This window comes from Nicotiana tomentosiformis, chromosome 8 (assembly GCF_000390325.3).
Source record: "Nicotiana tomentosiformis chromosome 8, ASM39032v3, whole genome shotgun sequence".
NCBI lineage: Eukaryota > Viridiplantae > Streptophyta > Magnoliopsida > Solanales > Solanaceae > Nicotiana > Nicotiana tomentosiformis.
Window position 1 is genome coordinate 18,619,327 of NC_090819.1, and position 69,431 is coordinate 18,688,757.

At 38.4% G+C, this 69,431-nt stretch overlaps 2 protein-coding genes and 1 pseudogene across 2 annotated transcripts; all 3 read right to left on the reverse strand.

The window, feature by feature from the left end:
- Positions 1 to 34,675: 34,675 nt before the first annotated feature.
- LOC117279571 (uncharacterized) lies at positions 34,676 to 40,141 on the reverse strand (annotated as a pseudogene).
- A 2,506-nt stretch (positions 40,142 to 42,647) lies between these two features.
- LOC138897134 (uncharacterized) lies at positions 42,648 to 43,295 on the reverse strand. Its single transcript, XM_070183092.1, has 2 exons — positions 42,837 to 43,295; positions 42,648 to 42,761 (listed from the first exon to the last, which is right to left on the reverse strand). Exons 1-2 carry the CDS (start codon positions 43,293 to 43,295, stop codon positions 42,648 to 42,650), a joined length of 573 nt encoding a protein of 190 aa, XP_070039193.1.
- Positions 43,296 to 66,058: 22,763 nt separating this feature from the next.
- On the reverse strand, positions 66,059 to 66,898 carry LOC138897135 (uncharacterized). The gene has a single exon (XM_070183093.1). The coding sequence runs from the start codon at positions 66,896 to 66,898 to the stop codon at positions 66,059 to 66,061; it is 840 nt and encodes a 279-aa protein (XP_070039194.1).
- Positions 66,899 to 69,431: the final 2,533 nt, after the last annotated feature.

Below are 69,431 nucleotides of genomic sequence, written 5' to 3' on the forward strand. Positions count from 1 at the left end.
GACTCAATGCCTAAGGGAAATTTCCCCTACTCGAGATTAAGCAAGACACTTACCTTTTGAAGTTAGGCCGATATTCCAAAATAGCTTTCTTGCTTGAATTAACCTCCGGGCCGTTCAAATCTATCCAAATTAATTGTATAACTTCATTAAAATTCATAGTAAATAATTCCAGATAATAATACGTCGACTTAAAAATGTATTCTAAAAAGTCAACAAAAGTCAACGCGGGACCCGCCTCTCGGAACCCGACATAATTTTCATGAAATTCGAACACCCATTCCGACACGAGTTCAACCATACCAATTTTATCGAATTCCAATAACAAATCGACCTCCAAATTTTAAATTTTTATTTTTGGAAGATTTTACAAAAATCTTGATTTTTCTTCCATTAAATCCGAATTAAATGATGAATTCAAAGACATAATCATGAAAATTAATCAAAACTAGATAAGAATCACTTACCCCAAACATCCCACGCAAGAATCTCTCCAAAAATCGCCTTCTACCGAGCTCCCAATTTGATTTTGAGTTATGAACTCAAACCCTCATTTTTGGTACTTTTAATTCTGCCCAGATACACCTTCTTCGCGTTCGCGAAGGCCAAAAAATCCAGCTGCCTCCAATCCTTTTTCGCGTTCGCGTGACAAGCATCGCGTTCGCAAAGGCCAACTACTTCTGCCCCATCATTCCCTCTTCGCGTTTGCGAAGTCCTCGTCGCGTTCGTGATGACCAGCTGACCAACTCTTTCGCATTCGCGTTCCAAGCTTCCGAATTAAATGATGGATTCAAAGACATAATCATGAAAATTAATCAAAACTGGATAAGAATCACTTACTCCAAACACCCTACGCAAGAATCTCTCCAAAAATCGCTTTCTACCGAGCTCCCAATTTGATTTTGAGTTATGAATTCAAATCCTCATTTTTGGGACTTTTAATTCTGTCCAGATACACCTTCTTCGCGTTTGCGACCATTCTTTCGCGTTCGCGAATGCCAACTGCTTCTGCCCTATCATTTCCTCTTCGCGTTCGCGAAGTCCTCGTCGCGTTCGTGATGACCAGGTGACCAACTCCTTCGCGTTCGCGTTCGCGTTACAAGCTTCGCGTTCGCGTTGCCTGGGCCGTGTTCATGAAGGCTTGCCCTGCTCCTTCTTTGCGTTTACATTCACAGCTTTGCGTTCGTGAAGGACAAATCATCAGCCCCTCAAACTCCTCTTTGCGAATGCGGGACTCCCTTCGCGTTCGCGAAGAAGAAAACCAGACTTCAGCAACAACAGTCCAAACAGCTCTAATTTGGTCCGAAACCAATCCGAAATACACCCGAGCCCCTCGGGATCCCCGTCCAATCATACCAACCAGTCCCCTAACATAACATGGACTCTTTTGAGGTTTGAAATCACATCAAATTACGCCGAAAATACAAATCGCACCACAAATCGAACTTATGAACTTCAAAAACTTTCAACTTCTAAAACTCGTGCCGAAACCTATCAAACCAACCTGGAATGACGTCAAATTTTGCAGGCAAGTCCCAAATAACATAACGGAGTTGTTCCAACTCTCGGAATTGCATTTCGACCCGATATCAAAAAGTCAACCTCCCGGTCAAACTTCCCAAAAATTCGACTTTCGCCATTTCAAGCCTAAATTGGCTACAGACCTCAGATTCACAGTCCGGACATATTTCTAAGTCCAAAATCACCCAACGGAGCTAACGGAACCGACAGAACTCTATTCCGGAGTCGTCTACATACAGTTCTGACTACGATAAAAATTCTAAGGCTTAAGCTTCCATCTAAGGGAATAAATGTCTGAAATCACTTCGAATTATCCGTAATTCAAACTCGACCACACACGCGGGTCATAATACATATTGCGAGTCTGCTCGAAACCTTAAGTCACTGAACGGGACGTAAATTCTAAAAATGACAAGTCGGGTCGTTACATACACACATGTCTTACCTATGTGTAACGCAGGTAATACGATTTTGCTTATTAGAAGTAATTATAGATGCATATAGAGTATCTTGAAATATGTATTTTTTTTATAAATCTTACAATTACAATATCAAATTTGTAATGTTTTCATATTTACTATGAATATGTTGCCATATGTAGTATCTTGCAGTGGCAATGAATATTAATTAGGCTAAGCTAATTCATATTAACAAAAAATTACGAATTTACAAACAATGATTATTTACAAAGAACGTTCTGATTTTCTTTTGAAATTGTTCTTGAACACATGCATTTTAGTTTTTAAACTCAACATAACATAATTTATTGTTCTTTTCATTCCCCAATTAGTTGGCTTGGTCAACCTTGCTCAACCAAGGTGAATTCCCAACATGTATTATCTCAAGTATTTGTTTTCTCTAGTTATAGAAAAATTAACCTTTTCAAAAAAATATTATATGATTCACCAAACGTAATATGAGTAACATCGGTATAACTTTAAAAAAACAAGCATATATAATCCTAAATTATATCAAAATATGAGTAGGAAAAAACATTACTGCTATTGACTAATGTATATTTCAAAAGTTTTTCCTAAATTTGTATTTCTTTGTGTAATGTGTTAACTAAATAATAGGAAACATCCTTGATTCAGTCCCTGAAATCAACTTTTCTACCAAATAAAATTGTGTGTATATATATATATATATATATATATTAAAAATCGAATCATCATAGCTACTTACTCGTTTCACTTTTAAGAAAATTACTATTCCATTAAGATACGCTAAAGAAAATTATAGGTACATTAATTCAATGTCTAAACCTTTCTACCACTTGTTACTGAACAAATCAAAGTATCACAACTTCTTGGAGGTCCCGTATACACATAGTAGAGAAGTTCTAGAGTAGACACCTTTCTACAATATGCCAACTTTGATTTTTCTAAACGTGTATACACTATACAAGGATGAGTTCTATTTTTTTTCTTGTAAAGTCTCCGATATATTTTTTCATTCGTTAAAAATATATTATCCAAAAGAATGAACAATTATAAAGTAGTCAAAATGCTTTGATTGATATCACCAAGATGGTGTCAATTGTAAGTTATATAGGTGATAAACTGTTATGTTCTGCTTTGGCCAAACATACAATAAATGTTCTTCGTAAATTAATATTGGATACAAAAAAAAATTACGTTTTTCATTCCTCACAACTTTAACATATCACACATTTAAAGAATCAAATATAGTACGTATTGTTAATGCAATCTATATTGAGACTCTTATTGTAACAATACCAATTTCGTCTATTGATAGTGAATTTACATAGGCGAGGTTATACATCTTTTGCTGGCAAAGGTTTAACTATATACTCACAAGCACATGAGAAATTAGGAGATATGTCATAACCATTGAACTCTATACTTGGAATTGATTTTAACCTGCACCAACAAGGTAATTACGAGAATTATAATTATTAGGATTCAAGGTGATAAGAAAATCAATAGATAAAATAACAACCAGAAAGTCTAAGAAATAAGAAAAAGAACATGGGATAAGAGCAATTGAAAGTTTGAACCCCGCTGATCTTGATATTTGTGAAGCAAGTTGTTCGTCTCACTTGATTTATGGGCTAAAATCATAAATCAACAATTTAAAGATAAGATATATAAACTCTTAACTTAAATTGTCGTTTACCTTGTTAACCTGCAAAACAAAACATGAATCGAGATTTCTAATGATTCGTAAATCCCAAAATTTCATTATATCAAAGTGGGGAAAAAAATCATTAGTATGGCGGTATGAATTGTGTTAGAAGGCAGACGCTTTGCTTGCATATGAAAGACAAGAAAAATATCTAAACGAAAAATCATACTTTTATTGGAGCCGGAAAAGTACAATCTAATCCCTTAAATATCAGAAAAGTGTGTAAATATAGTAGGTCTTTGAAATTTTGATATTAGATCCTAATTCGGGCTCTAAAAGTATGTAACGTAGCGTTGGCTTTAAAGTGTTAATTTGATAGGGCTCTACAAATAAAGAAAGAATTTATCTGTAATAAAATCTTATTTGATTCTAAAGTTCTAAATTTTAGAACTTCCTAAGTAGATGAAATAAGGAAAGATTTGATAAATAAATTTTAGTTGATTTTAAAGTTCTAAATATCAGGAAATTAATCAAATGATAATTATAAAATTTAATTTAAAAGGGTAAAAAAATAAATAATAAAACTTTCGTGTATTTAATATAGTATTATAGATATAAATAAATATATCTGCACTTTTTTGTAAATTCGATGAATAGTACAGCCTTCTTTCAATGTCAAAAAGGCATTACAGCTGCTGATGTCACATGAAAGTGACACATGCTCTCACAATTCACATCTATCTCCGGCGTACATCTTTTAGCACATGTGGTTTACGTAAATATTTTTGAAATTTTTATATTCATATACATTATTTCAAACTTTATTACCTTCCCTACTCAAGTTTTAATTTAATTACATAATATATAAAAAATTATCAATTATGTACATTTTTAGGCATTTAATGATAATAATTAAATTCTAAAATCACTCTAACGTCTATATCTTACTCCCCCCACGTTCCTCCCCCCACCCCCACACACGTATCTTCAGTATCTCCCTCCATTAACGCCTGTTTTCACTCATCTTCAAAAATCCCTCTACATTTTTTCCCTCTTCTTCAAAAATCCCTCTCAATTTTTATAGATTCAAGCTCTAAATACTCTAACACACACCTCCATTAACGCTTGTTGCCTGCTTAACTTTCAATGAAGAAGAAAATACTTTCGAAAATCGGCCCTAATTCCAGTAAGAGAGTAGCAATTCCACCATTGACAGCCATTAAAAAGCTTTGAATCTTTGAATTCGAATTTGGATTTTCAAAAACCATTATTCGTTTGGATTGAGTGTTGTTGCAAACAATTGGGAATATTGTTTAGAGTTTATATCTCAATTTTGAGGGTGTTTTGGTGAAGATTATACTTGATATTGGCTGAATTTCAGATTGAAACTCAAAGAAGAAGAAGAAGAAGAAGAAGAAGAAGAAGAAGAAGAAATGACATACATTATACTTACGAAATTATAGCAAAGTTGTAGAAAAATTGTATTATGTTGTTTATATATATATATATATATATATATATATATATATATATATATATATATATATATATTTATTTATTTATTTAAAAATTATATGAAAGTTGAACAATATTGTATAAAAATTGTATTTCAGTTGTATGATATTGTAGTTGTATATAACTGGGGTAGAAATAATGTATGAAAGTTGTATAATATATAATTAGTTATATGAAATTTAATTTTACTATGTATAAATTAGATACAAAATATACAAAAGACATATTGTATAAAGTTTATATAAAATTTATAGTTAAGTGGTATAATATTGTAGTTGTAGATAAGTTGTAGATAAGTTGCATAATATATAATTAATATGTATGAAATTTATTTTTACTATGTATAAATCAGATACAAAATATACAAAAGACACATTTGTATAAAATTTGTATAAAAAATATATTTAAATTTGTTGGGTGATTGGTACTTGACCATGAAATGACCATTTTAGTTCCTTTTTCCTCTTCATATTCAAAGAGTTGACTCGATCATTAGCAATTCAAAAGGTTGAAATTATGATTTTATTCTCTCATTCTCCCATATGAGTTTCTAAAGTAAAAAAAAAGATGGTTGAATGTTTCTTGTCTTGAGCTACAGGATGGCAGCAATATATATCGACCCCCCAAACTTGTACCTGCTCCTATGGAAGAATATAAAATGTCGATGCAGGAGAGAAATAAATCGAGGAAGGAGACAATGGACTTGCGAAAGGCTAGACAAAACCCGTTTATGATAGATTTGGTGAATAATCTTGAAGGAAGACCCGAAGAGGTAATTCACGATCTGACTATTAATACTGAGATATTTTCAATGACCCCTCCTGTATTTTACTATTGCTTTCGGTGAAATTTGCGCATGTTTAAATTTCTCAGTCGTGGTCACTGATCTTGTTTATTGTAAGAGGGGAGAGAGGAGAGAAAAAAGAAAAAGGGTGTAACTAAATTCCTTGATTGAAGGCACAAATAATGGATTGGGAGTCTTTAAGGTGGATTGTATACATTTTGTAACTAAAATGTGTTTAGGTCGGGTAAATGCTTGTAACGACCCAAATACCTAACCTGTCGTGATGGCGTCTATCGTGGTACTAGGCAAGATGACTCATTCCTAAACCAACCGATATTTTCATTTCAAGGATAATTTCAAGGCTATTTAGCGTAAAAACTGTCACGACCCGAAATTTCTACCTCCGGACTGTGATGGCGCCTAACATTTCACTTGCTAGGCAAGCCAACGTGAGAATAACATTATCATTTTTAAAATAATTTTTTAAAATTTATTAATAACATGAAAGCAAATGCGGAAGCAATTTTAAAATAATTCATAATAATAACGGTGTCTAAATACCATCCCAGAATTGGTGTCACAAGTGCACGAACTTCTAGAATAAATATAAATAAAGGTCTGAATAATATAAAGCTGTCTGAAAATAAACACACAGCTTAAGTACAATAGACGGGGATTTCAGAACTGCGGACGCCATGCAGTTATACCTCAAGTCTCCTCTGATAGCTGAAATCCGAGCAAGTCTATGGTACGCCGCTGGGATCAACTTCAAAATCTGCACAAGAAGTGCAGAGTGTAGTATCAGTAACACCGACCCCATGTACTGGTAAGTGCTGAGCCTAACCTCGACGAAGTAGTGACGAGGCTAAGGCGGTTCACTTACATTAACCTGTACGCAATATTAGTAACAACAACAATAATAGGAATAAATCAAGTAATTCATTTATAATAATTGAAGGCAACTAAGCAGTCTTAACCAATTATCATTTCCATTATTTCTGTTGCAGCATGCAACCCTCTCTCACAATATATCCACATTCAGTTCTGTTGCGGCGTGCAACCCGATCCTCTAATATTGACTTTTAATAAGTCTGTTGCGGCGTGCAACCCGATCCTCCAATATTGACTTTTAATAAGTCTGTTGCGGCGTGCAACCCGATCCTCCAATATATTCATTATAATCAATCCTGTTGCGGCGTGCAACCCGCTCCTCTAACATATTCATTTACCAATCAATTCTTATAGAAGAAATTTCCCAATAAACGCAACAATTAATATAAAAATCAGAAGACAACAAGCATACAATAATTATGATTTAATTATGAAGCAAACAATGACAAATAGCAATTATTATAGAAATCAGGGAGCAAATAGGCAGTTTAATATTTAATATGCTAAATTTCAAATAATAATTAAGGCACATAATTCAAATAACATGTAACAATTAATGCAGGAATTCAAGAATTTATATTTGCAAAGAATAAGAGATAAACAATTATTATAATAATTAATTTATGATTAAAAATAATTTATGATTTTTCAAATAAGCAGGCAAACAATTAATTTGACGACGTATAGACACTCGTCACCTCGCCTATACGTCGTTTACATGCAATTCACATAACAAACAATTTAAGGGTTCTATTCCCTCAAGTCAAGGTTAACCCCGACACTTACCTCGCTTTGTAAATTCCAATCAATTATTCAACCACAGCTTTTCCTTTTAAATTTACCTCCGAAAGCTTCAAATCTATTCACAAATAATTCAATATATTCAATACTAATCATAGGAATTAATTCCTTATGAATTTATAATTTTTTCGGATAATAATCCGAAATTCATTAAAATATTCGGCAGTGGGACCCACATCTCAAATCCCGAAAAAACTCACGAAATCCGAACACCCGTTCCGATACGAGTTCAACCATACCAAATTTGTCCAATTCTGATATCAAATGGACCTTCAAATCTTAAATTTTCGTTTTTGGAAAGTTTTACAAAAATTGCAATTTCTTCCATCTAAATCTGAAATAAATTATGAATATAGACATGGATTTGTGAAATATAATCACTTTTGGTTATAGAACACTTACCCAATCCAAAGTCGTGAAAATCCCCCTTGAACTCGCCCAAATCCGAGACTCAAAACTCAAAAATGAGTAAAAATAACTAAGAACCGATTTTATATATTCTGCCCAGCATTTTCGCATCTGCGGTGCCTGGGCTCGCATCTGTGAAAAGGGGTTGCCAGGCGAGGTTCCGCATCTGAGGACAAAATGTCGCACCTGCGACGTCCGCTTCTGCGCACAAGGGCCGCACCTGCGAAGGCCGCATCTGCGATGGATGTCTCGCTTCTGCGAGCTCGCACCTGCGGTCAAAATTCCGCAGATGCGATTATACCAGAACCCAAATTTCAGATTTTTGCTTAAGTCCAATTCTTGTTCCGATTTTGATCCGTTTCACTTTTGGGGTATTCGGGACCCCATTCGAATATACCAACAAATTCCGTAACATAATACGGACTGACTCGGGGTCTAAAATCACGTCAAACAACACTGAAATTACAATTCACACCCCGATTCGAACTTTGAGTTTTAAACTTTCAATTTGTAAATCTCGTGCCAAAACATATTAAATGAATCCGGAATGATTTTAAATTTGGCACACAAGTCATAAATGACATAACGGAGCTGTTCAAATTTCCAGAATCGGATTCCGGCTCCGATATCAAAAAGTCAACCCCGTGGTCAAACTTGGAATATTTAGCCTTTAAATTGCTAGTTCCGTTAAATGGTCATAACTTGAGCTAGGGACTTCCAAATTAAATTTTGGGCATACGCCCAAGTCCCAAATTACGATACGGAGCTACCAGAACTGTCAAAATATTGATCCGGGTCCGTTTGCTAAAAATATTGACCAAAGTCAACTCATTTAAATTTTTAAAGCTCTATTTCACATTTTAATTTATTTTTCACATGAAAACTTTCCAAAAAATTTTACAGACTGCGCACACAAGTCGAGGAAGGATAAATTGTATTTTTCGAGGGCTTAGAACACAGAATTACTTATTAAATTTAAAGATGATATTTTGGATCATCACATTCTCCACCTCTAAAACAAACGTTCGTCCTTGAACGGAGTTAGAAAAAGTACCTGAGTTGGAGAAAAGGTGTGGATATTTACTCCGCATGTCCGACTCGGACTCCCAGGTAGATGCCTCTACCGGCTGACCTCTCCATTGCACCCGAACTAAAGGATAACTCTTTGACCTCAACTGTCGGACCTACCGGGCTAGAATAGCCACGGGCTCCTCCTCGTAAGTCAAATCTTTGTCCAATTGGACTGAGCTGAAATCTAACACATGGGACGGATCACCATGATATTTTTGGAGCATAGACACATGGAACACCGGATGAACCGTTGATAAACTAGGTGATAATGCAAGCTTGTAGGCTACTTCATCCACCCTTTCAAGAATTTCAATGGGTCCGATATACCTAGGGCTCAACTTGCCCTTCTTTCTGAACCTCATTACACCTTTCATAGGTGAAACCCGGAGCAATATTCGTTCTCCAACCATGAATGCAATATCACGAACTTTACAGTCGGCATAACTCTTTTGCGTAGACTGAGCTGTGCGAAGTCGATCCTGAATAATCTTGACCTTATCCAAGACATCCTATACCAAATCGGTACCCAACAACCGAGCCTCTCCCGGTTCAAACCAACCAACTGGCGATCGGCATCGCCTTCCGTATAATGCCTCATATGGAGCCATCTGAATACTCGACTGGTAGCTATTATTATAAGCAAACTCCGCAAGTGGCAAGAAATGATCTCAAGAGCTTCTAAAGTCTATAACACAAGCGCGGAGCATATCTTCCAATATCTGAATAGTGCGCTCTGACTGTCCATCTGTCTGTGGATGAAATGTTGTACTCAACTCCACATGCGTGCCTAACTCACGTTGTATAACCCTCCAAAAATGTGAGGTAAAGTGCGTACCTCGATCTGAAATAATAGACACGGGCACACCGTGAAGGCGGACAATCTCACGAATATAAATTTCAGCTAACCTTCTGAAGAATAGGTAACTACTACTGGAATGAAATGGGATGACTTGGTAAACCTTTCCACAATGACCCAAACTGCGTCAAATTTTCTCTGAGTCCGTGGGAGCCCAACAACAAAATCTATTGTGATACGCTTCCACTTCCACTCAGGAATTTCTAACTTCTGAAACAAACCACCAGGTCTCTGATGCTCATACTTAACTTGCTGACAATTCAGACACCGAGCTACATGTGCAACTATATCCTTTTTCATTCTCCTCCACCAATAATGTTGTCGCAAATCTTGATATATTTTAGCGGTACCTGAATGAATAGAATACCTAGAACTGTGTGCTTCTTTAAGAATTAATTCACGAAGCCCATCCACATTTGGCACACAAATACGACCCTGCATTCGTAGAACCCCATCTTGCCCCACAGCAACCTGTTTGGCATCACCGTGCCATACCGTGTCCTTAAGGACAAGTAAGTGAGGATCATCATACTGCCTCTCTCTGATACGCTCATATAAAGAAGACCGAGCGACTGTGCAAGCTAGAACCCGACTGGGTTCTGAAACATCTACCCTCACGAACTGATTAGCCAAAGTCTGAACATCTGCAGCTAGTGGCCTCTCACCAACCGGAATATACGAAAGACTGCCCATACTCACAGCCTTTCTACTCAAGGCATCGGCCACCACATTGGCTTTTCCGGGGTGATACAAAATGGTGATATCATAGTCTTTCAACAACTCCATCCATCTTCTTTGCCTCAAATTAAGATCCTTTTGTTTGAACAAATACTGAAGGCTGCGATGATCAGTAAATACCTCACACGAGACACCGTAGAGGTAATGCCTCCAAATTTTCAGTGCATGAATAATGGCTGCCAATTCTAAGTCATGGCCAGGATAATTCTTCTCGTGAACTTTCAACTGCCGCGACGCATATGCAATTACTTTTCCATCTTGCATTAATACTGCACCAAGCTTAATGTGAGATGCGTCACAATATACCGTATACGATCCTGAACCTGTGGGTAATACTAATACTGGCACAGTAGTCAAAGCGGTCTTGAGCTTCTGAAAGCTCAACTCACACTCGTCTGACCATTTGAATGGGACACCTTTCTGTGTCAATCTGGTCAATGGGCTTGCTATAGATGAAAACCTTTCCACGAAGCGACGATAATAACTTGCTAAACCCAGGAAACTTCGGATCTCTATAACTGAAGTAGGTATAGGCCAATTCTGAACAGACTCAATCTTCTTAGGATCCACCTTTATGCCTTCTGCTGATACAACATGCCCCAAAAGGCAACTGAGTCTATCCAAAACTCACATTTTGAAAACTTGGCATATAACTGATTATTCTTCAAGGTGTGAAGTACACTTCGAAGATGCTGCTCATGTTCCTCTCGACTGCTGGAATAAATCAAGATGTCATCAATGAATACAACCATAAAAGAATCCAAATAAGGCTTGAACACCCGATTCATCAAATCCATAAATGTTGCTGGAGCATTTGTCAACCCAAATGACATCACTAGGAACTCGTAATGCCCATACCGAGTCCGAAAAGCTGTCTTAGGGACATCAGATGCCCTAATCTTCAACTGATGGTAACCAGATCTCAAATCAATCTTCGAAAATACCTTGGCACCCTGAAGCTGATCAAATAAGTCATCAATTCTTGGCAGCGGGTATTTGTTTTTGATAGTGGCCTTGTTCAACTGCCGATAATCTATACACATCCGCATAGAGCCATCTTTCTTCTTTACAAATAATACTGGTGCACCCCAGGGCGAGACACTGGGTCTAATGAATCCCTGATCAAGCAAGTCTTGTAACTGCTCTTTTAATTCTTTCAACTCTGGCGGGGCCATACGGTATGGTGGAATAGAAATGGGCTAAGTACCCGGAGCCAAATCAATACAGAAGTCAATATCTCTATCGGGTGGCATCCCCAGCAAATCTGCAGGAAATACTTCTGTAAATTTATGAACAACTGGTACTGAGTCCATAGAAGGGACATCCGCACTGGGATCGCGAATATAAGCCAAATAGGCTAGACACCCTTTCTCTACCATACGCCGAGCTTTCATATAAGAAATAACCCTACTGGCAGAATGGCCAGAAGTTCCTTTCCACTCTAACCGAGGTAACCCCGGCATAGCTAGGGTCACTGTCTTGGCATGACAGTCCAATATAGCATGGTAAGGAGACAGCTAATCCATACCCAAGATGACATCAAAATCTACAATATCAAGAAGTAGAAGATCCACACTGGTCTCAAGATTACCAATAATAACCACACACGAACGATAGACATGATATACTATAACAGAGTCTCCCACCGATGTAGATACACACACAGAAGCACTTAGAGAATCACAAGGCACAACCAAATATGAAGCAAATTAGGAGGACACATAGGAATAAGTAGATCCTAGATCAAATAGAACTGAAGCATCTCTATGGCAAACTGGAATAATACATGTGATCACAGCATCAGATGACTCGGCATCAGGCCTAGCTGGAAAAGCATAAAATCGGGGGTGGGCCCCACCACTCTGAACTGCGTCCCTGGGATGGCCTCTGACTGGCTGGCCTCCACCTCTAGCTGCATGACCCCTGCCTCTAGCTGGCTGAGCAGGCGGTGAAGCAAATGGTGCCGGTATGATGGCACGAGAATCCTGACGAGATTTGTTACTCGCCAATCTAGGGCAATACCTCCTGATGTGACCAATGTTCCCACACTCATAACACCCATCCTGATGCCGTGGCTGCTGAAGCTGAAGCTGACCCAGATGGGCCGGATAACCACTGTAGTAACTCTGGAGTGGTGGTGCACTGATATGAGCTGAATGTGCACTGAATACTGGCTGCCCAGAGTAAGGCATAATAGGACCGTTACTCCCTGAAGCACCGGGAGATACATGAAGTGCTGAATGAAACGGTCTGGGAGGATGACCCCTACCAAAATTACCCCGGCCTCCAGACAAGGCACCACTATAACCACCGAACCAACGAGGCCTCTTATCGGACCTCTGCCCTCTTTCCTGTGCAAAAACCATCTTGATCCTCCTTGTGACATTAGCAGTCGCCTGAAAAGAAATCTCACCTCCGGTCTCCTTGGCCATCTGAAGTCTGATAGGGTGAATAAGTCCTTCAATGAACCTCCTCACTCTCTCTCCCTCCGTAGGTAGTAAAAGGAGATCATAACGGGCCAAATCCACAAAATGGGATTCATACTAAGTAACAGTCATACTGCCATACTGTAGACGCTCAAATTGCTTGCGGAATTCCTCTCTCAGTGTGATAGGGAGGAACTTCTCCAGAAATAGCTGAGAGAACTGCTCCCAGGTAAGTGTAGGTGATCCGACTGGTCGGGTCAATGTATAATCTCTCCACCACCTCTTGGCGGAACCCGTCATCTGGAATACGGCAAAATCAACTCCATTGGTCTCAACTATACCCATGTTTCGCAGCACCTCGTGGCAGCGTTCAAGATAATCTTGTGGGTCCTCAGAAGGTGTACCACTGAAGTGAACTGGAAAGAGCTTAGTAAACTTATCCAGTCTCAATAAGGCCTCAAAAGACATGGCGGGCCTATCACCGGTCTGTGCCGCAATAACTGGCTGAACTACCCCAACTGGCGGGGCTGCTGGAGCCTGATTCTGGGGAGCCATCTGCTCCGGGGCGGGAGTAGTGGGAGTTTGTGCTCCTCCCCCAGCCTGTGAGATGGCTGGTGCCACTAGAAATGTACCATTCTGATCCACACCCTCTATAAGACTCACCAATCGGACTAGAGCGTCCTGAAGCACTTGAGTGGCTATGAATCCTTCCGGGACCTGAACTAGTTCAACTGGTATATTCTGAACTGGGACCTCCTCCTGACGGTCTACCTGAGGTTCTTCAACAGGTGTAGCTGCTCGAACTCTGGACTGAGCTCTACCTCGGCCTCTACCTCGGCCTCTAGCACGACCTCGGCCTCGACCTCTACCCTTGACCATAGTTGCTACCAGGGGTTCTGGTCCCTGTCCATCGGTAGAAGTATTACGCGTTCTCACCATCTGCGAGAGAATAAGAGTAGAATGATTCAATCATCGATGATAGAATAAAATCGCACGACAGAATAAGAAAGAAGCGATATTGTTCCTAAACTTCATAGCCTCTGAGAGATAAGTACAGATGTATCTGTACCGATCCTTCAGACTCTACTAAGCTTGCTGGTGACTCGTGAGACCTATCTAACCTAGTGCTCTGATACCAACTGTCACGACCCGAAATTCCCACCTCCGGACCGTAATGGCGCCTAACATTTCACTTGCTAGGCAAGCCAACGGTTGAATAACATTATCCATTTTTAAAATAATTTTTAAAAATTTATTAATAACAAGAAATCAAATGCGGAAGCAATTTTGAAATAATCCATAATAATAACTGTGTCTAAATACCATCCCAGAATTGGTGTCACAAGTGCACGAGCTTCTAGAATTAATACAAATAAAGGTCTGAATAATATAAAATTGTCTGAAAATAAACACACATCTAAAGTACAATAGACGGGGACTTCAGAACTGCGGACGCCATACAGTTATACCTCAAGTCTCCTCTGATAGCTGAAATCCGAGCAAGTCTATGGTACGCTGCTGGGACCAACTCCAAAATCTGCACAAGAAGTGCAGAGTGTAGTATCAGTAACACCGACCCCATGTACTGGTAAGTGCTGAGCCTAACCTCGACAAAGTAGTGACGAGGCTAAGGCAGTTCACTTACATTAACCTGTACGCAATATTAGTAACAACAACAATAATAGGAATAAATCAAGTAATTCATTTATAATAATTGAAGGCAACTAAGCAGTCATAACCAATTATCATTTCCATTATTTCTGTTGCAGCATGCAACCCTCTCTCATAATATATCCACATTCAGTTCTGTTGCGGCGTGCAACCCGCTCCTCCAATATTGACTTTGAATAAGTCTGTTGCGGAGTACAACCTGATCCTCCAATATTGACTTTTAATAAGTCTGTTGCAGCGTGCAACCCGATCCTCCAATATTAACTTTTAATAAGTCTGTTGCGGCGTGCAACCCGATCCTCCAATATATTCATTATAATCAATCCTGTTGCAGCGTGCAACCCGCTCCTCCAACATATTCATTTACCAATCAATTCTTATAGAAGAAATTCCCCAATAAATGCAACAATTAATATAAAAATCATAAGACAACAAGCATACAATAATTATGATTTAATTATGAAGCAAACAATGACAAATAGCAATTATTATAGAAATCAGGGAGCAAATAGGCAGTTTAATATTTAATATGCTAAATTTTAAATAACAATTAAGGCACATAATTTAAATAACATGTAACAATTAATGCAGGAATTCAAGAATTTATATTTGCAAAGAATAAGAGAGAAACAATTATTATAATAATTAATTTATGATTAAAAATAATTTATGATTTTTCAAATAAGCAGGAAAATAATTAATTTGATGACGTATAAACACTCGTCACCTCGCCTATACGTCGTTTACATGTAATTCACATAACAAATAATTTAAGAGTTCTATTCCCTCAAGTCAAGGTTAACCCCTACACTTACCTCGCTTTGCAAATTCCAATCAATTATTCAACCACAACTTTTTCTTTTAAATTTGCCTCCGAAAGCTTCAAATCTATTCACAAATAATTCAATATATTCAATACTAATCATAGGAATTAATTCCATATGAATTTATAATTATTTCGGATAATAATCCGAAATTTATTAAAATATTCGGCAGTGGGACCCACATCTCAAATCCTGAAAAACCTCACGAAATCCAAACACCCGTTCCGATACGAGTTCAACCATACCAAATTTGTCCAATTCCGATATCAAATGGACCTTCAAATCTTAAATTTTTATTTTTGGAAAGTTTTACAAAAATTTCAATTTCTTCCATCTAAATCTGAAATAAATGATGAATATAGACATGGATTTGTGAAATATAATCACTTTTGGTTATAAAATACTTATCCAATCCAAAGTCGTGAAAATCCCCCTTGAAATCGCCCAAATCCGAGACCCAAAACTCAAAAATGAGTAAAAATGGCTAAGACCCGATTTTATGTATTTTGCCCAGCATTTTCGCATCTGCGGTGCCTGGGCTCGCACATGCGAGCTCGCATCTGCGAGAAAAATCTCGCATCTGCGAAAAGGGGCTGCCAGGCGAGGTTCCGCATCTGCGGACAAAATGTCACACCTGCGACGTCCGCGTCTGCGCACAAGGGCCGCACCTGCGAAGGCCGCATCTGCGATGGATGTCTCGCTTCTGCGAGCTCGCACCTGCGGTCAAAATTCCGCAGGTGCGATTATACCAGAACCCAAATTTTAGATTTTTGCTTAAGTCCAATTCTTGTTCCGATTTCGAGCCGTTTCACTTTCGGGGTATTCGAGACCCCGTTCGAATATACCAACAAGTCCCGTAACATAATACGGACTGACTCGGGGTCTAAAATCACGTCAAACAACACTGAAATTACAATTCACACCCCGATTCGAACTTTGAGTTTTAAACTTTCGATTTGCAAATCTCGTGCCAAAACATATTAAATGAATCCGGAATGACTTTAAATTTGGCACACAAGTCATAAATGACATAATAGAGCTGTTCAAATTTCCAGAATCGGATTCCGGCTCCGATATAAAAAAGTCAACCCCGTGGTCAAACTTGGAATATTTAGCCTTTAAATTGTTAGTTCCGTTAAATGGTCATAACTTGAGCTAGGGACCTCCAAATTAAATTTCGGGCATACGCCCAAATCCCAAATCACGATACGGATCTATCGAAACTGTCAAAATACTGATCCGGGTCCGTTTTCTAAAAACGTTGACCAAAGTCAACTTACTTAAATTTTTAAAGCTCTATTTCACATTTTAATTTATTTTTCACATGAAAACTATCTAGAAAATTTTACAGATTGTGCACGCAAGTCGAGGAAGAATAAATTGTGTTTTTTGAGGGATTAGAACACAGAATTACTTATTAAATTTAAAGATGACATTTTGGGTCATCACAAAAATCTTCGTAAAGGAGTTCAAATCAAAACAAAAGTGCGAAAAAAAAAAGTCCGACATCGGGGTGTCACTAGTCATGAGCATCTACTACAATCTGTCTAACAATATCAAGGCTAATTCAGCCTGGAAAGTAGCTAAATACAATTAAAGGAAGATAAGAGGGAGAAGAGCAGGGGCTGCGATCGCCAAGCAGCTACCTTGCTATCCCCGCGAAAATCTGTAACCAGAATAATCAACAACCGCTACCATGCCCAGCTACACCTGAATATGCACACAAGGTGCAGGGAGTAGCGTGAGTACGCAAACTCAGTAAGTAACAATAATAAATAAAGACTGAGCAGTAGTGACGAGCAATAAAGCATATAACGTTCATATCAGAAAATCTCAGTAAAATACCATATGCTTTTAAAATTAGGATTTGAATCAAAACATCTCGTTTAAACCCAATTCCAGTAAAGTCATTTAAAGATACTTTTCAACAGTTTTCAAACAGAGAAAAAATGCAAAGGTGAGCAAAAATGATGAAATCATAAACAGCCCCTCACGCAAACCTCATAGTCACTCGTGCCACTCGGGCATACCTCACAATCACTCTTGTCACTCGGGCATACCTCACAATCACTCTTGCCACTGAAGCATACCTCACAACCACTCTTGCCTCCCAGTCATTCAGCACTCGGTACTCGCACTCAGTAGGTACCTGCGCTCACTGGGGGTGTGTACAGACTCCGGAGGGGCTCCTTCAGCCCAAGCGCTATATCAAGCCAAATCATGGCATAAATCACTTAGTCCCTCGGCCTATATCAAACATGTTGCGGCATGCAGCCCGATCCCATAAATATCCTCACAAATTAGGCCCTCGGCCTCACTCAGTTATAAACCTCTCAAGTCACTCGGGCATTTCAGTAAAAATAGGGTGCTCAGCCCAAAACAACATTTATGTGCATCGAAATCGAGTAATAAAAATGGAGTTATGCAGTAAACGGGTATAACTATGACTGAGTATAGATTTTAAATCGAAAACAGTGAGAGGATAGTAAGAAAAGGCCCCTAAGGGTCCAAACAGCACTGGCACAAGGCCCAAATATGGCATTCAGTCCAATTTACAGAATCTCTTTCTAAAACACATAAGTATCATATAGTATCAACCAAATATACAACTTTACAGTTGCTACGGGACGGACCAAGTCATAATCCCCAACAGTGCACGCCCACATGCCCGTCACCTAGCATGTGCGTCACTTAAAAATAGTAGAATGATACAAAATCTGGGGTTTCATACCCTCAGGACTAGATTTACAATCGTTACTTACCTCAAACCGGTCAAATCTCTACCCGAAATGCTCTTGCCTCTCGATGCAGCCTCCAAATGCTCCGAATCTATTCGCAATCAGTACAATACCATCAATATACGCTAATGGAATGAATTCCACAAGAAAAACTATCAAATTAGCCCAAAACCCGAAATTGGCTCAAACCCAGCCCCCGGGCCCACGTCTCGAAATCCGACAAAATTTATAAAACTAGAAAGCCCATTCACTCATGAGTCCGTACATATAAAATTTATCCAAATCCGACATCATTTGGTCCCTCAAATCCTTAAATTAAACTCTTAAAAATCCCAAGCCCTAACCCCCTACTTTCACTCCAAAATCCTACTAATTAATGATGAACAAGGCCATAGATTCATGAAATTTATACTATTATGGGTTAAAATCACTTACCCCAACGTTGCTCCTCGAAAACCTTCGAAATATCGCCTCCCTCCCGAGTTTCTCAAATCCAAAAATGGAAAAATGAAGGCAAAACAAACGAGCTGGGGCTTTTCTGCCCAGCACAATCGCACATGCGGCCATATGTTCGCTCCTGCGGAACCGCACTTGCGGTCGAATCTTCGCACCTGCGAGAACCACTTAAGCCCTCAATTCCGCACCTGCGACCCAAGGTTCCGCACCTGCGGGCGCGCACCTGCGTAACACTTCCGCTTCTGCTGAACCGGCCCAACTCTTCCTTTCCGCATCTGTGCTTAAGGCCTCGCACCCGCGGGCTCGCATATGCGGCCAATTCTCCGCACCTGCGTTCCCAGCCTTGGCCTTCCATTTCTGCATCTGCGGCTTCCCCAAATGCAACAGCGACCTCGCACCTGTGGCTCTTCCTTTCGCAAGTGCGAAAATAGCAGAAGCAACAGCTTCAGCTGCATTTTTCAACTTCGACAAATCTGCTAACCACCCGGAATCACCCTGAGGCCCTCGGGACCTCAACCAAAAATACCAACAAGTCATATATCAACATACAAACTTAGTCGAACCTTCGAATCATTCAAAACAACATTGAAACACCAAATTACCCTCGGATTCAAGCCTAAGAACTTCTAAAACTTCTAAATTCGACAACCTATGTCGAAACCAACCAAACCACGTTCGAATGACCTCAAATTTAGCACACACGTCACAAATGATACTACGAACCTACTCCAACTTCCGGATTTCCATTCTGACCCCGATATCAAATTTTTTCACTGCCGACCAAAAATCGCCAAATTTTCAATTTTGCTAATTCAAACCTAATTTCACTCCGGACCTCCAAATCATATTCCGGATGCGCACCTAAGTCCAAAATCACCTAACGAAGCTAATGAAACCATCAGAATTTTAATCCGAGGTCAAATGCTAAAAAGTCAAATTTGGTCAACTCTCCCAATTTAAAGCTTCAACAATGAAATTCTTTCTTCCAATTCGATTCCGAAATACCTGCAAACCAAAACCGATGATTCACACAAGTCAAAGTACATCATAAGGATCTACTCATGACCTCAAACAATCGAGCGAAGTGCAAAATGTTCAAAACGACCGGTCGGGTCGTTACAATACCAAAACATGGATATTTTTCGTAATAAGGTTTCAAATAGTGTATAGGAAAGAAAAAATCCCAATATTTTCTTCTTCAACATGAACTTCATAGCAGACATAAAAAAATCAAATTTTGTAAACTTGATCAATTCCTTTATTAAATTGTAAATTAAAATTTATCCAACTTTAGCATATTCATTTGTAAAAATTTATATAAAATAATACTAGGTCCTTTTTGGATAAACAAGATAAGCTCATTTTGTAAATTAAAACTAAATCTTTTATTTCCATCATTATAAATTAAAATTGATCTAACTTTAGCATATTCATCTCTAAAATCTTATAAAAATAATAGCATTTGTTTTTTGGTTGGAGTATAATAGAGTCAATTTAGGTAAAAAAGAAAAACAAGTACTATAAATTACGATGACAAATGAATAAATAAAGAGATAATTATATACTTTATTATGCTTTTCAGTTACTATGAAAAAGAAAGGGTCCTAACTAGATTGTGTTAATTATTACTATGATAGAGAAAGGACTCAACAAAAAATTATATACGAATATTATACTTTTCACTTACCCTGAGTAGAAGAATGGTTCGTAAATAAATTGTATTAATTGATAAATGAAGAACTATAAATGCAACTATATATGATTATTGTTCTTTTCAATTATTGGAAGTAAAAGGTTTGTTAAATAACCCGTGTTCATTGTTAGTATGGTTGAGAACTAAATAGGTAAAGTGGATTATTCACTAAAACTTGTAATAAGAAAAATAGAGTATTTATTTTGACAAAAGTATCAAAATCACTCTAGAAAATATTCGTGTCTAAATTGGCAAAAACTTTTTTACTATGTTATTAAAAGGAATCTGTATACCATTCAGCATAAGTTAAGCAAGAAATTTGCTCATGCTAATTAGCACAACATGATCATAAAGCAAGCTCCTTTCAAAATTTGATTTCTTAGTGTAACGACCCGACTTGTCATTTTAAAAATTTACGCTCGTTCAGTGACTTAAGGTCTCGATCAGTTTCGTAATATGTATTATAACCCGCGAATATGGTCGAGTTTGATTTTCGGAAGATTCAGAATTAAATTAAAAGAACAATTCTTATTTAGAAGCTTAAATGGAAAGAGTTGACCGAGGAGTTGACTTTTGAGCAAACGACCCGGAATAAAATTTTGATGGTGTCAATAGCTTCGTATGATGATTTCGGATATAGGCATATGCTCATATTTGGATTTGGAAGTCCGTAAGATAATTCGACGCATTTTGGCGAAAGTTGAAAAATAGAAGATTTTGGAAAGTCCTACCGAAGGTTGAATTTTTGATAACGAGGTCGGATTTCGATTCCAAAAATTTGAATAGCTCCATTTCGTCATTTATAACTTGTGTGCAAAATTTGAAGTCATTCCGGATTGATTTGATACGTTTCGGCGCATAAAAAAATAATTGGAAGATTTGAAAACTCATAATTTGATTCGATGCGCGATTCGTAATTTCAGCATTGTCTGACATGGTTTGAAGCCTCGACTAAGTTAGTATTATATTTTGAGATGTGTTGGTATATTTGATTGAGGTTCCGAGGGCCTCAGGTAGATTTCGGAAGGTTAACGGATCAATTCGGTCTTGAAGAAAAGCTGCTGGAATTTCTGGGCAACTTGCTGTTTTTTTTCACAGAAGCATGAACAGTATCCGCAGGTGCGTGAACAATGCCCGCAGGTGCGTGAACAGTACCCACATGTGCGTGAACAGTCTGCAGGTGCGTGAACAGTACTCGCAGGTGCGAAACTGGGCAGCAACATAAGGACCAAAAATCAGTCACTTTGTCATTTTCGATTGAGATTTTGGAGCTCGGATTTTGGGCAATTTTGGAAGAGTTCTTCACAACTTTGACTTGGGTAAGTGTTCTATATCCTAAAGTGTTTATATTTCATGAAACCATGATTATATTCATCATTTAATTCGGATTTAAATGGAGGAAATCAAAAATTTTGCAAAATCTTCCACAAACAAAAATTTAAGATTAGGAGGTCGAGTTGTTATTGGAATTCGATAAAATTGGTATGGTTGAACTCGTATCGGAATGAGTGTTCGAATTTCATAAAATTATGTCGGGTTCCGAGAGGCAGGCCCCGCGTTGACTTTTGTTGACTTTTTGGAATAAATTTTTAAGTCGACGAATTATTATCCGAAATTGTTTCCGATGAATTTTAATAAAGTTATACAATTAAATTGGATAGATTTGAGCGGTCCGGAAGTCAATTCAAGCAAGAAGACGATTTTTAGAATATCGACATAATTTCAAAAAGGTAATTGTCTTGCCTAACCTCGAGTGAGGGAATTACCCATTGGGCATCGAGTCTTATGTGCCATTTGTGAAATGTGAAAAGCCGTGTATGCGAGGTGACGAGTACGTACCCGGGCTTATATGTGCAAAATATATTGAATTAAAGTCTTAGGTATATTGTGTAGTAAATTGAATAATTGTTGGCATAAATATAATCATCTAATTGCCATGCCTCGAATCAGATTTATTGAACTTGTTTTTATATGACACTTCGATGTAATTATTACTTGTATATTTATTTGAATTCTGTGAGTTTGATGGTTTGATATTTCTTGAAATTTAGTTTCATTATGAATTTTTCCCTATGAAAATAGTTAATTAAGCAAGCTTAAGAAGGAGTGTTAATATAATTATCTAAATCTGGATTAATGAAGATTTTGCTTTATGCTGAATAATTTCTCTTTGTTGATTGTTTTTGTGGTGTTATACACATTGCGTGGAACCTTCGGCTATTTATTGTGAAATTAATTGATTTGGTTGTATTTTTGGAATTAGGTTGTGGCCATTGGGCAAATTGTGATATGAATTGATTTTGTTATGTTACCGTCATAATTTTCCGTATAAATTGTTATGTTGTGTGAGTTGTTATTTTGAGGATATAAGGGTGTCATTCCAATGGTGATATTATGTAGGTATAAGGGTGGCATTTCATTGTTATTGTGTTTGTTGGAATATTGTCTGGGTGGAGCGGTAAGGGTGGCTATATGAGAGATAATGGTGGCAATAGGAGCAATAAGGGTGGCTATTGATATTGTCAGGGCGGATGGATAAGGGTGATTATTATAGGAGTGATAAAAGGGCTATATGAGAGATAAGGGTGACTATTGTCAGGGATGATATGTGATGTTGTGGACTAGTTACATTGGTGATTTTATGTGATGTTGTGATTTTTCTTGTGTTTATTTTTATACCTTGTGCAATTTATTTTGTTGTTGGTAAATTGATAATAGCTTGATTTATGTTGAAATTGGGAGTCTGTGGCCATTGCTAGGCAGATTATGATATGAAATGTAGGTACGAGGTGTTGTGAGTAAATAATGATGATATTTGCACGTGAATTGTCCGTGCAGTTATGATATGAAATGAGGGCACGAGGTGCCGGAAAATATGATGATTTAATTATAGGCACGAAGTACCATGGAAATATAAAAGTGGGTTGAGACCCGTGTTTATGAAAAATATGAAAATGGACTGAGACCCGTAGTTGTATGATTATGAAATGAAGTGTCACATGGTGACTTTTTAATTGAAAGAATTATATTCAAAATATTTATTTGGAAGGATTTGTATTCAAAAAGATTTATTTGAAAGAATTACATTCGAAAGGTATTTATTTGAATAAATTATATTTAAGAGAGATTTAATTAAAGGAAGTATATTTGAAAGATATTTATTTAAATGAATTATATTCGAAAGAGATTTATTCGAAAGAATTATATGTGAAAGATATTTATTTGAAATACTTGATTTAACTGGGTGTCCTTATATTCATAAATTGTTGAGCGTTATTAATGGTGTTCTTGTTGCCCTTATTGTTATTTATTTCCTATTATTTTGTATATTTTATTGCACAGGCTATTAGACTAGTGAGTGTCTTTACTGTACCTCGTCTCTACTCCACTGAGGTTAGTCTTGATACTTATTTGGTACCGGCCGTGGTATTGTGATGACCCAAAATGTCATCTTTAAATTTAATAAGTAATTTTGTGTTCTAAGACCTTGAAAAGCACCATTTATTATTTCTCGACTTGCGTGCGCAGTCCGTAAAATTTTTCGGAAAATTTTCATGTGAAAAATGGACTAAAATGTGAAATAGAGCCTTAAAACTCAACTGAGTTGACTTTGGTCAGTATTTTTAGCAAACGGACCTGGATCAGTGTTTTGACAATTTCGGTAGCTCCGCATCGTGATTTGGGACTTGGGCGTATGCCCGAAATTTAATTTGGACGTCCCTAGCTCAAGTTATAACCATTTAACAGAAACTAGTAATTTAAAGGCTAAAGATTTTCAAGTTTGATCACGGGGTTGACTTTTTGATATCGGAGCCAGAATCCGATTCTGGAAATTTGAACAGCTCCGTTATGTCATTTATGACTTGTGTGCCAAATTTGAAGTTATTCCGGATTCATTTAATATGTTTTGGTACGAGATTTGCAAATTGAAAAGTTTAAAACTCAAAGTTTGAATCGGGGTGTGAATTGTAATTCCAGCGTTGTTTGACATGACACGAGACCCCGAGTAAGTCTGTATTATATTATTGGACTTGTTGGTATATTCGTACGGGGTCCCGAGTACCCCGAGAGTGATACGGATTGAAATCGGATCAAGAATTGGACTTAAGCAAAATCTAAAATTTTGCCTTCTGTTGTAATCGCACCTGTGGATTTTTGACCACAGCTGAGAGCTCGTAGAAGCGAGCCTTCAATCGCAGATGTGCCCGGGCGTGACTGGGCAAAAGTCCACAGGTGCGGAAACCTGCAAGCACTCGCGCGTCCGCAGAAGCGGACAAAAGAATCACAGAAGCGAAGGCATCGCAGGTGCGCATTTTTCCTCCGCAGGTGCGAGGCCTCGCTTGGCAGCCCCATTTCGCAGATGCGAGATTTTTCTCGCAGATGCGAGCTCGCATGTGCGAGCCCAGGCACCGCAGGTGCCGAAATGCCTGGGCAGTGTATATATCGAAGAGTCCGATATTATTTTCATATTTTGGTCATTTTGAGCTCGGTTAAGCCGAATATTTGGGCGATTTGCACAGAAAACATTGGGGTAAGTATTCCTTATCCTATATTGATTATATTTCATGATTTCATACTCGTTTATATCATGAATTCGTGAATTTATGGAAGAAAAATTAAATTTTTCTAAAATCTTCCAAAAACGAGAAATTTAGATTTGAAGGTCCATTTGATATTGGAATTGGATAATTTTGGTATGGTTGAACTCGTAGCGGAACGGGTGTTCGCATTTCGTGAGTTTTTTCGGGATTTGAGACGTGATTTTCACTGTCAAATATTTAAATGAATTTCGGATTTTTATCCGAAAAATTTGTAAATTCATATGGAATTAATTCTTATGATTAGTATTGAATATATCAAATTGTTTGTGAATAGATTTGAAACTTTCAGAGTCAAATTTAAAAGGAAAAGTTGTAGTTGAATAATTGATTGGAATTTGCAAAGCGAAGTAAGTGTCGTGGTTAACCTTGACTTGAGGGAATAGAACCCTTAAATTAATTGTTATGTGAATTGCATGTGAACGACGTATAGGCGAGGTGACGAGTGCCTATACATCGTCAAATTAATTATTTACATAATTATTTGAAAATCCTAAATTTGTTTTAATACATGAATTAATTATTATAATAATTATTTCTCTCATATTCTTTGCCCAATATTAATTCTTAAATTCCTGTAATAATTTCTACACGCTTATTTGAATTATGTGCACTAGCTGTTACTTGACATTTAGCATATTAAATATTAAACTGTCTATTTTCTCCCTGATTTCCAAAATAAATTATTATTGTCATTGTTTGTTTATAAATAAATTATAATTATTGTGTGCCTTGATGCTTAGTAGTTTTTCATTGGACGTGGTATTTATTGGAGTAATTTTTATTTACATTATGAGCTGTTTAAAGTTATATATATTGGAGGAACAGGTTGCACGCCGTAATGGAAATGAAAGTAAATATATCTATATTGGGGGATCGGATTGCACGCCGCAATAGACTTATTTAAAAGTCAATATTGGGGGATCGGATTGCACGCCGCAATAGACTTATTTAAAAGTTAATATTGGGGGATCAGATTGCACGCCGCAACAGACTTATTAAAAAGTCTATATATACTTGATTGAAATAAATATATAACAGAACTGAATGTGAATATATTATGAGAGCGGGTTGCACGCTGCAACAGAATTGAATGTGAATATGTTGTGATAGCGGGTTGCACGCTGCAACAGAATTGGTTGAAATAATAATGGATTATGACTGCTGAGTTGACTTCAATTATTATAAATGAATTACCTGATTTATTTCTATTATTTATTGTTGTTGTTATTAATATTGCGTACAGGTTAATGTAAGTGAACCGCCTTAGCCTCGTCACTATTTCGTCGAGGTTAGACTCAACACTTACCAGTACATGGGGTCGGTTGTACTGATACTACACTCTGCACTTCTTGTGCAGATTTTGGAGTTGGTCCCAGCGGTGTACCATAGACTTGCTCGGATTTCAGCTACCAGAGGAGACTTGAGGTATAATTGCATGGCGTCCGCAGTTCTGAAGTCCCCGTCTATTTTACTTTAGCTGTGTGCTTATTTTCACATAGATTTATTTTATTTAGACCTTTATTTGTATTTATTCTAGAAACTTGTGCACTTGTGACACCAATTCTGGGATGGTATTTAGACACCGTTATTTTTATGGATTATTTTACTATATTTCAAACTTTGTTTCCGTTTTTATTTCCTTGGTTATTAAAAATTTAAAAATTGGTTAATATTATTCTAACATTGGCTTGACTAGTAAGTAAAATGTTAGGCGCCATCACGGTCCGAAGGAGGGAATTTCGGGTCGTGACAGGTATACTCATACTATATTTCTGTATATTTTTGTGCAGAGCCAGGTATTGGAGATCGGACTCAGACAAAATTAGCGTGGGATCGTAAGGGTTCAAGGTATAACTGCTTGGTCGTCGCAGTCCCTTGGAGTCTTTTTATTTCATTGTACTGTTAATTTTTAATCAAACAGTATTGTATAATCGGTCCTCGTGAATATTCTATGTATTCAGTTAGAGTTCGTGACTCAGTACTACCAATCTGGGGAGATTTTCATATTTGTTTCCGCTGTTAGTTTTGATTACCTATTTAATTCAAAAAAATGGCTTGAAATATAATTGTAATCAGCTTACCTAGTCTTAGAGACTAGGTGTCATCACGACGCCTGATGTGCGATTTTGGATCGTGACACTAAGTAATAGTTGGGACCAACAAAATTACATAACAAATATTTTTTCAATTATGTTAGATGATTTAAGATTAGCTCAAAAGGTTATTTAATAATGAATTAACCTAAATAGCCATTCATCCAACTACTTAGGCTAAAAAAGGTGGTATATGTGGCATATATGTATAAATGTGTATTATATGTATAATCATGTATCATTAGTGCATAACTTATGTGTACCAGGTAGGAAAAATAAATAATAAATTCGATCATCTATTTATATAATTATCCCAAAAATTATAATCCAATATTTAACATATGTTTATTGGGTCAGTGCGCAGCACGGGCTATCCGTTACTAGTATAGTAGATAAACAACAAGTTCTGCTTAAAGGATTTCATTAAGCAGAAAAATGAATATTTAAAGGATTTCATTAGGCTACTTTAAGATTATTAAGTATAACAAAATGAAATCGTTGTATCTCCTTGAAATTTGAATTATCACTGTATGGATCTACAGTTTATATGAAAAATAACTTGAAGCATATTAGATCTAATTCTGATCGTTAGATTTTCAAAATAGTATCTTGTTTCGTGGGTTATATGATTTGGAAGTAAAATTCTACGGCATGTCCTTTGCTCTATGTCATTTAGTTATTCTGGAGGTTCTTGACATTGTTCTAACAGCTTGTTTGGGTGGTTGTTATCTATCGTTTTATAATGTATCATAATATTATACATTAGAGAAAAAAAATAAGTTAACGACGCGACTATACCAAATTGGTCGCTCCATAAAATGGTACCTCTCGTCGTTACGTAACGATGAATTTAACGATACGATACAATACAATTTAAGTAGCAATCAAAATAAATATTGTATTTATAGTAACAATACGATACAATAGAACATGTAACAACCATTCAAACAAGCTATTAATTGATTAAAGTTCTTTGACTGAATTCGGGTCATACACTTTAGGTTTAAGGAAAGGAGGTGTCATTCTAATTATTGTTGTCACACCTCCTTTTTTCCGGGGGGGGAAGATTAGGGAGTTTTTCCAATTTAAGTGACATTAATCAAAATGAGATTATTTATTTATTTCAGAGTCGCCACTTGGAATAATTTATGGTGTCCCAAGTCACCGATTTATTTTAAATCCCAAATCGAGAAAATTGACTCTTATTTATGGTCTGCGAACACAGAAGACCGGGTAAGAATTCTGTTAACCCGGGAGAAGGTGTGAGGCACTCCAGAATTCTGTGGTTTTAGCAAGGTCGCTCAACTATTAATAATTGGCCTAATTATCTGATTTATTATATGTTTAAAATCTATTGTGCATTTTTAACCTTTTAAACCGCTTTTAATTATTTATGGAATCTGTTTGAACAAGTTGCGATGTCGCACACTCGTTGTTTTTGAATACATTGCGAATCGCGTCACATGAAATGCACCCGCGGTTTACAACATGTTTGTTTTTATTATTATTAGAAGTTATGGTCGGGTCACATGAAATACACACCCGAATTGGAATTTACGTATCGTGACCGTGCCACGGGAACCGTACCCATCATCACAATGATTTATTATTAATCGCGCCTTAAGCAACTAGCGATGGTTTATAAGTTGTTTAATTACCTAAGCTTGAGATTATTGTGAGGTCATGAATTATGGATATGATATTGTTGGAAAAGTGTAATTTTAAGTTAAACATACATTCTAACGACACAATTAGACAAAAAAAAATATAAGCAAAATAATAGGAAATGCTCTCAAGCCCAATTTCTTTTCTAACTTCAAATAAACTCCCTCGACCAAACCACTTTTCAATTTTATCAACCTGAGCCTAACTCACTGTGTGCTTCTAATTTCAGGCAAGATTGCCACAACAAACCATTTATATTTAAAACCAACTTAAACCCAAATTCTTTCCCTAATTAACCAACACAGTAGCTCAAGTTAAACAATAAAAAAGAATTATCAAGCAAGTTCAAGATAATAGTGACTTAAGTACCAACTAGACATGAAGGCTAAACTAAAAACAACAGCATACTATATTCCTGCTGTGCACCAAATGCCTAAATCAATTTCAACTCAAGTCGTTTCCTTCGCCATTTCATTTACCGGATAAGTCACGAAGCTTTCAGTGATATAAGTCAAAGTTGCATTGAAATATCAATTCATCCTATTCACTGTCACGAATTAAGACATTTAACCAAATAATGAAACTAAGACAGCAAATGCAAACAAACCAACATAACAGAATACCAAAATCAATCAAAATCCTTCACTAAACCAGAATAATGAGATGAAATAAGATGAAGGTTTGAAAAGTGCACCTTTACTGTTGCACTCTTTGAGAGACTGTATTAATGAAAAAAACACCGAACAAATCCTTAAACGAGCAGATGAACCTGCAACCGGAGACCTCGATCGGCGACCTCGAAGCTCGCAATCCTTCGAAAATCAGACCACAGAAATAAAACCTCTGTTTCGTATGGAAAAGAAAAGAAAGATGATTTATTTCTTTTTGAACTAGAGCCTCATGGAGAAATTGGATTGAGAAGGGGAAAACGTGATTAATAATTGGTGAGGATGAAAGGCTGCGGTTTGGATATGAATTTAGTTGTAAAATCAGAGAAGGGGGTGGAAAGCTTGCTTCTGCTGCACCGCTATTGATTTTCTCACGTCCCCTCCATTTTTCTATCTGATCCCCTCCCAGACTTCTTTTGTTCCCTTTCTTTTGGTTTCTGCCTCCCCGTTTTTTCCTTTTTTTTTATGGTTAGCTTTAGGTCTGTATATATAATGTGTGTGGGCAAAGTCTTGGAGAGAAAGAAATTCATATCATCAAAAATGTGTGAATGGATAAAAGATCCAAAATACGATGCAGGTGATTACTCTGTGAGAAAAATCACGTGAGGGGGGAGAGAATATGCCTTATGAGTTAGTTATTTTGGGATAGGGAGGAATCTTGACTAAAATACAAAAACTCAACAAGAAGACAAAAGAGTTGGCACAATTTGATTGGTTCTTTATTCTTTTTTTTTATTTTCTTGTAAAGGATAACAAAAAAATAAAATTTTAAAATATTATTCCTACTAAATTGAGATAGAAAAATTAAATATTAACTAGCTACTTCCAGTCTAGGAACTATTAAAAAGCAATTCCAAAATTACTAACATCCTAAAAATAAGAGGAAAACATATTTTTGTGTGTTTTCTTTTCTTTTGCCAATTAGAACAAAATTGTATACTCTATCATTGTGAAACATTTTGGTTGATTTTCAATTTATCTAAAATAAACCTATAAAAAGGTGAAATAAAACGAAAATATTAAGATTAAACTTAAAAACTATTTAAATACTAAAAAGTGAGTGAAAATTCAAATATGGTCATAAATTAGGTGCTCATAGCTGCCCCTCTTTGCTTGAAAACATGAACAATTTTTAAGCAAAAATAAAGTGAGCCGTGTGACTAATTTTTTGACCATATCATTATTCAAAAAAGGAAGAAAATAAAAGAAAAAGGTGCAACCGAGTTCTGGTTTTGGACATCCTACATATCCCGGGTTATAAGGGAATCAGGTCGCGTGTAGTTCAAAGAGAATGATGGAGTGTGTGGAGAGGATGAGAGAGTCGAGTGAGGTACCGTTCCGTCGAGGTTCCAGCCCGCGGTCCCTGCCATTACATCATGAATTGAAAGCAAAAATTACAACAAAAATAAAAGAAAAAATACAAGATCCTATCTACTTCTTGTCTTGAATCTTTCTTGAATCTCCACTTGATCCTTCAATATGAAACTGAAAATTCACCCCATTCTTCAGGTGGGCATCCTGCTGACTTGAATTTGAAGAAAACTGGAAGTTTACCCTATTCTTCAGGCGGGCACCCTGCTGCTTGCACTTGAAATAAACTTGAACTTGCGGTAGACTTGAGCTTGCAAACATTGTTCTTCATGCGGCTCGCGCTACTTCTGATTTGAATTGAAAAACTGGAGATTGCCCCTATTCTTCAGGTAGGATCCTGCTGTCTCTGACTTGAACTTGAAAATTAAAAGTTGACCCTGTTCTTCAGGCGGGCTCCTGATGCCTCTCAAACTTGAACTTGAAATAAATTCTCCCATTCTCTAGGTGGGCGCCTGATGCTGACTTAAAACCTAAAATGAATTCCCTCATTTTCCAGGTGGGCGCCTGATGCTGACTTAAAACCTGAAATGAATTCCCTCGTTTTCAAGGTGGGTGCCTGATGTTGACTTAACACGGAAATAAATTCCCTCGTTCTCCAGGTGGGCGCCTGCCACTGACTTAATACTTGCAATAAATTCCCTCATTCTCCAGGTGGGCGCCAGATGACTTAAAACGTGAAATGAATTCCCTCGTTCCCGGCGCCTGATGACTTAAAACTTGAAACGAATTCCCTCATTCTCCAGGTGAGCACCTGATAACTTAAAACTTAAAATAAATTCTCCCGTTCTCCAGGTGGGCGCCTGATGACTTAAAACTTAAAATGAATTCCCTCATTCTCCAGGTGGGCGCCTACTACTGACTTGAACTTGAAATGAATTCCCTCGTTCTCCAGGTGGGCGCCTGCGACTGACTAAAAATAAATTTCCTCATTCTCCAGGTGGGCGCCTGCGACTGACTTTAACTTGAAATGAATTCCCTCATTCTCCAGGTGGGCGCCTGCTACTGACTTGAACTTGAAATAAATTCTCTTGTTCTCCAGGTGGGCGCCTGCGACTGACTAAAAATAAATTCCCTTATTCTCCAGGTGAGCGCCTGCGACTGACTTTAACTTGAAATGAATTCTCTCATTCTCCAGGTGGGAGCCTGCTACTGACTTGAACTTGAAATGAATTTCCTCGTTCTCCAGGTGGGCGCCTGCGACTGACTAAAAATAAATTCCCCCATTCTCCAGGTGGGCGCCTGCGACTGACTTTAACTTGAAATGAATTCCCTCGTTCTCCAGGTGGGCGCCAGATGACTTAAAACTTGAAATAAATTCCCTCATTCTCCAGGTGGGCGCCTGATGACTTAAAACTTGAAATAAATTCCCTCGTTCTCCAGGTGGGCGCCTGATGACTTAAAACTTGAAATAAAACCCCTCATTCTCCAGGTGGGCGCCTGATGACTGACTTTAACTTGAAATGAATTCCCTCGTTCTCCAGGTGGGCGCCTGATGACTTAACACTTGAAATTAATTCCCTCGTTCTCCAGGTGGGCGCCTGCCACTGACTTAATACTTGCAATAAATTCCCTCATTCTCCAGGTGGGCGCCTGATGACTTAAAACTTAAAACGAATTCCCTCATTCTCCAGGTGGGCGCCTGATGACTTAAAACTTGAAATGAATTCCCTCGTTCTCCAGGTGGGCGCCTGTTGCTGACTAAAAATAAATTTCCTAATTCTCCAGGTGGGTGCCTGCGACTGACTTTAACTTGAAATGAATTCTCTCGTTCTTCAGGTGGGCGCCTGATGACTTAAAACTTGAAATAAATTCCCTCATTCTCCAAGTGGGCGCCTGATGACTTAAAACTTGAAATAAATTCCCTCGTTCTCCAGGTGGGCACCTAATGACTTAAAACTTGAAATAAAACCCCTCATTCTCCAGGTGGGTGCTTGTGCTGACTTAAAACTGAAATGAATTCCCTCGTTCTCCAGGTGGGTGCCTGCAATCATGACAGCACAGACAAAACAGAGAAAGTTTTCTGCCCCAGTTTATGCCAGGAACATTCTTGAGTGTTAGTTGAATCCCATTATCCAGGAGGGTCTTGAAAATTTTAAACTAGATCCCATTATCCAGGAGGGTCCTGCAAGCCTGAAATTAAATCCCATTCTCCAGGAGGGTCCTGAACAGTGGAAATTAACTCCCATTATCCAGGAGGGTTCTGAAAACTTAAAACTAAACTTATCTAGAACATGCTTTCCTCATGGGGGATTCCTGGAAAAGCAAACAAGATTTCTTGCCCCTGCTTAAAATAAAGAAAATTTTGTCAGTTTGAAAATGTAGCGGTTAGTTTGTGGCATCCTTGCTGAAAGTGTCTGCTTCTGCCACTACCCCGCTTCATTTTGATTAGTTGCTTCGGGCTACAAAGAATTGTTTGACCTTATGATCGGACCTCGACCACAAAACCTATGAATGACTTGAATCCCTTACACTCAACTCGTCGTATGGCACTTTCATTCTGACAACTGTTGAACCTTTGTATTTCCTACAAATTCACGAATCACTTGACCACCTAAACTTCAGTTACCACCGCATTACTCATTCTAAATCATGTCACTTGTGATGTGCTTGGCCGAATTTCGCTTGGTGCAAATAAAAAACTGGTAATGAGCTTTGAAGTCCTTTCTTGCTTGCTTAACAAAGACTAATTTGACAGAGACTTAGAAAAATAGACCCAAAAGAAACGAAGCGAAGTGACTTCGAGAATTAGGAATAAAAAGGAAAAAAAAACAGAGATGGCTATTTGAAGAAAAATGGAAAAGAGACTTATCTGAATGAAGCAACTGGCTCCAATGATCATGACATGCATTTCAGATTGATTAGCCTAATCCATCTAACTAATCACATTTCAGTTCATGCCATGTCTTCATACTTCAAAATCGGGGTTTCCATAATTCAATTTCTCTGTAAAGTCATGAACCCCATTCGGCTTGTAATGCCCCGAGGGGTTTTCACCAGCAAGCCTCTCTCATTTGCTCCTCTCTCAACTCGTTGTCGCCTTACAGTGCCCGTAAGGGTTTTCACCAATAAGACTCTTTCATTTGAATTTTCTCTCGACTCACCATCGCCTTATGGTGCCCGTGAGAGTTTTCACCAATAAGACTCTCTCATTTGAATTTTCTCTCGACTCACCATCACCCTAGGGTGCCCGTGAGGGTTTTCACCAATAAGACTCTCTCATTTATTCACTTTTCCTTGTGCCCGTGAACAAAGGTGCTATCCATTTTGTAAATCATACCTCCATCTCACTTGACTTGGTATTCTCAAAGTTGATTAGAAGGTCTTTTTTTTGGACTGTAGTGTAGGTTTTGGATAGGGTTAGAAAGAAAGGGTGGCATGCAAGCTCAAAATAATTTAAGATGAAGGGGTTCAAAATTACAACTTTTGGAATCAGATCTTTTTCCAAAACTAAAACTTCTGCCCCAGTTTCTTCGAATCTGGGGAATTTTGGATTTTTATTTTGATGGGACCGAACAGTGTAAGGCTGCCTACGTATCCTTAAAAGGAATCAGGTCGAACGTAGTTCAAATTAGTAAAAGTTATTTTGTTTTTGTTACTTTGCCTTTCTTTTTCTTTTTCTCCTTTCTTTTTCTCCTTTCTTTTTCTCTTTTCTTTCTTTTGCTTTTCTCTTTTTTTTTTCTTTTCTTTTTCTTTTCTATTTCCAGCTCTACTTCTGATTTCAAAAGAGGGGTATGAAAGAAAATAAATAAGGCTAAAAAAAAGGTAACAAATGATAAAAGTGTTTGGGATAGCAGAATAAAATGCCTTCGTCATTCCAACTTTGAACATGCCTAGTACAAAATGCGATTGAAGATAAGCAAAGAAATCATACGTAATATCTCTTGACTGCATTAGAATTGATAGCCATATCCACACATTTACCTTCTATGTCTGTTAAATACAAAGCACCATTGGGCAACACCTTTGTCACAATGAACGGCCCCTGCCAGTTTGGGGCGAACTTGCCTTTAGCTTCAGCCTGATGAGGAAGGATGCATTTCAATACCAGCTGGCCCACTTCAAATTTCTGGGGACGCACCTTTTTGTTGTATGCTTTTGCCATTCTTTTCTGATACAATTGACCGTGACATACTGCTTCCAATCTTTTTTCATCAATCAAACTCAATTGCTCTAGCCGGGTTTTGACCCACTCATCATCATCAATTTCAGCTTCAGCAATGATCCGCAGGGATGGAATCTCAACTTCCGTAGGTATAACTGCCTCGGTTCCATATACCAGCAAATAGGGAGTTGCACCTATTGAAGTGCGAACAGTAGTGCGATAACCCAGTAAAGCAAAAGGTAACTTTTCATGCCATTGCCTGGAACCTTGCACCATCTTACGAAGTATCTTCTTTATGTTCTTGTAAGCAGCCTCAACAGCTTCGTTTGCTTTAGGACGATACGGAGTGGAGTTTCGATGCATAATCTTGAACTGTTGGCATACCTCTTTCATCAAATGACTATTGAGGTTAGAAACATTGTCTGTGATGATTACCTTGGGAATTCTGAACCGGCAAATGATATTTGAATGAACAAAATCTACCATCGCCTTCTTGGTCACGGACTTGAAAGTTACAGCTTCAACCCACTTGGTAAAGTAATCAATGGCCACCAGAATAAACCTATGCCCGTTTGACGCTACCGGCTCAATTGGTCCAATGACATACATGCCCCAAGCAACAGAGGGCCAAGGTGCAGACATTGTGTGTAACTCAGATGGCAGGGAATGAATCAAATCACCATGCACCTGGCATTGATGACATTTGCAAACAAAGCTGATGCAATCTTGTTCCATGGTGAGCCAATAATAACCTGCTCGAAGAATCTTCTTTGCCAAGACATACCCACTCATATGCGGTCCGCAAACTCCGGAATGCACTCCGACCATGATAGTCGAAGCTTGTTTAGCATCTATGCACCTTAGTAATCCTAGATCTGGAGTTCTCTTGTACAATATTCCCCCACTTAAGAAAAATCCACTAGCCAGACATCGAATGGTTCTCTTTTGATCACCTGTGGCATGTACCGGATATACCCCCGATTTGATGTATTCCTTGACATCATGGAACCAAGGCTCACCATCAGGTTCCTCCTCAACCACATTGCAATAGGCATGCTGATCATGGATTTGGATATGCAGAGGGTCGACATAAGTCCTATCCGGATGGTGTAACATTGACGCCAGAGTAGCCAAGGCGTCGCAATCTCATTATGAATCCTGGGAATATGCCTGAATTCTACCGACCTGAATCATTGACAAAGATCATGTAGATATTGTCGATACGGTATGAGCTTCAAAATCCCGAGTCTCCCATTCTCCCTGAATCTGGTAAACCAACAAATCTGAATCTCCCAAAACCAATATTTCTTGAACTCCCATGTCTATAGCTAGCCTCAAACCCAGAATGCATGCCTCGTATTCAGCCATGTTGTTAGTTCAATAAAATCGAAGCTGAGCTATTACAGGGTAGTGATGCCTTGTTTCAGAAATGAGTACAGCCCCTATTCCGACACCTTTCATGTTAGCAGCTCCATCAAAGAAGAGTTTCCAACCTGGCTTTTCATCATGATCAACCTCGTCAACATACATCACTTCTTCATCAGGAAAATAAGTCTTCAGTGGCTCATATTCTTCATCCACCGGATTCTCGGCCAAGTGATCGGCCAGGGCTTGGGCTTTCATCGCGGTTCGAGTCACATAGATGAGGTCAAACTCTGTGAGTAAAATCTGCCACTTTGCCAATCTTCCTGTGGGCATAGGCTTCTGAAAGATATACTTTAGAGGATCCATGCGAGAAATGAGGTAAGTAGTGTAGGATGACAGATAATGCTTCAACTTTTGTGCCACCCAAGTCAGGGTGCAACATGTCCTTTCAAGAAGAGTATACTTAACCTCATAAGGAGTGAACTTCTTGCTGAGATAATAAATGGCTTGCTCTTTCTTGCCCGTGATGTCGTGTTGACCCAACACACAATCGAAAGAATTATCCAATACTGTAAAATAGAGAATTAAAGGTCTCCCGGGTTCTAGCGGGACCAGCACAGGTAGGTTTGACAGGTTTCTCTTGATCTTATCAAATGCTTCCTGACACTCATCAGTCCACTTAACCACAGCATTCTTCTTCAGAAACTTAAAGATGGGCTCACAAGTTGTCATGAGTTGAGCAATAAACCTGCTGATGTAGTTTAACCTTCCGAGAAGGCTCATCACCTCGGTTTTGTTCTTTGGCGGTGGTAATTCTTGGATGGCTTTGATCTTTGATGGGTCCAACTCAATACCGCGTTGACTGACTATGAATCCCAACAGTTTCTCGGACGGGACACCAAATGCACATTTTGCCGGATTGAGCTTGAGGTTCTACCTGCGGAGCCTTTGGAAAAACTTTCTCAAGTCTCCAACATGGTCGGACTGCTTCTTTGACTTTATGATCACATCATCTACATAAACCTCAATTTCCTTGTGTATCATGTCATGAAATATGGTAGTCATTGCCCTCATGTAATTTGCCCCAGTATTCTTCAAACCAAATGGCATTACCCGGTAGCAGTATGTCCCCCATGGTGTGATGAATGCTGTCATTTCTGCATCTTCCTCATCCATCAGGATCTGGTGATATCCCGCATAGCAATCCACAAAAGACCCAATCTCATGCTTGGCAAAATTGTCGATCAGAATATGGATGTTCGGCAATGGAAAGTTATCTTTTGGACTTGCCTTATTGAGATCACGATAATCAACACAAACCCTGGTCTTACCATCCTTCTTTGGTACTGGCACGACATTAGCTAACCAAGTGGGATATCGAGTGACCCGAATGACCTTTGCGTCAAGTTGCTTTGTGATTTCTTATTTGATCTTCACACTCATGTCAGTCTTGAACTTCCTTAACTTTTTCTTGACTGGAGGGAATGCCAGATCAGTTGGCAATTTATGAACTACCAAATCAGTGCTTAAACCCGGCATGTCGTCATACGACCATGCAAAAACATCTTTATATTCAAACAGTGCTTTGATTATTTCTTCCTTGATTTGTGGTTCCAGATGCACACTTATCTTGGTTTCCCTGATATTATCTTGATCTCCTAAATTGATTGCTTCAGTTTCATTCAGATTAGGCTTGGGTTTTTCTTCAAAGTGATTTAGTTCTCTACTGATTTCCTAAAATGCTGCTTCTTCATCATATTCTGTTTCATCATCACACTCTACTTCTTGGATTGTTATTTCGAAATTAGATTGGCTTTTAAGATTTGGCTGAAAAATCCTCATGCATGTCATGTCATTGAAACCAGCATAAAAAGAACTGTACAGAAAAAAAAAATGAAACGCTATCAGGAATAATGGAAAACGGCAAATTGTATTTCATTGAAAATAAAAGGATAGGAGGGTTTGTACATCAAAACAAGCAAAAAATAAAAAATTTGGATTACAACCCTGGAATAACCCAGATAACAGAAAGGAAAACAAAGCAAATTACCAAAACTCCTTCCGGGTGGGAAGAGGAGTAGCTTTCCAATTGCTAAGCTTCACATTTGGCCCAACGAGCTGCACATCAGCATTACTGGAACCTTCCCCGATTTCCACCATATTAACCTCATCAAACAGACTTTGGAACCTCTTGATCAGCTCTTCATCAAAGTCGACCACAGGTTTTGGGACCGCCGATATTGGGCGTTTTGCAACCCCTGGCTTGACAAAAGACTTGGAGATATGTGGAACAGGCTTAGGAAGTGACCATGTCTTTCTTTTCAAATTTTTAGCCTTTTTCATGTCCTTCCCTGTGAGTGTGAATCCCAAACCAAATGTACCAAAATTTTCATGTGGACACACCGGATGTGCAATACCCTGTAGAGATGAACCCAAGCCTTTGCCCGGCACAAAACCATTCTTCAACATTTCATTTGCTACCATGACGGACGCGGAGGGTAGCTTTGGACCTGGAATGCATTCTCCTTCAGGAATCTTCTCGACAGACACTGTTTCGAACGTTTGGTAAACCCAAGGCCCTTTATCATCTTCAACTTCAATAAATGGAACAATTGTGTCATTGTAAGCAGATAAGTTCTCATCACCGTGGACAACTATTTCCTGCCTATCCCATTCGAACTTTACCATTTGATGCAGAGAAGACGGGATTGCCTTGGCAGCATGTATCCAGGGTCTACCCAACAACAAGTTGTAGAAGATAGCCACATCTAGCACTTGGAACTCCATAGTAAACTCAACTAGCCCTATTGACAATTCGAGCATTATATCACCGACAGAATCTTTCCCTCCTCCATCAAAGCCTCGAACACATACATTGTTCATGTAGATCCTTTCAGTGCCGATCTTCAACTTTTGCAAAGTGGACAGAGGGCAAATATTTACACTAGAACCGTTATCAACCAGTACCCTTGAGACAGCAGAATCCTCGCACTTCACTGTGAGATAAAGAGCTCGGTTGTGTTCTGTACCCTCCGTAGGAAGTTCATCATCTGAGAAAGTGATCCTGTTTTCTTCAAAAATCTTTTTAGCAATCTTTTCCAAGTGGTTCACCGTGATCTTATCAGGAACATGGGCCTCATTCAAAATCTTCATCAAGGCTTTGCGGTGTTCATCTGAATGTATTAGCAAAGACAAAAGAGAGATCTGAGATGGTGTTTTCCTTAACTGCTCTACAATGGAATAGTCTTGCGTTTTCATCTTTTTCAGGAACTCTTCAGCCTCTTCTTCGGTGACCGGCTTCTTTACTGGGATGTGGCCATCCTTGAATGGCTTGGCTTTCCTCAGTTCTTCTGGGGTAAAACATCTCCCAGAACGAGTCAGTCTTCTGGTTTCATTGACTTCTTCCTCTACTTCTTTCCCTTTATATGTTACTATCACCTGTTTGTAATTCCACGGGATAGCCTTTGTGTCAACCATTGGTAATTGGGTCACTAGCTTAATAATAACGGGGGTAATACGAGCCCCTTCCACGACTATGACAGGCTTGCCCGGGACCCCTAGCACGACTACTTTTTGCTTTTTCTGGTTCGCTTCAACATCAATCAGAGGCCCTTTCACAACCGATACAGATGGCTTCACGTTGAGCGTGCTTAGCTTCTCCGACACCCCTTCAACTGTCAAGGGCATTGCTTTTGCAAAATCTAGAGCTTTAACTGGATTACTTTCGCTAGCCCGGATCATCATGACAGACTTAGAAGAATTCTTGGGCTCCCCATCCTTATGAACTATCTCAATCATATGTGTCTCTGCATGGGCCGGCAAAGGAATTTGGTTGATGTTTGGCGCCTCCGGGCTCTGGACCATAATTTGATTTGTATCAATAAGCTCTTGGATCGCCCTCTTCAAATGCCAACACTTCTCTGTGTCGTGCCCTGGGGCATCAGAACAATATGTGCATCTGAGGGAATAATCAAGGTTCCTTGGAGGTGGATTTGGTGTCTTTGGCTCAATCGGCCTCAAAACGTCCAACTGCCTCAACTTTTGAAACAAACTAGTATACGACTCTCCAAGAGGGCTGAAGGTTTCTTTCTGCTGCTGCCTATCTTTTCTATAATCCGGCCTTGATCGAAAGCTTGGACCAGTAGGGTTTCGGTATGGTTGTGGGGGTGGATAAGGATTTTGTGGAGTTGGAGCATGCCATTGCGGGTAAGGAGGGGGCTGCGCATATGACTATGCATGGTGAACAGGGTATTGGGGTGGTCTGACTGAATATTGAGGGTCTTGTGGTGGGAAATAATGTTGGGATGGATTATATGAAGCTTGGGTGTAGGCTTGAGGTTGGGGTTGAGGTTGGGTGTACTGGTGAGGCAAACCCCTTGGGCCACACCCTGATCCAGAGACAAACATAGCGACATCATCTTTCTTCTTTTTGCCTAACAGGCTTCCGGTGCCACTTTGAATTGCCTGTGTGGTTGCTTTTATGGCAGAGTAGCTCATGATCTTGCTTGACTTGAGTCCCTCTTCCACCATTCCTCCCATCTTTACCACATCGTTGAAGGACTTACCTATGGCTGAGATCAAATGGCCAAAGTAAGTAGGTTCTAAGGCTTGAAGAAAGTACTCGACCATCTCATCTTCTTCCATTGGAGGATTGACCCGTGCAGCTTGTTCTCTCAATCTGAAACCATATTCCCTAAAGCTCTCACTGGGCTTCTTCTCTACCTTGGTCAAAGATAGGCGATCCGGGACAATGTCTATATTGTACTAAAAGTGCCGAGCAAAGGCCTGAGCCAAGTCGTCCCATGTGTACCACCTGCTAGCGTCTTGGCGGGTGTACTATTCTAAAGCCGCCCGACTCAAACTCTGACTGAAATACGCCATTAATAATTTGTCTTTCCCACTGGCGCCTCTCATCTTGCTGCAAAAGCCTCTCAAATGGGCCACAGGATCTCCATGTCCATCGTACAGGTCAAACTTGGGCATCTTGAACCCAGCGGGCAGTTGGACATCAGGGAGTAAGCATAAATCCTTGTAAGCCACACTTACGTGGCTTCCTATCCCTTGCATGTTCTTCAAAGATTGCTCTAGACTCTTCACTTTCCTGAATATCCCATCCTGCTCCACGTTCCGGGATGGTTTCTCAGTTTCAACAGGAGGTTCAAAGTGAGGGGTGTAGGAATAAGGATCCGTGACTTTGAAAGTTGGTTCCGGAGCATAATATTAGGTATCTGGAGCTTGGAACGCGGGTTCACTAGAAGATCGGTGGAGGGTAGCTCGCGGAGGGGCTACGAAAATAGGAGCAGATGTCTGAGCTGGGTATGCGGTTGTTTTGGCTGGTGGAGCATGGAAAGTTTGGGACGAGGTGTCGGGGTAGTGGTGGAAAGGGGTAAAACCCGGTGCATGCTGAGGGGAAAGATCAACGGTAGTGGGATTCTGGGCTTATGCCAGTGGTGGGATAAAAGCGGGATTTTCTGTGTAGTTAGCGGGAAATGAAGGTGGAGGATGCCCCCTGATCCAGGCTTGATACATTTCAGCCATTTGATGCTTCAACCTATGGACCTCCTCTTTCAATTCAGACTCTGATTCTATAATCTCCCTCGGCGGGTCAACAACACCCGTGTCCGACTCTTTGCTAGTCATGACTGCCTTGCGCTTTGATCTGGTGTTATAAGGGTGACTTGCTAGGATGCCAACAAACTAACCACCTAAAAAGAACCTGTCTTTTTATGCACACACAAAAACTTGGTCAGTTTTGAAGCATTTAACAGATAGGGAATCGCATATTGGGGATGCAATGCACCTGAGCAGTTAAACGTTTCTAAATGCTTTGCGATGGCTTATGTGTTTCATCCCGGCTCTTTTCCCAAATTTCAAATCCTGATTTTTTTCCTCTCCTTTTGCTGTGTTTCGCTCTTTTAATTCTCATTCTCTTTTCTTCCTTTTGTTTGGCCCCTCTTTTCTTTCTTCCTACCCTTTTTCTTTTCCTCTCTCTTTTTATTTTTATTTTTTATTTTAAGACTATAATCGAATCCTATGGGGATTGCCTACGTATCATGACGCCGCATGAATCAGATCATTACGTAGTTCAGGGATATAAATGCGAAATGATTTTTTTGTTTTGATTTTTTCAATATTTCATTAATAAAAGGCATCTTTTTGAATTTTCTATTACAATGACTTAAAAGTAGTGATGACTACAAAAGAAAAATCTACAGACTCGAAATAAAGCAATAAACAGCCTTGAAAAAGACGAACAAAACTCGAGGAAAGTAAAAAAACAGACTCAAAAACTAAAAATAAAAAGTCAAAAATACATAAGAGCGTCCACTGGTACTCCGGGGGCTTGCAGGACATCAGCCGGTCTCTGCACGGGCCTACTGGCAATATCTTCTTGAAGGCGGTCTAGGTCAACCATCACCTGTCGAATGAATGTCATCACAGAAGCAAAAAACATAGACTTGTTCATGTCTTCACATTCATGTCATTTCATTACAACATAATCAGCTATCTCTTTAATCCTCATTCTGATGACACCCTTTTCTTGAAGCAAACGTCCAATCTGCTGAGCCCGAGCCTCTAACACTTGTGTATCTATGTTATTTTGGTCTTGTAACTGCTGCAGGCTTTCTTGTAGTTGGTAAATCAATGCATAGCAATGCTCTCTTTCTGTCTTGAAATCCTTTATTTGCTTGACCAGTTCATTTTCCAGGGCAACTAGCTTTTTCTGTAAAATTGCTACTTCTTTGTCATATTTCTGCTTCAACTGGTGGGCTAATCTAGCATATTCTTCTGCACTTTTGGCCAACTTTGCTTGATCATTTAACAAGTCCCTTTCAGCCTTTGATAAGTTAAAACCATAATCATGCACTTTTCGCCTTACCGGTGTCTCGGCGGCTATTTTCATTCTCTGGATTTGGGCTCGAAGGGCTTCATTTTCCCTAGCTAACCTCATCTTTTCCCCTTCATCTTCAGCTGCCTGTAAACTACTATCAAATTTGATTTTTTTAATTTGTTCTTCTAGTTTATTTATAGTAGTCCAGTATTTCTTTTTTTTAGCTAACCAAGCCCATTGCTCTCGTGCTCCCTCGGTGAATTGTTGAACACGGGGCCTTTTGGCGGGCTGTTCTAGCTCTTGATCGACCCGACTTCTTTTACCATACCATGTGACGTAGTTGGATCCTACTTCACCTATGGACAAATCCCGTACTTGAGTCTGTGGCTCCAGGAACCTACATTGGTGCCAAATCTGGCGAACCCTTTCTTCTGGGAATGTAGCTTTTGGGTATAGTTTAATAACCTGTGGACTCAAATCTTCGTCATAGGGGATTGTCTGTCATATGCCCAATTGGCGTAGGACCCGATGCGGGGCATATGGCTGAATACTCCGAAGACCCATTAATAAAAGAAAGCACACTCCGTCGGACATGTAAATAACTTCGTTGACCGGGAGCCAACCGAAAGTCCACTCAATTCTATTTGCGTTTAAAGAACCCAAATACGCGAACCATGCCTCAGTACCTTCTGGCAACTCATGGCCGTTTACTCGGTTTTCATATTCTTCGATGCAATTGAGTTCGGTCAGACCGTATTTCATGTAACCTGGGCGATGACAAAGATGTTCTACCAACTACATTTGTAAAAGCAAGTTGCAACCCTCAAAAAACTTTGTCCCGGCTCGACAAACGGTTAAAGATCGGTAAATTTCTGCGAGAATCATCAGTATGATAGTGCCACTGGCCTTTTTGACCATAAAGTCGGCCACTCCTACGAGCCCCAATTCTATATGTCTGTCACTCCTTGGGCATATCAGATTGCCTAAAAATGCCACCACAAAGGCCAAACCCCTGCGTGCTTCCTATTTGTCTTTATTTCCCTGATGATTCAAACCAGTGTCTGGAGCCTCAAATTCGTGGGGGTCCCCATACCGGCTGTATAAGAAACGGAATGTGCAGAATCCTCCGGCTAAATTTTCATCTTTAACCTGCCGACTAATACTCAAGAGGTCCAAAAACTTATGAGGGGTTACAGTTCTTGGTGCTACTGGATATTGATGCCTTAGCTTCCCTTCGAAACCAACATAACCTTCTATCTCCTCTAGTATAGGGGTCAACTCGAAATCAGAGAAGTGGAAAACATTCTGTGTCGGGTCCCAAAATGGTATCAAAGCTTCGATTATATCAACCCTTGGTTTAATCTCCAGAAGACCAGTGAGCCCACCTAAAGCCTTTGTCACAGAACGCTTGGCGACCTCCCCAAGGTCGTTCCACCACATGTGGAGTCCTAGTGAAATCTCGTCTACGACTTGAAAAGGTATATTTTCAACAGTGCTCATCCTGTACATTTTTATTTAAGGCGACTGGTTAAAAACAAGTGATTTTTTATTTATATTTTTTTTGATTTTTGACCCCAAAAGAAAGATTATTTTTGCAAAATAAAACTCAAACAACTCAAGACCACCTTTGCAAATATGGCCCTTCAGCCCTTCAGAAATGAAGATATTAAAACTGTGCTTGCTAAGAGGTCAAAATTAGGAAAAGAGCCATAGGTGGCTATTTTTGCAAAACAAGCCTTTCGACGTCCCGTCGGGACGTTTCTGGCCATTTGGACCGAAAATAGCATCCCCTAAATTTATTTATGATAAATGACGCATTTTTTGGTTATTTTTGCAAAAACGGGGCCGGACTCGATGAGAGTTGCCTACGTATCTCACATCCGGTGAGAATCAAACCCGCGTAGTTCGGTCAATTTTGATGCACAGACAAATATGATTTGTTTTGAAATGCTTTTCTCTCTTTATTCTTGAAATTTTGACAGAGTAACAGGTTTTTTTTTAATATCGGGATTGTCAAAACCAGACGTTTTTCTATCCTACCTCACTCTTTGATTTTTCTCTTCTATTGGTTTTGATTGATTTTTTTTATAACTCAAGAAGCCGGTCAACATACAAGCCGAGCAAATTAATGCACAAGTAGCACGTAAAGAACGCATTAGGATGGTCCTTTAATTTTAGGTACACCTATCCTAGACGGACCCAACCCTTGTGTTGAATCCCCTAAGTCAAATGCACATGATGCAAGCAAACGTACCTACTAGGGATACGGCATGAGGCTGTGTTATTCTACGTTTAAATCATGGGTGTATTGTTCTAGACCTGGCTTACCCAAGAGAGGACAACTCGAGCCGGGGAAAGGGGGGGGAGAAGCGTACCGAGAATACAGAAGCTTCACCGGCTTTGCAACTTGTCCGAACCTCATTCTAAAATTGGGATATGACTCTAACAGAAAAGAAGCCACGCGAAGCGCACGCTTACCAGAAGATTCAGAAGACTTAGAGAGAAAATGGTTTCGTAACAGTTTATATACAGTTCACAAAATATCAAATCGGTAAATGAGAGGCAATTAACACATTAGGCCCAAACACGTAATATCAGACAATTACAAGAAAGCCAAGCATAACAGTTATTCTAAGCTCGAATTCTGAACCCTGAATCAGAGATTCTGGGTTCGATCCCCAGCAGAGTCACCAGAGCTGTCACACCTCCTTTTTTCCGAGAGGGGATTAGGGAGTTTTTCCAATTTAAGTGACATTAATCGAAATGAGATTATTTATTTCAGAGTCTCCACTTGGAATAATTTATAGTGTTTCAAGTCACCGATTTATTTTAAATCCCAAATCGAGGAAATTAACTCTTATTTATGGTCTGCGAACACAGAAGATTGGGTAAGGAATTCTGTTAACCCGGGAGAAGGTGTGTAGTACTCCCGAATACTGTGGTTTTAGCACGGTCGCTCAACTATTAATAATTGGCCTAATTATCTGATTTATTATATATTTAAAACCTATTGTACATTTTTAACCTTTTAAACCGCTTTTAATTATTTATGGAATCTGTTTGAACAAGTTGCGATGTCGCACACTCGTTGTTTTTGAACACATTGCGAATTGCGTCACATGAAATGCACCCGCGGTTTACAACATATTTGTTTTTATTATTATTTGAAGTTATGGTCAGGTCACATGAAATGCACACCCGAATTGAAATTTACGTATCGTGACCATACCACGGGAACCGTACCCATAGTCACGATGATTTATTATTAATCGCGCCTAAAGCAACTAGCGATGGTTTATAAGTTTTAATTACCTAAGCTTGAGATTATTGTGAGGTCATGAATTATGGATATGACATTGTTGGAAAAGTGTAATTTTAAATTAAACATACATTCTAACGACACAATTAGACAAAAAAACACATAAGCAAAATAATAGAAAATGCTCTCAAGCCCAATTTCTTTTCTAACTTCAAATAAACTCCCTCGACCAAACCCCTTTTCAATTTTATCAACATGAGCCTAACTCATTGTGAGCTTCTAATTTCAAGCAAGATTGCCACAACAAACCATTTATATTTAAAACCAACTTAAACCCAAATTCTTTCCCTAATTAACCAACACAGTAGCTCAAGTTAAATAATAAAAAAAGAATTATCAAGCAAGTTCAAGATAATAGTGACTTAAGTACCAACTAGACATGAAGGCTAAACTAAAAACAACATCATACTATATTCCTGCGGCACACCAAATGCCTAAATCAATTTCAACTCAAGTCGTTTCCTTCGCCATTTCATTTACCGGATAAGTCACGAAACTTTCAGTGATATAAGTCAAAGTTGCATTGAAATATCAATTCATCCTATTCACTGTCACGAATTAAGACATTTAACCAAATAATGAAACTAAGACAGCAAATGCAAACAAACCAACATAACAGAATACCAAAATCAATCAAAATCCTTCACCAAACCAGAATAATGAGATGAAATAAGACGAAGGTTTGAAAAGTGCACATTTACTGTTGCACTCTTTGAAATACTGTATTAATGAAAAAAACACCAAACAAATCCTTAAACGAGCAGATGAACCTGCGACCGGAGACCTCGATCGGCGACCTCGAAGCTCGCAATCCTTCGAAAATCAGACCACAGAAATAAAACCTCTGTTTCGTATGAAAAAGAAAAGAGAGATGATTTATTTCTTTTTGAACTAGAGCCTCATGGAGAAATTTTGATTGAGAAGGGGAAAACGTGATTAATGATTGGTGAGGATGAAAGGCTGCGGTTTGGATATGAATTTATTTGCAAAATCAGAGAAGGGGATGGAAAGCTTGCTTCTGCTGCACCGCTATTGATTTTCTCACGTCCCTTCCATTTTTCTATCTGATCCCCTCCCAAACTTCTTTTGTTCCCTTTCTTTTGGTTTCTGCCTCCCCCGTTTTTTCCTTCTCTTTTTTTTATGGTTAGCTTTAGGTCTGTATATATAATATGTGTGGGCAAAGTCTTGGAGAGAAAGAAATTCAGATCATCAAAAATGTGTGAATGGATAAAAGATCCAAAATAAGGTACATGTGATTACTCTGTGAGAAAAATCACGTGAGGGGGGAGAGAATATGCCTTATGAGTTAGTTATTTTGGGATAGGGAGGAATCTTGACTAAAAGACAAAAACTCAACAAGAAGACAAAAGTTTTGGCACAATTTGATTGGTTCTTTATTCTCTTTTTTTTTTCTTGTAAAGGATAACAAAAAAAATAAAATTTTAAAATATTATTCCTACTAAAATGAGATAGCAAAATTAAATATTAACTAGCTACTTCCTGTCTAGGAACTATTAAAAAGTAATTCCAAATTTACTAACATACTAAAAATAAGAGGAAAGCATATTTTTGTGTGTTTTCTTTTCTTTTGCCAATTAGAACAAAATTGTATACTCTATAATTGTGAAACGTTTTTGTTGATTTTCAATTTATCTAAAATGAACTTATAAAAAGGTGAAATAAAACTAAAATATTAAGATTAAACTTAAAAATTATTTAAATACTAAAAAATGAGTAAAAATTCAAATATGATAAAAAATTAAGTGCTCACAATTGTTAACTGCTAGATTGTCATTAATGGTCTGCTGGTTACTCAGTTTTGCAATTCTAATAAGGCTGATTTGCTTCAAACCTTTGAAAGAACTACATCTAAGCTTTATTTATCTCGAGTATTTTCCATCGGGTGGGATTTTGAAATTCAGGTATCAATAGGGGGGGGGGGGGGGTCGTGTTATTTAATGGTTGAATACATATGTCGTCCCTTAAATTTGCCCAAAGTTTTTATTTAGACATCCGAAAAAAGATACTCCTTCCATTTCAATTTATGTGAACCTATTTGACTGGACACGAAGTTTAAGAAAAAATAAAACTTTTGAAATTTGTGGTCCTAAACAATTCAAAAAGGGGCCTAAAGTATTTGTGTGGTTATAAAAGCTTCTCATTAAGGGTAGAATTATAAGTTTAAGCAAAATTATTTCTAAATTTAAAAATGGATCATTCTTTTTGGAACGAAACAAAAATAAAATATATTTATGTAAACTGGAACGGAGGCATTAGTACCTATTTGAACACTGGACACTCACACGTATAAAGTAAGCCAAAACCTTTAAACGCGTGAGGCTCACACGTTGACCTGGAAAATATAACCAATGAAAAATAGACATGCTTGGGAAAAAAATTAAATGACCTGGATTATCTCGTGTATATTTTTGTATACTGCTCACTTCTACTTTATCTCTTGAGAAAAACTGGAAATAATATAGATGGTTCATTATCAAAGACAAGATTCATTATATGGAAAGCCTTTTGCAAGCCTTACTATGCCTTGTAGTACTTTGCATTCAATTGACAGTTGAAATCCAAAGAATGAGGAAATAGAAATACTCCACATTTCTCTCATAAGCTTTTGACATAAACAGTGGCTGAAGAACCATAGAAATTGTAGATATTGACGTCAGGTAATATGCAACTTCTGCTCTAACAACAACAACGATGACAAACCCAGTGTAATTCCACAGGTGGAGTTTGGGGAAGGTAATGTGTAAGCAGATCTTACCTCTACCTTGAAATGTGCAATTTCTGCAATTCTGCTAGCTCTAGGTTTTGGAAAATATGATGCTTTATAGTAGTATTTACTGGACTTTAAAATATGAGTATGCACCAAAATGTGTATATATATATATGCAACTGTTGACAGGGCGAAACAATTATTTTTCATGTGGTGTGAAGTCTAGTGTTACTGATATGAGTTTCAAGAAGAAAACTGTGATTATGGTGTTGTTATATTGGAGAAGTTAAGCTCCGGTCAAGGGCAAAACCAACCAAAAGGGTATTATGTTGAATTGGCTATTGATGTATAGAATGTAGAATAGGAACTACAAGCAAGCAAGCAAAGGGCAGGGCATCTCAACAAGATTGGGGGCTAAAGCCAAATTTCAGAGAGACCCTAAGTAAGAAAATCAACGATAAATTTTTAATAAAAAAGTATAAAATAAAGGTAGAATAATAAAACTGGCTCAAGAATTGATAAGTTGATATACAACAACATACCCAGTGAAAACCCACAAATGGGGTATGGGGAGGTAAGTGTACGCAGACCTTACCTCTACATTGGGAGGTAGAAAGATTGTTTCCGAAAGACCCACAGCTCAAGAGAAAGCATGGCAAAAAAAAAAGGCCAGATAAGGATAATCAATTCAATGCAATATGAAAATGAAAGTAATGAAAACGTATAAGTCATGATAAAGCAGTCTAAAAAGAAGCGGTAGTTATCACAGATAATGTAATAACCCAACCGGTTATTTTAACTTTTAGAACCCCGTTACCTAAAATAAAATTTCTCGCAGGTGCTTGTAATAATTTATGACCTGCGGGGATGGTTGGTTCGGGATTTGGAAGTATTTGGGGTGAAACCGGAACACTTGGTTTCTTAAATTAGCCTTAAAGTGCTAAGTTTGACTTCGGTTAATATTTTGAGAAAACGACCCCGGAATAGAATTTTGATGATTCCAACAGCTCCGTATGGTAATTTTGGACTTAGGAGCATGTTCGAAATTTTATCTGGAAGTCCGTAGTTAAATTAGGCTTGAAATGGCTAAAAACAAGAATTTAAGTTTAGAAGTTTGCCGATGAGTTGACTTTTTGATACCGTAGTTGGAATCCAGTTCCGAAAATTTCCATAGCTCCGTTATTTAATTTATGACTTGTGTGTAAAATTTAAGGTCAATCGGAGTTGATTTGATAGGTTGCGACATCGAATGTAGAAGTTGAAAACTCTTAGTTTCCTTAAGCTTGAATTGGGGTATGATTCATAGTTTTAGCGTTGTTTGATGTGATTTAGAGGTTCGACTAAGTTCGTATGATATTTTAGGACTTGTTGATATATTTGGTTGAGATCCCGAGGGCCTCGGATGAGTTTCGGATGGTTAACGGATCAAAAGTTGGACTTAAAAAGGATAATCAATTCAATGCAGTATGAAAATGAAAGTAATGAAAACGTATAAGTCATGATAAAGCAGTCTAAAAAGAAGCGGTAGTTATCACAGATAATGTAATAACCCAACCGATTATTTTAATTTTTAGAACCCTGTTACCTAAAATAAAATTTCTCGCAGGTGCTTGTAATGATTTATGACCTGCGGGGATGGTTGGTTCGGGATTTGGAAGTATTTGGGGTGAAACCGGAACACTTGGTTTCTTAAGTTAGCCTTAAAGTGCTAAGTTTGACTTCGGTCAACATTTTGAGAAAACGACCCCGGAATAGAATTTTGATGATTCCAACAGCTCCGTATGGTAATTTTGGACTTAGGAGCATGTTCGAAATTTTATCTGGAAGTCCGTAGTTAAATTAGGCTTGAAATGACTAAAAACAAGAATTTAAGTTTAGAAGTTTGCCGATGAGTTGACTTTTTGATACCGTAGTTGGAATCCAGTTCCGAAAATTTTCATAGCTCCGTTATTTAATTTATGACTTGTGTGTAAAATTTAAGGTCAATCGGAGTTGATTTGATAGGTTGCGACATCGAATGTAGAAGTTGAAAACTCTTAGTTTCCTTAAGCTTGAATTGGGGTATGATTCATAGTTTTAGCATTGTTTGATGTGATTTAGAGGTTCGACTAAGTTCGTATGATATTTTAGGACTTGTTGGTATATTTAGTTGAGATCCCGAGGGCCTCGGGTGAGTTTCGGATGGTTAACGGATCAAAAGTTGGACTTAAAAAGCTGCTGTAATTTTTCCTTCCGCTGTATATTTTGGGCTGTGATCGAGCCCCAGATCGAACCCAGATATCGAGCCCACGATCGAGGCCTGAGTCGAAGTCAGGGACGAAACTCAGTATCGAAGCCACGATCGAAGTCAAGGCTCGAGGGCTATGATCAAAGGAAAGGCTCGAGTGCTAGGATCAAGACCCAAGATCGAACTTGATCGAGGCCATAACCATGTCCCAGGCTCGAGGCCTGATCGAGGCCATGACCAGCTCCCATGATCGAGCTCCCAAGATCGAGCTCCCTGAGATCGAGCTCCCTGAGATCGAGCTCCCCTGATCGAGCTCCTTGATCGAATTGGACAGAGCTGTAAGTTATAAAAACAGAAGATATTCGTCCCATTTGCCATTTTTGACGAACTTGAGCTTAAGCAGAGGCGACTTTTGACAGATTTTCAAGGAAAAAATATTGGGGTAAGTGATTCTAACTCGGATTTGATCTACATATACAGGTATATCATTGTTTTCACCATAAATTAGAGTTTTGAGATTTAAATTTGGGAAATTTTTAGAAATCTCATAGAAACGAATTTTTGAGATTTCGGAGTCGGATTTGAGTGAAACTGGTATGATTGGACTCGTAATTGAATGGGTTGTCAGATTTCGTAACTTTTACCGGATTCCGAGACGTGGACCCCACGGACGAATTTTTAATTAATTTCGGGATTTTTATTTAAAATGTAGTATTTTCTTATAGAATTGATTCCTATAATTTTTAGTGATTGTATCGAATTATTTTGGCTAGATTCGAGCCAGACAGAATTGGATAATCGTGGAAAAGGCCTTATAGTAGATTAAATTGGAGAAAGACGAGGTAAGTCTTTTGTCTAATCTTGTGAGGGGGAAATTACCTCATAGGTGATTAAAATTAAATAATTGTTGCTAATTGTGGGGGCTACGTACGCACGAGGTGACGAGAGTCCGTGCGTAGCTACTATTAATGCTAAAGTCCGGGTAGTTTAAGACTCAAAGCATGAATTACTTGTGTGAATTATATTCTTTATTAATTAAAATAATTGATGTATATATTATGAATTGTTATGAAAAGTAAAAAAAATATGAAATTTTCATATGCTTAATTTTTGTTTAAATCAATTAATTGTTAAAAAAAATTATTCTCCTCCCGAATTTACCTTATAATAAATATACTCTCCTTCCGGAGGCACATAAGAAAATGTCCTCCTTTCTTGTGGAGCAGGCCGAACACCTCGGCAGGATAGATGCATCTATGGATCGTGCTGCACGTCCCTCGGCAGTGTACACGACACTCTGGATCGGGCCGTACGTCCTCGGCAGAAATCGTGCTTAATAATAATAATTACACGATACTTTAATAATTTATTTCAGCTTGCGAAGCTAATTAATAAATTGGAAAATCTTTGAAATTTAATGAATTATTATTCTTGCTTGTTAAGAAACTAATTGTTACTCCTGTAAATGAGATTTAATTTATAAATTGAAAATTATTTGAAATGAAGGAATTTAATTAATATATTACAAATTGTTACATTTGAAGGAATTTGATTATTTCTGCTGATTAAATAAATTATTGTAAATTCTGTAAATCATGCTGATTTAAATATCCTAGTTTTATTTTAGTTATTATTATTGTCCAATAGTGAGTGTCAAAGTCGGCCATCTCGTCTCTACCACTTCTAGATTAGGCTTGATACTTACTGGGTACACGTTGTTTACGTACTCATACTACACTTGCTGCACTTTTTGTGCAGGATTTGAGACAGGCACTAGTGGAGGACCTATCATCACATACCCACGTCATCCCGAGGCATAGTGGTGAGCTGCCTTTCTAAGCCGTTCCGCAGCTACCAATGTCTCTTCTTATATTTACATTCTGTCTATTTCATTTCAGACAGTATTTGAAATTTTGTATAATCTACTAAATGCTCATTCACTTGTGACACCAGGTCTTGGCACACACATTGGTAGAGTTTGGGTTTATATTTTCTTGCTTTTAAATTTTATCAATGTATGCTTCATTTATTAGTTGGCTTGCCTAGCTTTAATATTGGGCGCCATCACGACCTACAGGTGAAATTGGGTCGTGACAATATGGTATCAGAGCACTAGGTTCACGTAGGTCTCACAAGTTATGAGCAGACCTAATAGAGTATTGCGGATCGGTACAGAGACGTCTGTACTTATCTTCGAGAGGCTATAGGGTGTTAGGAAATTATCTTTCTTCACATTCCATTGTGAAATTAATGTAGCACTAAAAATTCTTCTCTTATTTTCTCACAGATGGTGAGAACGCGCTCGAATGAAGTTCCAGACCAGGGAAGAGCTACTCCCCCAGTTGCTAGAGACTGAGGGAGGGATCCAGCCCGTAGTAGAGGGCGAGGACGTCCCAGGACTATTCCGGCTATGCCGCCAGTGGATCCAGTAGAGAATCCCATTATTGAGGAGTAGGGTGAGGTGTCTGTGGTAGAGCTAGCTCCGGTGGACTTCACATCTGCACCGGGAATTCAGGATGTTATGGGTCGTATGATGCGATTCATGGACAATATGACCCAGGCCGGTTTATTTCCGGCAGACCCAGCCATATCTCAGGCGGGCGGGGGAGCACAAACCCCTACCGCGCAGGCTCATGGACATGCAGCTGCTGTATATCAGACCCAGGGTGCACTACCCGTGAGTGGAGCCCAGCCAGTGGCAGCAGCTACACCTGAGCCCAGGCCAGCTGTAGCCGCCGATCCTCAGAAACTATTGGACAGATGGACTAGTCTACATCCTCCTGTCTTTGGGGGTGAGCGACATGAGGATCCACAGGATTTCAATGATCGTTGCAAGGATAGACTGTATAACATGAGGATATTGGAATCCCATGGGGTTGATTTCGCTACTTTTCAGCTATAGGGTAGAGCCCGTAGATGGTGGCAGTCTTATGCTCTTGGCAGACCAGCAGATTCTCCTCCCATAACTTGGGACAGGTTCACCCGTATCTTCTTGGACAGGTATATTCCACCCTCCCAGAGGGAAGAGTTGCGATTTCAGTTTGAGCAGCTCCAGCAGGGTCAGATATCAGTGACTGATTATGAGGCAAGGTTTGCTGAATTATCTCGCCATGCACTAATGATACTCCCTACTGAGGTGGAGAGAGTGTGGAGGTTTGTAGCCGGTTTACATATTGGTATTCAGGCCACTATGGCTCGAGAGGTTGAGATGGGTACTTTTTATGAGCGAGTTGTGGAGATAGCCCGGAGGATTGAGGGTGTACGTCAGCAGAGCCGAGAGCAGATTATGAGAGATAAGCAGTTCAGGTACTCTGGAGAGTTCAGAGGTGCTCCGTCCGCGAGCAGAGGTCAGTTCGTGAGGGGGCAGTCCAGCATACCCCCATATCCAGCACCACCACCTCCTTGAGGTGCTCCAGTACGACCTTATCTCAGTGCTATCCTAGAGAGTTTTTACCGCCCACCAGCTATTCATAGTCTTCCCAGTGGGTATTCACATCCCTAGGCCAGACACTTAGTCAGCAGCCCATCGCACCGAAGAGTTGTTACGAGTGCGGGGATCCCAGTCACATGCGGAGGTTTTGCCCCAGGCTTCGGGGTAGGCCAGTACAGCAGGGTCAGCAGCCTATGCTTACCGGACCAGTTGCTCCACCAGTAGTCCGACCACCCAAAGGTGGAGGTCAGTCAGGCGCTCCAGCTCGGTTCTATGCTTTTCCGGCTAGACCAGATGCAGAGGCCTCAGATGCCGTGATTACATGTATTATTTCTGTTTGTGGCAAAGATGCCTCAGTATTATTTGATCCAGGATCTACGTATTCATATGTGTCATCTCTATTTGCTCTATTCCTGGGTGTTTCTCGTGAGTCCTTGAGTACTCCTGTTTATGTGTCCACTCCTGTGGGCGATTCTGTTGTTGTGAACCGGATCTACCGATCTTGTATTATTACATTTTAGTGGTTATGAAACTAGATCAGATCTCCTATTGCTTGAGATGACCGATTTTGAAATTATTCTGGGCATGGACTGGTTATCTCCATATCATGCTATTCTAGATTGTCATGCCAAGACTATTACCTTGGCTATTCCAGCATTTCCTAAGCTGGAGTGGAAGGGTTCTCCTGTTAGTTTATTTAATCGAGTTATTTCTTTTATAAAGGCTCAACACATGGTTGAGAAGGGTTGTTTGGCTTATCTAGCCTATGTTCGGGATACTACTGCAAAGACTCCGGCTATTGATTCAGTGCCTGTAGTTTGGGAGTTCCCCGATGTATTTCCGTCAGTTCTTCCAGGTATGCCACCTGATTGTGATATTGATTTCTTTATTGACTTGGCTTCAGATACCCAACCTATATCTATCCCACCGTATCGCATGGCTCCGAAAGAATTGAAAGAATAGCTTGAAGAGTTACTAGCCAAAGGGTTCGTCAGACCGAGTGTATCGCCTTGGGGTACACTAGTATTATTTGTGAAAAAGAAGGATGGAACAATGCGGATGTGTATTGATTATCGCCAATTGAACAAACTCACTATTAAGAACAAGTACCTGTTGCCGCATATTGATGATCTATTTGACCAGTTGCAGGGTGCTAGGGTATTTTCTAAGATCGACTTGAGGTCGGAGTACCATCCATTGAAGATTCGGGATTCGGATGTTCCGAAGACTGCTTTTCGGACTAGATATGGTCATTATGAGTTTCTGGTGATGTCCTTCGGTTTAACTAATGCCCCGGCAGCATTTATGGATCTGATGAACAGGGTATTCATTCAATATATTGATTCGTTTGTAGAACAGGGTATTCATTCAATATATTGATTCGTTTGTCATTATCTTCATTGATGACATATTAATCTATTCGCGCAGTAAGGAGGAACATGAGCAGCATATGAGAGTAGTGCTTCAGACATTGCGAGAACAAAAGCTATATGCTAAATTCTCTAAATATGAGTTTTGGCTAGAGTGTGTAGCATTTTTGGGACATATTGTATCGGGCGAAGGTATTAAAGTTGATCCCAAAAAGATTGAGGCAGTTCAGAATTGGCATCGTCCCACTTCGGCGACTGAGATCAGGAGTTTTTTAGGTTTAGCAGGTTATTATCGTCGGTTTGTGGAAGGTTTTTCATCTATTGCAGCACCTTTGACCAAATTAACCTAGAAGGGTGTTCAGTTCTGATAGTCCGATGATTGTGAGTCAAGATTTCAGAAGCTCAAGACAGCACTAACTACAGCACCCGTGTTAGTGTTACCATCTGGTTTGGGAATATATACAGTGTATTGCGACGCGTCACGCATTGGCTTGGGTTGTGTATTGATGCAGGAAAGGCGAGTTATTGCATATGCTTCACGTCAGCTGAAGCCCCATGAGAAGAATTATCCAGTACATGATTTGGAGTTAGCTGTGATTGTTCACGCTCTAAAGATTTGGAGGCATTATCTTTATGGGGTGTCTTGTGAAATTTACACTGATCATCGCAGTTTACAGCATTTGTTCAAGCAGAGGGATCTAAATTTGAGGCAACGCAGATGGCTGGAGTTACTAAAAGATTATGATATTACTATCTTATATCATCCAGGTAAAGAAAATGTGGTTGCAGATGCCTTGAGCAGGAAGGCGGAGAGTATGGGTAGTTTGGCTTTCATTTCAGCAGAGGAAAGGCCATTAGCCTCAGATATTCAGTCCTTGGCTAACAAACTTGTGAGGCTGGAGATTTTAGAGCCCAGCCGAGTTCTTGCATATGTGGTGGCCCAATCTTCACTATTTGAGCAGATCGAGGCTCGCCAGTATGATGACCCATACTTGATGGTTCTTCGTGAAACGGTACTACGAGGTGGTGCCAAGGAAGTTACTATTAGAGCGGATGGTGTTCTGCGACTCCAGGATCATCTATGTGTTCCTAATATGGATGGACTGAGGAAAAATATCCTGGAAGAGGCACACAGTTCTCGGTATTCTATTCATCCAGGTGCTACTAAGATGTATCGTGACTTGAGGCAACATTATTGGTGGCGACGAATGAAAAAGGACATAGTTGAGTATGTATCTAGGTGTCTAAATTGCGAGCAAGTTAAATATGAGCATCAAAGGCCAGGTTGCCTACTTCAGCAGATGACTATACCAGAGTGGAAATGGGAACGAATTACTATGGACTTTGTAGTTGGGTTGCCGTGAACTTTGAGGAAGTTTGATGCAGTTTGGGTGATTGTTGACAGGTTGACTAAGTCGGCACATTTTATTCCTATTGTGACTACGTATACTTCAGAGAGGTTGGCCCAGATTTATATTCAGGAGATAGTTCGGTTGCACGGTATGCCAATTTCCATCATATCAGCACAGCCTTTCATCCGCAGACCGAGAGGACAATTCAGATTTTGGAGGATATGCTCAGGGCATGTGTGATTGACTTTGGAGGTCAGTGGGATCGTTTCCTGCCTTTGGCTGAGTTTGCTTATAATAACAGTTACCAATCCAGCATTGAGATGGCTCCATTTGAGGCTTTATATGGTCGGCGATGTCGTTCACCTATCGGATGGTTTGAGCCAGGTGAGGCTAAGTTATATGGTACTGATTTGGTAAGGGATGCCTTGGAAAAGGTAAAGTTGATTCAGGAGCGACTTCGTACAGCACAGTCCAGACAAAAGAGTTACGCGGATCAGAAAGCGCGTGATATATCATTTATGGTAGGTGAAAAAGTTCTCTTGAAGGTTTCGCCGATGAAGGGAATTATGAGATTCGGGAAGAAGGGCTAGTTGAGCCCAAGGTTTATAGGCCCATTTGAGGTGTTGAAACGAGTTGGGGAGGTTGCTAATAAGCTTGCATTGACTCCCAGCCTATCGGGAGTTCATCCATTTTTTCACGTATCTATGCTCCGGAAGTATCATGCCGACCTATCATATGTGTTAGACTTCAACACAGTTCAGCTAGATAATAGCTTGGGTTATGAAGAGGAGCCAATTGCCATTGTTGATAAACAGGTTCGCCAGTTGAGGTCCAAGAGGATTTCTGCAGTAAAATTCCAGTGGAGGGGTCAACCAGTCGAGGATGCGACTTGGGAGGGCGAGGAAGACATGCAGAGCAGATATCCACACTTATTCAGCACTCCATGTACGATTCTAAACCCTTTCGAGGACGAACGTTTGTTTAAGAGGTGGAGAATGTAATGACCCAACGGGTCATTTTAACTTTTAGAACCCCGTTCCCTAAAATAAAACTTCCCGTAGGTGCTTGTAATGATTTATGACTTGCGGGGATGGTTGGTTCGAGATTTGGAAGTGTTTGAGGTGAAACAAAACACTTGGTTCCTTAAGTTGGCCTTAAAGTGCTAAGTTTGACTTCGGTCAACATTTTGAGAAAATGACCCCGGAATAGAATTTTGATGATTCCAACGGCTCCGTATGGTGATTTTGGCCTTAGGAGCGTGTTCGGAATTTTATTTGAAAGTCCGTAGTTAAATTAGGCTTGAAATGGCTAAAAACAAGAATTTAAGTTTGGAAGTTTGACCGATGAGTTGACTTTTCGATACCGGAGTCGGAATCCAGTTCCGAAAATTTTTATAGCTCCGTTATGTAATTTATGACTTGTGTGTAAAATTTGAGGTCAATCGGAGTTGATTTGATAGGTTGCGACATCGAATATAGAAGTTGAAAACTCTTAGTTTCATTAAGCTTGAATTGGGGTATGATTCATGGTTTTAGCGTTGTTTGATGTGATTTAGAGGTTCGACTAAGTTCGTATGATGTTTTAGGACTTGTTGGTATATTTGGTTGAGGTCCCGAAGTCCTCGGGTGAGTTTCGGATGGTTAACGGATCAAAAGTTGGACTTAAAAAGCTGCTGTAATTTTCCCTTTCGCTGTATATTCTGGGCTGTGATCGAGCCCCAGATCGAACCCAGATATCGAGCCCACGATCGAGGCCTGAGTCGAAGTCAGGGATGAAACTCAGTATCGAAGCCACGATCAAAGTCAAGGCTCGAGGGCTATGATCAAAGGCAAGGCTCGAGGGCTAGGATCAAGACCCAAGATCGAACTTGATCGAGGCCATGACCATGTCCCAGGCTCGAGGCCTGATCGAGGCCATGACCAGCTCCCATGATCGAGCTCCCAAGATCGAGCTCCCAAGATCGAGCTCCCAAGATCGAGCTCCCCGAGATCGAGCTCCCCTGATCGAGCTCCTTGATCGAAGGCGGTTGGGCAGTTTTATAAAAAGAGGGCATTCGTCCCATTTGCAATTTTTGACGAACTTGAGCTTGAGCAGAGGCGACTTTTGTTAGATTTTCAAGGAAAAAATATTGGGGTAAGTGATTCTAACTCGGATTTGGTCTACATATACAAGTATATCATTGTTTTCACCATAAATTAGTGTTTTGAGATTTAAATTTGGAAAATTTTTAGAAATCTCATAGAAACGAATTTTTGAGATTTCGGTATCGATTCGGAGTCGGATTTGAGTGAAACTGGTATGGTTGGACTCGTAATTGAATGGGTTGTCGGATTTCGTAACTTTTGCCGGATTCCGAGACGTGGGCCCCACGGACGAATTTTTAATTAATTTCGGGATTTTTATTTAAAATGTAGTATTTTCTTATAGAATTGATTCCTATAATTTTTAGTGATTGTATCGAATTATTTTGGCTAGATTCGAGCCAGACAGAATTGGATAATCGTGGAAAAGGTCTTATAGTAGATTAAATTGGAGCAAGACGAGGTAAGTCTCTTGTCTAATCTTGTGAGGGAGAAATTACCTCATAGGTGATTAAAATTAAATAATTATTGCTAATTGTGGGGGTTACGTACGCATGAGGTAACGAGAGTCCGTGCGTAGCTACTATTAATGCTAAAGTCCGGGTAGTTTAAGACTCAAAGCATGAATTACTTGTGTGAATTGTATTCTTTATTAATTAAAATAATTGATGTATATATTGTGAATTGTTATGAAAAGTAAAAAAATATGAAATTTTCATATGCTTAATTTTTGTTTAAATCAATTAATTGTTAAAAAAAATTGTTCTCCTCTCGAATTTACCTTATAATAAATATACTCTCCTTCCGGAGGCACATAAGAAAATGTCCTCCTTTCTTGTGGAGCGGACCGAACACCTCGGCAGGATAGATGCATCTATGGATCGTGCTGCACGTCCCTCGGCAGTGTACACGACACTCTGGATCGGGCCGTACGTCCTCGGCAGAAATCGTGCTTAATAATAATAATTACACGATACTTTAATAATTTATTTCAGCTTGCGAAGCTAATTAATAAATTGAAAAATCTTTGGAATTTAATGAATTATTATTCTTGCTTGTTAAGAAACTAATTGTTACTCCTGTAAATGAGATTTAATTGATAAATTAAAAATTATTTGAAATGAAGGAATTTAATTAATATATTGCAAATTGTTACATTTGAAGGAATTTGATTATTTCTGCTGATTAAATAAATTATTGTAAATTCTGTAAATCATGCTGATTTAAATATCCTAGTTTTATTTCAGTTATTATTATTGACCCATAGTGAGTGTCAAAGTCGGCCATCTCGTCTCTACCACTTCTAGATTAGGCTTGATACTTACTGGGTACATGTTGTTTACGTACTCATACTACACTTGCTGCACTTTTTGTGCAGGATTTGAGACAGGTACTAGTGGAGGACCTATCATCACATACCCACGTCATCCCGAGGCATAGTGGTGAGCTGCCTTTCTGAGCCGTTCTGCAGCTACCAGTGTCTCTTCTTATATTTACATTCTGTCTATTTCATTTCAGACAGTATTTGGAGTTTTGTATAATCTACTAGATGCTCATTCACTTGTGACACCAGGTCTTGGCACACACATTGGTAGAGTTTGGGTTTATATTTTCTTGCTTTTAAATTTTATTAATGTATGCTTCATTTATTAGTTGGCTTGCCTAGCTATAGTGTTGGGCGCCATCACGACCTACAGGTGAAATTGGGTCGTGATAGATAAATACAATAATCGAAGTATAAAAAATAACAAATAGTAGCAGAAATCAAAGGGTAAGAAACTATAGAGCAAGATAAGTTGATATAATGATATCGAAAAGTGCATTGCTTCAATATAATGATTGCTTGTTGTAATGGTTTGAAGAAGACAACCTGTAAGTCGCAATATTGCCGATTGAGAGACTTGTCAATATTGAGAATAAGAATAGTAAAAAAGAGAATAAAAAAGGTAAATATACAAATAATAATATGGGCCCGCCCGTATTAGCTGTTAGGATATAAATGAGGCAAAAAATAGCTACCCTACCCATGTATAGGAAACAATTCATTAAATATTATTTCATTCTCTAACTATTACAACGATCCTCACATTAAAATTATTGTACTTTCGCTCCAAAAATTCTTTTTAAACTTAAATGTCCACACATTATTTTTAATAATACATATACAATACATCTTTAAGGAAAAAACGGGAATCCCAAAAAGTTGGAACCCAAGTGATTGCTTTACTAGCCTTAAAGTCGAGCCACCCATGGCAAAGGGTTAAATGCTTTTTTTGTTAATGAAGTAGTAGGATCTGATAGTGTTAAGTGAATCCCCTGAATGGGTAAAACAAACTACAGCTCGTAGAAGAGTCAGCATTTGAAATCGTCAAAGATTCCCATCACATAAGGCCCATTTAAGACGGAAACACTCTTTAATAGAAATTTTTTTATTCTCCAGATTCGAATCCGAGATCTCTAATTAAAGGGAATGAATTGCTTCTATCACATTACATCCCTTGAGGTGCAATTAATCTTGATTATTATGCTTATACTCGAATTGGTACTTGGACTTTATCAATGTTGGATGTCCATGTCACAGAATTTGATACAAAGGGAAGGCAAATGATGGTAGACAACTATGAGAAAATCATGAACAAAATAAATCAGGATTTGTTGTTCCCAATTATGTTGTAGAATGATTTGGACTTGGATTTGATAGAAATAGATTATTGGAAAAAAAATCTAATATGATGGCTTAAAGTAGTAAACATTGCACGGGATGACCAAATTAACTTATACCCATATTTTTAAAATTATTTAACTTATACCTAATTTTGACAACTTCAAACCAGTCGTCGCCTCCCTCTTCTTCCTCCTGCAACTTATGTGCTCCTTTCTTCCTCCTCTTCTTCTTCTTTTCTCGCTCAAATACATGCGACTTTGTGTGAGTATTATTGATTGGATATGAAGTACACATTGATTTAGCACTAAGGTATGAGTTTCGAGTTAAAATCACCATTAAAGGAACTTGAAAACTCAAATGAGTAATTGAGATGTTGAAGGTCTAATCTTGAAATCATCTGGGTATTTAAATATGAAGTTGGATGAATGTATACCAACATTAATTTGAAGATTTGAACTAGAAGTACAAAGCAAAAAACTCAGATTAAAACTGTTTTTCAGTCTGGAGTTCAAAATTTTGAAGATTTTGCTACTGCTAGGGGGGTGTCAATGATTCGGTTCGGTCAATTATTTTATAAAATTTGTATCATACCAATTTTTTGATTATTTTATATGTATAACCAAAATTAGACTTTTCGAAACCGTCTCAATCATGCCGGTTGATCTTCGGTATGGGTACGGTTCAGTTAATTTTCGGTTATTATTTTAATGTCATGTAAAAGTCACTAGTAGAAGTAGAATGCAATAACATATGTACTTTTATAAGACTTCATAAAACTCTCTAGACATTTTTACTGTTTAAATGTTGATGAATTAAGATAACATGAAAAATGTCTAGAGTATAGATCCATCAACTATTCTATAGCAGTGTAAGAGAAACTAAACAAAGACAAAGAAAATATAACTCACACGAGCGAAAAGATATTAACCATACTAGGACAAGAATAAAGTCTGTAGAAGATTAAATATTCAAAAAGATAAATCTAAATCATACGAAAGAAAACATATTCAATACATTGTAGTTTGCTATTCATAATCGCTAGAATAACTTGTGTCTTGCTAATGAATATGTTGGAAATAATTTAATTTCAATAAGAGCACAGCATAATAGGTTTGAGAATTAGGATTTTGAGTTTAATTACTTTGTTGGCTTGTAACCGTTTTCATAATTACAAGGCCCCAGGAAAACTTTAATGCTTTATTATTTTTAAACATTATATATAAATATATTTTTTACATGTAAATTTATTCAGTACAGGTCGGTATTGTTTAGATTTATTTTCATAAAATAAAAAATCTACCCTAATTATCGGTACGGTTATAGATTTATATAAAAACCTATGATTTTATTAAAAAAATGAAAATCGGTTCGGTACGGTATGGTTCGATCGATTTAGTCAGTTTTTAAATATCTATTGACACTGCAATTTCAGGTTTGTTAATTCAAAATTATTTGACTGAAATTCTTGGTCCTGCATTCTTTGTTGGAAATGTAATTGAATATTGTCCGGGAGCGTGAAACTCGAAGAAGCATCCGAGACTCAATTATTGAACGTCTTCAAAAATACGAGTCGGAAGTTTGGGACCGCAGGGCCAAACTTCATACATTACCAGGTTAAACTTTATCTGAAGTTTGCAACTATCCGCCCTAATTGCCTTATTTAGCAGAAAACCTATTTTTCAAAAATTAGCAATAGCTTTTTAACAAAATATATATAATCTGGTAAAAATGTATAAATTACATACACAAAAATTACAATTATGTTGTTATATCCAATCCGGCAAAAACATACAATTGATATACACAAAGCATATAATTATATTGTTATGTGTGTTTTGTAAATCATATACATTTTACTGTATATTCGTCCCACATACATTCGACATACAATTATTCGACCACTAGAGTATCACTAGAAAAATTACCACACCCATCACCAAAAACCATCGGAACCATTATTTCTCCTACTATAACAATAACAAAATAATTTCCTCACCAAAAGTAGTTCGATATATTTTAAACATGTGGAATTTTACTTTAATACAAAACTTTTCCTCTTTAATTAAATTTGCAAATTTTGGAAATCCAATTTCCAGTCACATCCGCGACAAGCTTGGTTGGAAAATCACTTTTTTCTCTGCTTTAAATCTTAAACACTGGGCATTTTATTCTAAATTAAATTATTTTTCTGTTTAATTCATGCATTAATTTTGTGAATTCATTATTTTTTGCCCGATCGTAATAAGCTTGGCCGAAACTCCATTAATTTAATTTAATTTTAAATCACACAATCTTTTGTTTTAAGTTAAATAAAATTTGTCTGTTTAATTCACGCGTGTCCGCTAGATCAAACTTTCCAAACAGAAAGAAAAACAAATAAACAAGATCAATAAAGAGGAAGAAACAAGAACAAGTACAAATTTAAAAGAAATAATCATTGTTATATTATCTCACAACTAGTTATTGAAATAAACTGTAGACAATAAATTGCGTCGAGAAAATAAAATCAAGACCGAAAAATATTGCAACAATCGTAGTATTTTATTTCAAATATTTGAGTGTTACAATCTCTATGAATCCCCTGATTCTTCTTTCCAATAGTAAATAAATTCAAGGACCTTTGAACTTGATCTTGAATCTATATTTGCTGTCACGAACGATGATCTTGGATTCAACTAGCACAAACTTTGATTTAAACCCGTACTCCTTGAATCTTGATTTGTTCTTCGTTCTTGAGCTTGAACTTGATTTCTTGAACTTGAACTTGATTGCTTGAAGCTTGAAACTTGTAGAAAAATTTGCGGCGTTTGATCTACAAGCTCTCTCTTGCTTCTTGTTATAACTTTTGGTATCTTTTCTGAGTTATAAAGACCCTTATTTATAGTTTTGGGAGGGAAGAGTTATGATAAGAACAAACTCTTTCCGACCAATCAAATTGAAGTGTGACAAGGCCGCATTTGATTGGCCAGAACATGTCACTTGCACACGTGGCGCGATTTCATTGGCCTTTTAATGTGACTTGGCATGCCTTGTCATTTTGACATGTCGCATGCTCTTATTGGCTCTTACATTTGACTTGGCGTGCCACGTCATTTCACGTGTGACACTAAATTGGGCCTCTAGGAAGATGGCATCTTGAGTCTAATAAAGTGGGTTCATCACTTGTAGCCAATTAAATGGGTTAGCCCAACGAATTCAGACTTATTTATTTAATCCATATATGTTAGACTTATATAACTAATCTAATTATATTAGGTGGATAGTAGTGCTCAGGGGAATCATCGGAAACCTGATGAGGCTGCTCATACCTTCGAGATGTTCTCCTAGGACCTCTTCTCGACCTTATTGTCATCATGGTTTCTTCATCCTTCTCATTCATGTCACTAAAATTATCAGATTCAATCTGGACAGCCTGAGTTGCAGCTTTGAGAACGGCTTGACTTATGACTTTGCCTGTCTTAAGGCCATTCTCAACCATTTCCCCAATTTTGATTGCTTCCGAGAAGGATTTGCCCATTGCGGACATTATGTTTTGAAAATAATCTGGCTCTTGAGCCTGAAAGTGATTAGCTCGTGGTCATCCATGGGTGGCTTAACTCTAGCCGCTTGCTCCCTCCATTTAATGGCATATTCCCTAAAACTTTCAATTGGTTTCTTCTTCAGGTTTGAAAGGGAATTGCGGTCTGGGGCGATATCGATGTTGTATTGGAACTATTTGACAAAGGCCTGGGCCATGTCATCCCAGACATGCCAGTGAGAGGTTTCTTGATCCATAAACCATTCAGAGGCTACCCCTGTCAGGCTTTCCCCGAAATAAGCCATTACTAGTTCTTCTTTTCCCTCCACACCTCTTAGTTGATTGCAATACCTTTTCAGATGGGCTATGGGGTCTCTGTGTCCATCATACTTTTCAAATTTGGGAGTATTGAAACCAAGTGGCAAACGAACACCGGGGAACATACATAGATCCTTGAAGGCAATACTCTTCTGACCTGCCAACTCTTGCATGTTTTTCAACTTTTGTTCTAAGATTTTCACTCTTTGGGTCATTTCTTCTTGTGCCATGTTTTGGGTAGGCTTCTCAATCTTTGAAGGAAGATCAAATAGATACGAGTGGTACTCAGGAGAATGGTATTGTTCTTGATGGGTAGCAAATTGTGACTCGTGACTTTTCTTTTGTACCACTGTTGGTTGTGGGATAGTGAAAACGGGCATAACAGCAGTGATTGTCTGATTGGTTGTCAATGGCACACTTTGGGAGCGCGCAACAGAAGTTCCAGCTGTAGCCGTACAGTTGGGATAAAGACTGAACCCAAATGGATAGGATCGATCAGACAATGAGACAGGAGTGGTAATAGTCGAGATGGGTGTGAATTTTGGGAAAACATGAGAAAGGGGTAGTCCTCGACCATTAGCCGATGCTTGACACATTTCAGTCATTTGCTGTTTCGGAATTCTATTTTCCTCAACCACAGTAGACCCTTGTCGAACCCTCTGACCCCGAGTCTCTTGACCACTCGTAACAACTTCAATGTCAGTTGTCAATGACATTTTTCCTTTGGATTTTGTATTGCCAGCTTGCCACAAACCGACCACCTCAAACTTTCTTCTATGATTCAAAATAAGAGACACGTTAGAATGGACTCAGTCGGTCCTTATTGTCATCGTCATCATTTTTTTCATTTTTTTCATTTTTTTTTGGTCGATCGAACCTGATGTGGGTTGCCTACGTATCATGTGGGAACATGAATCAGATCGTGCGTAGTTCGGGAAGATCAAGAATAAAGGAAATAAACTAACTCTTTTTTTTCTAATTTTTGAAAGAAAGACTTATAAAGAAGAAAGAAAATATTTTTTTTGAATTTCGATTTTTTTTCCCGAAATTTCAAAAGAAAAACTTCTAAATAAGAAAGAAAATATTTTAGAATTTTTAGAATTTTATTTTGAATTTATGAAAGAAATACTTCTCAAGAAAAGAAAAAAAAAGAAAATGTTTTTGAATCTTGAATTTTCTTTTCAATTTTCGAAAGAAGAATGAAAATATTTTTGGATTTTGAGAAGAAATTAAAAAGAAAATGTTTTTGTATTTTTTTTTTAAAATTGGGGTCTAAAAGAAAGACTTTCTAAAGAAGGAAGTAAAGGAAAATATTTTTGGATTTTTTGACAATTGTGGGCCGGAACCGATGAAGTTTGCCTACGTATCTCACACCCGGTGAGAATCAGACCCGCGTAGTTCTGCAATTTTGATACACAGAAAAATATGATTTATTTTGAAATGATTCTCTTTTTTTTTTTGAAATTTCGACAGAGTAACGGGATTTTTTGAATACCGGGATTATCAAAACCAGGTATTTTTCTATCCTACCTCACTCTTGGTTTTTCTCTTTTTTTTTGGATTTTTTTTTTCTTACTCAAGAAGCTGGTCAACATACAAGCCAAGCAAATTAATGCACAAGTAGCACGTAAAGAATGCATTAGGATGGTCCTTTAATTTTGGGTACATCTGTCCTAGACGGACCCAACCCCTGTGTTGAGTCCCTTAAGTCAAATGCACGTGATGCAAGCAAACGTATCTACTAGAGATCCGGCATGAGGCTGTGTTATTCTAAGTTTAAATCCTGGGTGTATTGTTCTAGACCTGGCTTACCCGAACGGACAACTCGAGCCATAACTTGAGTCGGGGGGGCAGCGTACCGGGAATACAGAAGCTTCACCGGTTTTGCAACTTGTCCGAACCTCGTTCTAAAATTAGGATATGACTCTAACAGAAAAGAAGCCACGCGAAGCGCACGCTTCCCAGAAGAATTAGAAGACTCAGAGAGAAGAAGGGTTTCGTAGCAGTTTATATACAATTCACACAATATCAAAGTGGTAAAAAAAAGCGGCATTTAGCACATTAGGTTCAAACACGTAAAACTCAGAAAATCATGAAAGCCAATCATAACAGCTATTCTAAGCTCGAATTCTGAACCCTGAACCAGAGATTCTGGGTTCTTGTCCCCAGCAGAGTAGCCAGAGCTGTCACACTTCCTTTTTCCCGAAGGGAGATTAGGGGATAAGGGAGTTTTTCCAATTAAAGTGACATTAATCAAAATGGGATTATTTATTTATTCAGAGTCGCCACTTGGAATAATTTATGGTGTCTCAAGTCACCGGTTTATTTTAAATCCCAAATCGAGAAAATTAACTCTTATTTATGGTCTGCGAACACAGAAGACCGGGTAAGGAATTCTGTTAACCCGGGAGAAGGTGTGAGGCACTCCCGAGTTTCGTGATTTTAGCATGGTCGCTCAACTGTAATAATTGGCCTAATTATCTGATTTATTACATATTTAAAGCCTATTGCGCATTTTTACTTTTTAACCGCTTTTAATTAATTATGAAATTATTTCTGGAACAAGTCACGATGTCGTACACTTGTCATTTTGTCACACACCGCAAACCGCGCCACATGAAATGCACCCGCGATTTACGATATGCTTATTTTTATTATTGTTTGAAGTTATGATCGGGCCACATGAAATACACGCCCGAATTGGGATTTACGTATCGTGACCATGCAACGGGAACCATACCCATGACCACGATGATTCATTATTAATAGCGCTTAAAGCAAACTACGATGTTCGATGTTCATGAATTATTTATTCGACTATTTGAGATCGTTGTAAGGTCATGGATTATGGAAGTTGTTGTGGATAAATGTGCATGTTTAACTGCTGATTCATTAACAAATTCAAATACCTGCGACCTATCAACAATTGTGCATTCAGCACTACTAAAATCTTAATAAACTTTCACTTTAAACTTGACAAGAGAACAAAATTAATGCATAAACAAAATACACTCTGCGTAGATATCTATAAGAAATTTCCAAATATAAGAACCCACTATCCAAAACTTCGTCATCCATATTTTAGTAATTACCCAATAGACTCTAACACATCTATCTTATAAGAGCAGATGAAAATTAATGCAGAACGAACAACATAACTTAACATAGCTAAAGCAAATGTCACGGGTATAAACTATATATACAGTTTTTCAACACACGAGTGACAACTAAAGTATTGCAAAGCAAACA

Coding starts and splice junctions, on each gene's coding strand:
- LOC138897135 (XM_070183093.1), bottom strand. CDS start 66,898: ATGTCATTGACAACTGACATTGAAGTTGTTACGAGTGGTCAAGAGACT.
- LOC138897134 (XM_070183092.1), bottom strand. CDS start 43,295: ATGAGGTTAGCTAGGGAAAATGAAGCCCTTCGAGCCCAAATCCAGAGA. Junction 42,762..42,836: donor AAGAGATAGCTGATTATGTT/GTAATGAAATGA, acceptor TTCATTCGACAG/GTGATGGTTGACCTAGACCG.